The sequence below is a fragment of the Trachypithecus francoisi genome, unplaced genomic scaffold, assembly GCF_009764315.1.
Source record: "Trachypithecus francoisi isolate TF-2019V2 unplaced genomic scaffold, Tfra_2.0 Lachesis_group3, whole genome shotgun sequence".
Classification (NCBI taxonomy): Eukaryota; Metazoa; Chordata; class Mammalia; order Primates; family Cercopithecidae; genus Trachypithecus; species Trachypithecus francoisi.
This window is the reverse complement of record NW_022681468.1, coordinates 25,195,407-25,267,495: the sequence shown is the minus strand read 5'-3', so window position 1 is coordinate 25,267,495 and position 72,089 is coordinate 25,195,407.

Below are 72,089 nucleotides of genomic sequence, written 5' to 3'. Positions count from 1 at the left end.
CATATTATTATTACTATTATTATTATTATTATTGTTGTTGTTGAGACGGAATCTCGCTCTGTCGCCCAGGCTGTAGTGCAGTGGCCGGATCTCAGCTCACTGCAAGCTCCGCCTCCCAGGTTCACGCCATTCTCCTGCCTCAGCCTCCCAAGTAGCTGGGACTACAGGCGCCCGCCACTTTGCCCGCTAGATTTTTGTATTTTTTTTTTTAAGTAGAGACGGGGTTTTGCTGTTGAGGCACATATTATTTTTGTGCCCCCTTTTCAGATAGTGAAACAGGCTTACCGAGGTTAACTAGTTTGTTCAAGAAAGTAATGGAATTGGGATACCGATCAGCTATATGGACTCCAGAAGCTGTGTCCTCAAGCCCGCTGCTATTCTCACTCCCTAAAATGTTGTCTCCTCTTCCTCCCCACTCTCCTTCTCCTCCTTTTTCTCCTTTCTTCCCTCCCTTCCTCTTTCTTCTTGAAACTGTGTTTGTGGCTATCAGGATTAACGTTCTAACTACTTAACATTCTCCAGAACTTGCTGAACTTCGAGAACTGACAGCCCCTCCTCTACTGGCCCAGCTCACCCTTAGTTATGGAGACCCCAGCAAAAATCACAAGAGCTTCAGTCACTTCACTCCTGCCTCCCACCATCTGCCCACCAGAAGCCACCTCCAGCACAGCAGAACCACATCATGTGTTAGCCTCGTGGATTCAGCATTTGTTTCTCCATTTTTTTTCTCCTTTTTTTCCCCTTTTGTCAGATCTCCTGATTACTGAACCATATCTATACTTACCATGTCCTTGGAAAACTGGGTTTTGGGTCAGCAGAGGCCAGTGTAAGAACCAACTTTTGAAGCTGGGCTATTGCTTTCCAGCCTAGGGATTAAAGAGTCTTTCCTGTCCTCTCTTTCACAATGACCCAAGTCCAATAGACAACTTGGGGCCATGACAAATCTGCTCCTATTATGAGGTGGATATACGTGAAAGAGAATTGGATTGGAGATCTCCAATTAGCACCATGACGTGTTCTCCTAGAAAGCCTGTTCTTTGAGACCTCTGCCTAGTCTGGTTTCCAAGGTCTCTAATAGTATTGTAATTAATGTTTAGTGTACAAGTGAGTATTTTTGTTGGTATTAATAAGTCCACCGAGGCTAGCCATGGGCAAGATCATCAAGAAGTAGGTATTTTTATTTGTTAATCAAACAGTATATTTTGTCATTCAATTCTTAGTACTCAATGAGATAGGCACCATACTATTCTCTCTATTTTATAGATGACAAAACTGAGGTACAGGGAGGTTAAGTTGCCCGAGGCTACATCACTAGGGAATTGCAGGGCTGGACTAGAAACTGAAACCTGTCATAACTCATTTGAGATATTTTCTCTAGATGCTGAGGATCTAGGCAAGAGATCCCTGATTTCAGGAAACTTTCAGCCTAGTGGGGAGATAATCAAGTAAATTCAAAATATTAATAACAGGCCATTTATTAACAGTTGGAGAGTGTGCAGGTAGAATTCTGGGATAGAGCAACCAGGGAAAACCAGTGGGATTTCTTTCTTCTTCCTCACCCAAACCATTTTTATCTTACCAGTAACAGCATATGCTTCTATGACTTATGCTTTCCATGAAGTGGGTCTGGCTGTCTCTCACCTCCTCATGATTCTGTTAGAGGACCGTCCTGAAACATGTTCAGTGAGGATGGTAGCCTGTCATACTAGTTAATTTGTTACCCTAAGCTCTGGTTATCTATTATTGCCTAATAAACTACTTTAACACTTAATAACTTAAACAAATCTATTTTATTATCTGTTATGATTTTCTGGGACAGGAATTTGGTAAGATGTGCCTTTGCTATTCTGCTCCACGTGGCAGAGACTCTGGTCACTGGGTGGTATATAACTGGTGGCTGGATTCATCCAGAGGGTCCAAAATGAGTTCACCTTACATCCTGGCACCTTGATGGACACCTGGAAAACTGAGCTCCCTCTCCATGTACCCTCAGGTGGTCTCTATGTACTTCTCAGGTGGTCTCTCCAGCAGGTTGTCAGAATTCTTATGGGGTGATTCAGCTACCGAGAGACACCCAAGTTGAAGCTGCCTGCTCTCTTAAAGTCTAAGCCTGGAACTGGCATTGCATGACTTCCATCAGCCTTCATTGGTTAAAGCAGTTCCAGTCAGCCCTATCCAAGGGAAAGAGAAGAACACTCCACTTCCGGATGGAGGCATGTCAAAGAATTGGCGGCTGTCTTTTATCTATTACTGTTTCTAGTAGACTTTGCATGAAAGTTTCTATGTGTATATGTGTGTGTGCGTATATATACATATAAAATAGGTATATATATATAAAATATATATGTGTCTGTATATAATATGTATTTTTTTTTTGAGACAGATTCTTACTCTGTCACCCAGGCTGGAGTGCAGTGATGCGATTGTAGCTCACTGCAGCCTCAACCTCCCAAGCTCAAGTGATCCTCCCATCTCACCTTCCCAAGTAGCTGGGACCACAGGTGCATACCACCATGCCCAGCTAATTTTCTTTTTCTTTGTAGAGATGGAGTCTCACTATGTTGCCAAGGCTGATCTCTAACTCCTGGGATGAAGTGATCCTTCCACTTCAGCCTCCCAAAGTGCTAGGATAACAGGTGTAAGCCACTGACCTTGGCCAGATTCAAAATATTTCTAATAAAATATTGTTTATTTCTGAAGACTCATTGAAGCTGAGGTGCCACAGCCTTCAATGTTAAAAATATTGAATTCAATATTGAAATATATTTAATTCAGTATTCAATATCAATATGGTTTGGCTCTGTGTCCCTACCCAAATTTCATGTTGAATTGTCATCCTGAGTTTTGGAGGTGGGATCTGTTGGGAGGTGATTAAATCACGAGGGTGGTTTCTAATGGTTTAGCACCATCCCCCAGTGCTGTTTCATGGTAGAGTTCTCATGAGATCTGGTTGCTTGAAAGTGTGTAGCACTTCCCCATTAATTCTCTCTCTCTCTCTCCTGCTCTACCATGTGAGTATGGTGCTTGCTTTCCCCTCTCCTCCCACCATGATTGTTGTACAGCCTGTGGAACTGGGAGTCAATTAAACCTCTTTTATTCATAAATTACCCAGTCTCAGGTATGTCTTTATAACAGTGTGAGAATGGTCTTATACAGAAATTTGGTACCAGAGAAATTGGGCATTGCTATAATGATACCTAAAATGGGCAGAGGTTGGAACAGTTTGGAGGGCTCAGAAGATAGGTAGATAAGGCAAAGTCTGGGGCTTTCTAGAGATTTGTTGAATGGTTGTGACCAAAATGCTGATACTGATATTGACAGTGAAGTCCAGGTTGAGGAGGTCTCAGATGGAGATGAGGAATTTATTGGGAACTGGAGTAAAGGTCACTCGTGCTGTGCTTTCGCAAAAAGACTGGTGACATTTTGCCCCTGCCCTAGAGATTGACTTAAGTTTTAACTTGAGACACATGACTTAGGACATCTGGTGGACAAAATTTCTTTTTTTTTTTTTGAGGCGGAGTCTCGCTCTGTCGCCCGGACTGGAGTGCAGTGGCCAGATCTCAGCTCACTGCAAGCTCTGCCTCCCGGGTTTATGCCATTCTCCTGCCTCAGCCTCCTGAGTAGCTGGGACTACAGGCGCCCGCCACCTCGCCCGGCTTGTTTTTGTATTTTTAGTAGAGATGGGGTTTCACCGTGTTAGGCAGGATGGTCTCGATCTCCTGACCTCGTGATCCGCCCATCTCGGCCTCCCAAAGTGCTGGGATTACAGGCTTGAGCCACCACGCCCGGCCTAGGTGGACAAAATTTCTAAGCAGCAAAGCATTCAAGATGTGGCCTGGCTGCTTCTAATAACATATGCTCATGTGCATTCACAAAGAGATGGTCTGAAATTGGAACTTATATTTAAAAGGGAAGCAGGGCATAAAAGTTTGGAAAATTTGCAACTTGACCACGTAGTAGAAAAGAAAAACCCATTTTCTGGGAAAGAATTTAAGCTGGCTGCAGAAATTTGCATAAAGAGGAGCCAAATGTTAATAGCCAAGACAATGGGAAAAATGCCTCAAGACATTTTGGAGATCTTTGTGGAAGCTCCTCCCATCACAGGCCTGAAGGCCTAGGAGGGAAAAATGGTTTCATGAGCCAGGCCAGGGGCCCTGCTGCTCTGTGCAGCCTTGGGACATGGTGACCTGCATTGCAGCTGCTCCACCTCCAGCTATGGTTAATATGGGCCAAGGTACAGCTTGAGCCATTGCTTCAGAGAGTGCAAGCCTCAAGCCTCAGTGGCTTCCACATGGGGTTGGGTCTGCAGGTGCATAGAGAGCGAGAATTGAGGCTTGGGAGCTTCCACCTAGATTTCAGAGGATTTTCAGAAATGCCTGGATTCCTAGGCAGAAGTCTGCTGCAGGGGTGGAATCCTCATGGAGAACATCTATTAGGGTAGCATGGAAGGGAAATGTGGGGTTGGAGCCCCCAGATAGAGTCCCCACTGGGGTACTGCATAGTGGAGCTGTGAGAAGAGGGCCACTGTCCTCCAGACCCGAGAATAACTGATCCACCAACAGCTTGTACTGCATGCCTGAAAAAGCTGCAGGCACTCAATGTCAGCCTGTGAAAGCAGCCACAGGGGCTGTACCCTGTGAAACCAAAGAGTGGAGCTACCCATCCCTTGCATCAGTGTGCCCTGGATCTGAAACATGGAGTCAAAGGAGATTATTTTTGAGGTTTAAGATTTAATGACCATGCTGCTGGGTTTCAGACTTGGATGGGGCCTGTATCCCCTTTGTTTTGGCCACTTTCTCCCTTTTGGAATGAAAGCATTTACCCAATGCCTATAACCCCATTGTGTCTTGAAAGTAACTAACTTGTTTTTGATTTTACAGGCTCATAGGCAGAAGAGACTTGACTTGCCTTAGATGAGACTTTGGAGTTGGACTTTTGAGTTAATGCTGGAATGAGTTAAGACTTTGGAGGATGTTGGCAAGGCATAGTTGTGCTTTGAAATGTGAGAAGCACATGAGATTTGGGAGGTGCCAGGAGTAGAATGATATGATTTGGCTCTGTGTCCCTGTGCAAATCTCATGTTGAATTGTGCTCCTGAGTGTAGGAAGAGAGGCCTGTGGGAGGTGATTAAATCATGAGGGCAGTTTCTAATGGTTTAGCACCATCAGCCTAGTGCTGTCTCGTGATAGAGTTCTCATGAGATCTGGTTGCTTGAAAGTGTATAGCACTTCCACCTTAACTCTCTCTCTCTTGCTCCACCATGTGAGGATGGTGCTTGCTTCACCTTTGCCATCCACCATTATTGTAAGTTTCCTAAGGCTTCCCCAGCCATGCTTCCTGTACAGTTTGTGGAACTGGGAGTCAATTAAACCTCTTTTATTCATAAAGTACCCAGTCTTATGTATGTCTTTATAGCAGTGTGAGAATGGATTAATACAAATATATGTTCAATATACACTCAGTGTTTAAATAAGACAATCAGACTTAGACCAGTGAATGTACAGTCACTGTCTTTTAATATTCATATGTAAATTTTGAATTTCAAATGGTATTATGAAAACTAGTGGGGGATATTTAGATCTCCCTTGCAATTTTGGCAGCAGGAGTGACTTTTTTCACAAGCCATGGACTGAGGATTAAGATGGACAGCAGGCAGGTTTGGGAATCACTATGAGCTGTTAAAGAAAAACTGTGGGAAGATATTCAGTGAGAAAGTGGGCTATGCTCATTCCAAGAGGAGGAGTTGTGGAAATTTCTGAGAAAGGCAAAGAGAGCAAAACTTGAGAAAATAGGATTCTTAGGACCAGTGCCAGGGAAAAGTAACTTCCAGAACTATTCTAGAAACACTATAGGTGTCAGTAGGTGTTGGTTTAATAAGAAAAATAATTAGTAAAGAGATAACTGTGGACATGTTCTAGGCCAGGGACCTCAGAGACAGTGGATCTGGAAATAAAGAAACTCTTAGACTACTTTGAGAGAACTAAATGAAATTATTTGTGTGAACTAAGGGCCCATGCCTCACACATGACAGACACTCAAAACATATTAGTTTCCTTCTAGTCCATAGATTTTTTTTTCAAAAGTAGAAAAAAGATGAAAGCTTTGCATTGAATTGTGAGAACAGGTAGATAAAAAGAGTGAGCTTAAAAGATGATTTTACTTTTGTGGGTTAAGGTGTAGAGCAGAACTGTCTCATAGAACTTTCTGCAGTGATGAAAATATTCTCTATCTGCACTGTTCAATATGTTATCCACAGACTACATATGAATATTGAATCCTTTGGATATGCTAGTATGGCTGAAGAAGTAAATCTAAAACTTTAATATTAATTAATTTAAATAGTTTCATATGACTGGTGCTTGTTATATTGGACAGAAGGATTTATTTAATACTTATTTGAAGCAAAGTCCATAATATAACATAGTACTTATTAACCTCAGATATATAATATCTGCATCTTGAAAGCAAATTTAATTGTTTATTGAGGAACATTAAGTAGGTAGGAGGAAAAGTTAGGCTTATGGCTAATAGGCAACAAATGTAGAGGCCTAAGTACAAGCATTTAAGACAAAGACTGAAGGAAAGGTAGTAATTTAGGGACCAGCTGGTTGCCCTGCACAAACAAGACCCTGGTGCATATCAGTAACTAGGTATCAGAATACTATGGTTTGGATTTGCAAAGAATTTCAGAGTGTTTTCTAGTCCTGCTGCAGGTAGTAAATTGAACAAAATGAGTATTATTTATATTCACCTGGCATAATTTGTTATTTGACTTTTTCTGATGGCAGTAATGGAACTGGAGCCGTTAAACCACATTCTCCAGGGTACTGGTACTACTGCCAAGAGCGGAAAACTTTCATCTTCCAAAGCCTCAATCAGCCAGTTTCTCATCTGCATCCCATCAATCATCAAGAAGGAACAAGCTCATTATCTTAGCACCAGGGACAAAAGTCTTTTACATGACACTGAACTTCTGACTACTGCAAAACATGGCAACTTGCCATCATATCCTTAACAGGTGTATTGGTTGCTTTAACAGACTGGGCCAGAAGTTTGAGGGTATGGTCTGAAATTTCAATTTTGTTATGTGTTGTGACTTGCACTGGGCCCATGTCCAGAGGTAACTGGGCCTAGTGTTCTGAAGAGTTACTTGGATGTTCTGTAATTTTAGTAGATTTGGGGAAAGAGAGATGGGGACATCTGTCCCTGAAGATATTTTGTCATAGAAGCAAGGAATTACAGGAACTTCTCTGTTCTGTTTTGGAAAAGTGTTTCCATGCTGCTACTCTGAATAACAGGGTTGATATTTCCAGGTACAGGCTGTTAATATTTCCTATATTACCTCCATTCTGTATGTAGTTCCTTCTCTACATAACAGTGCTGGTTAGGTTCTGGAACCTTCTAAATGACCCACTATATGATTCCTGTGTCATATAGAATGTTCTATGGTTCTTAGCCAGATAATCATATTCCCAAAAAAGGTCTCTCAACTTTCACCTGCATTTCTAAGGACAGGAATACTCTGAGTGTTCCATAAAGGATGTTCCAAATATGGGCACTCACCTGTTTCCTGATGAAAAAAAGATAATTTGGTATGAATAAAAAAAAAAAGGGATGCTTTATAACGGGTTTGGCAAACCTTTCCTGTAACAGGTTAGATAATAAATAGTTTAGGCTTTTGAGATATGTAGTCTCTGTTGTAACTACTCAAATGGTTAGCAAAGCAAAAGCAATATGTAAATGAATGAGCATTGCTGTGTTCCAGTAAAGTTTATCGACTCTGAAATTTGAATTTCATGTAATTTTCACTTGTGATGAAATAGTCTTTCTCTTTTGTGGTTTTTCAACTATTTAAAAATGTAAGAACAATTGTAACCTTTCAGACTGTTAAAAAGAAAAGAAAAACAAAACAAAACAAAAGCAAAAACCAACCAAAATGGCAGACCAGGTTTGATCTGCAGGCAGTAGTGTAGTGACTACCAATTCTAAGATATACACATAAGTAACTAGAGTGTAAATGTTTCATACAAATGATTATAGATATTACTAGGTTGTAGCCTTTTAGAGTGAAAGGAAGACTTTATATTTTCACCTTTATTTATAGAATTCAAAACCACAATTTGTTTATAATGAGTACATTTGTGAGTGAGTATTTTTTTAAAAATGAAAGAAGAATAAAGTATAGTTTTATGGCCCAGTGGAAAAGATAACTGAAAAGATAACTGTCTTAGGAGTCCAGGATTTTTTGCTCAGCTTTGACTCTAAGTGAGGGCTTATTATACTGAATTTTCTTATCTCTAAAATGAGAATGATGCTGGCTCTCCCACTCTTACAGGACTGTTATAAAAACCAAAGGAGACTGTGCTTTGGAAAATGCTTGCAAAAGATCAAGTGCTACATGTGTGTAAAATAATTTTCCAGGAATATCCCCAAAGTTTTCGGGCTGGTGTATCATATAATTTCTCTCAGTAATTGTGTGGAAGAAATACTTTATAAAAGCATATAGATAGATAGATATTTTTATATAATACACGCAGTGATGGTCTGATGAGAAAAATGATCTACCCTGAATGTTTTATCTTTTAGTAGCACTAGCAATCTTTCTATGCATGAATCTTTTAAAACCATGCTACAAACCTCTGTTTCATTTAGAATATTATATCTTTTTTGACTTATCCCAAACCCTAAAATGGCCAAATGGGGATGAAATACGCCAGCATGCACCTCCTGTCTGGGAAGATACATAAAACAACGGGTTGAGGATTGGATTAAAGAAAGACAAAGGTCTCCACACAAGTGATTCTTCCTAATATAGAAAGGTTACCAGCTAACAAGATACGAAGGTGGTCTCTTTGACCTTCTGCTATTCAGGGAGATATTGGCCATAAACAATTTGTGTGTGTGTGTGTGTGTGTGTATAATGTAAGTGTAAATGAAAGTGAACGGACATATAGAATATACTACAATGAGGGAATAATTTCAAGTGTAAAAAATGTTCATCTTAAAATCATTCAGTTTCATTTTAATTTAATCTATTTTGTCAATGGCTTTTTTTTTTTTTTTTTTTTTTTTTTACCTGCAAGGAATAATTCACTGAAGACCAGAAAACATTTTATAAAGGGTAAATTTTTGTTTATGTTTCTTAGGTTATGAAATCACTTGTCCCCTAAATGGAGAGTTTTAATTAAAATAAATGAGAAATCAGGGAAGCGAGGGAGAAAGACATTTAAACATATTTTTCTTGTGTAAAGTTTTTCATGTTTCCTTCATAAAAGTTGAATTTCCCTTCTGGGCTTTGCAGTAGAGTTTGTATAATTATTCTGGAGAAATGAGAAATGTGAGAAGGAGAATAGTGTATTTGAGAACTAACCCCAAATATTTGCTACATGCGACTGATTTCAGTTGACTCTCCAAGCACCACAATAATGGTGTAGAAGTCATGAATGATGATGGTTTAAAGTTTTATATTTCCCACTTCTGAAGCTCATTTTCACAGTGTTGGTTTCTATAGCCACTTGTTTTTACTCATTCTGCTGGAGATGTGTATATATATATATATATATATTCACATAATGCTTATCCTTTTTCATTCTTCTGTATTTTTAATCTCAATGTATTTTTAACAAGGATGATACATAACATAAGGTAATATAAGGTAATACGTAATTTAATGTAATATAAGGCAATATCATAACATGCCTAACATTTTCTGATTTGGATGCATGTCTATAATATTGGCAGCCACACTCAGGAAATTTGATTTCAGGTGAGAAAGACCTAATGCTTGTCTGCAATGCAGTGTGATGAAAGAGCCTTTAGTGATGGGTCAATGCTAACAAAAGTTTTTCTCATTAGGTATACACTGCAGAGTCTTGGCATAGCTGTCGCTAGCTTTAGCTTTAATGAGAGAAGACCATAGCACACATTAATCTCAGATTCAAAATTTCATAGTGTAGAACTTGTAGAGACTATAAAACCTAACGATGCCAAATATGAATTCAGAAACCTCCAACCATTCCGCCATCTTGTTATATCAGAAACCCACTGAAGGATCAGTGAGACAGTTCAAAGGGGGGGCACAATATATTAAATTTCAAATCCTTAGGCATAGTTTGAAAATTTGAACCCAATTTAAACTAAAAGAGTTTCATAAATGTTTCTGTTTACCCTGGGTTTGCAGTCTATTAAGGTTAATGTAAAGTGCCTATACCAGGAAGAGAGAGACACCACTACCCAGTGGATGAGAAATAACTATGGCGTCAGACTTACCTGATTTAAGCCTCAGTTTTGTGCCCTGCAAGCTGAGCAACCTTGAACAAGCTACTTTGTTATCTTAAACTTTGGCTTCTCCCCCTTTAAAATAGGAATAAAAATGGTACCTTCTGGGGAAAATCCAATGAAGTAAAGCGTATATAATACTTAGCACATTTAATGTGCTTAGTACAGACAGTGCCTGGCCCATAATAAACACTCAGTAAATGCTATTAGATATTCAAAGAATAGTGTAAGATCCTTCTGGGGCAGTCCAAAAAAAAAAAAAAAAAAAAAAAAGGTTCTGCCTGCTTTCAAGGAATTCATGTTTTGTGTAGTGTGTGTGGAGACAGAAGCCCTGATCTCAGGAATGATCACAGGAACAGCATCAGAATGTGTATCACTGAGGGTCCCCAGAATGGATGTGGCCAACTGGGAGTATATTAAGGATTCCAAGGAGGGAAAAATCACAAGGGGATAGAGTCACCTGGAAGACTTTCTTAAGGGTGGTAATTGAGCTGGATCTTGCAAAACTTAATAGGCAGGGAGAAGGCAAGTGAGTTGAGGGTATTTTAGGCTGGGGAAGTGGAAACCATGTCCTAATAATGTCTGGCTGATATAGGTCTGAACTTTATGTGAGAGGCAACTGCCTTTAAACCATACTCTTTTTTTTTCTTTTTTCTTTTGAGATGGAGTCTCACTCTTATTGCCCAGGCTGGAGTGCAGTGGCATGATCTTGGCTCACTGCAACCTCTGCCTCCTAGGTTCAAGAGATTCTCCTGCCTCAGCCTCCCAAGTAGCTGGGATTATAGGCATGTGCCACCATGTCTGGCTAATTTTGTATTTTTAGCAGAGGTGGGGTTTCACCATGTTGGTCAGGCTGGTCTTGAACTCCTGACCTCAGGCGATTCACCCACCTCGGTCTTCCAAAGTGCTGGGATTACAGGCATGAGTAATCTCACATTCTTTTAAACAACCAGATCTTATGTGAACTCAGAGTAAGAATTCACTCATGACGAAGCCATTCATGAGGAATCCACCCCTGTGACCCAAACACCTCCCCACTAGGCCCCCCCTCCAACACTGGAGCTCACATTTTAGCTTGAGATTTGGAAGGGACAAGCATCTTCACATATCATTCCACCCCTGACTCCCCAAATCTCATGTCCTTCTTACTTTACAAAACACAATCATGCCTTTCCAATAGCCCTCCAAATTCTTAACTGGTTCCACCATCACTCAAAAGTCCTAAGTCCCAAGTACAAAATCTTATCTGAGACTCAAGGCAAAGTTCCTTCCACCTATGAGGCTGTAAAATGAAAACAAGTTATTTATTTCCAAGATACAAAGGTGGTACAGGCATTAGGTAAACTTTCCCATACCAAAAGGGAGAAATCAGCCAAAGGAAAGGGGCTATACGCCCCCAGCAAGTCCAAAACCTTGTTGGGCAGACATTAAACCTTAAAGATCCAAAATAATCTCTCTTGACTTCACATCCTGCATTGTGTGTATGTTGCTGTAGGGGGTGAACTCCCAAGGCTTTGGGCATCTCTGCCCCTCTGGCTTTGCAGGGTGCAGCCCCCATTGCTGCTTTCTTGGGTTTAGGTTGAGTGCCTGTGGCTTTTCCAGGCGCAGAGGGCAAGCTGCCAGTGGCTCGATCATTCAAGAGTCTAGAGGGTGGTGACTCCTTCCTTCTTATAGCTCCACTAGGCAATGCCCTGGTGGAGACTCTGTATGGGGTCTCCAACTCCACATTTCCCCACTGAACTTCCCTAGTGGAATCTTTCTGTGGGGGCTCCATCTGTGTGGTAGGCTTCTGCCTAGGCACCTAGGCTTTCCAATAAATCCCCTGAAATCTAGGAGGAAGCTACCAAGCCTTCTTTTCTCTTGCATTCTACGTATCTGCAGGCTTAACAGCATATGGAAATCCTCAAGGCTTATGGCTTACATCCACTGGGGCAGTGGGCCAAGCTGTACCTGAAGCCCTTTGATATTTGGCTAGAGCCAGAGCAGCAGCCTCCCAAGGTGGCACAAGATAGTACAGCACTGGGCTAGGTCCATGAAACCATACCATCCTCCTAGGCCTCTGGGCCTGTGATGGTGTATTAGTCGGGGTTCTCTAGAGGGATAGAACCAAGAGGGTAGATGAAGGAGAGTTTTTAAAGAGTATTAACTCAGAGGATTACAAGATGCAGCCCCACAATAGGCCATCTGCAAGCTGAGGAGCAAGGAAGCCAGTTAGAGTTCCAAAACCTCAAAAGTAGGGAAGCCGACAGTGCAGCCTTCAGTCTGAGTCTGAGAGCCCCTGGAAAACCACTGGTGTAAGTCCAAGAGTCCAAAAGCTGAAGAACTTGGAGTTCAATGTTTGAGGGAAGGAAGCAGCCAGCACGGGAGAAAGATGAAGGCCAGAAGACTCAGCAAGTCTGCCCTTTCCACCTTCTTCTGCTGACTTTTTCTAGCCATGCTGGCAGCCGATTCCATAGTGCACACCCAGACTGAGGGTGGGTCTGCCTCTTTCAGTCCACTGACTCAAATGTTAATTAATTTTGGTAACACTCTCACAGACATACCCAGGAACAATACTTTGCATCTTTCAATCCAATCAAATTGACAATATTAACAATCACAAGTTCACCCCTTGTCAACTCGAACCTATACACATCTCTTGAAATCATACATAATCTTCCAATAAATACAATAATAAGGTCATAATTATACCTAACATAATACAGCTATTCTTTGTACAACCAGAAGTGCACTAATCCTTAACATAATGCTATTATATAAAGTCAACAACACTTCAATGCTGATATAAAGTCAATAGATCTTATGTCACATGATAAAAAAAAATGAAGATATTTTCTTTTTTTTTTTTCCTTTTTTATTATACTTTAAGTTCTAGGGTACATTCACACAATGTGCAGGTTTGTTACATATGTATACATGTGCCTTGTTGGTGTGCTGCACCCATTATCTCGTCATTTACATTAGGTATATCGCCCAGTGCTATCCCTCCCCCCTCCCCCTCCCCCACAACAGGCCCCAGTGTGTGATGTTTCCCTTCCTGTGTCCAAGTGTTCTCACTGTTCAATTCCCACCTATGAGTGAGAACATGCGGTGTTTGGTTTTCTGTTCTTGCGATAGTTTGCTGAGAATGATGGTTTCCAGCTGTATCCATGTCCCTACAAAGGACATGAACTCATCCTTTTTTATGGCTGCATAGTACTCCATGGTATATATGTGCCACATATTCTTAATCCAGTCTGTCACTGATGGGCATTTGAGTTGGTTCCAAGTCTTTGCTATTGTGAATAGTGCCACAATAAACATACGTGTGCATGTGTCTTTATAGGGGAATGATTTATAATCCTTTGGGTATATACCCAGTAATGGGATGTCTGGGTCAAATGGTATTTCTAGTTTTAGATCCTCGAGGAATCGCCACACTGTCTTCCACAACGGTTGAACTAGTTTACAGTCCCACCAGCAGTGTAAAAGTGTTCCTATTTCTGCACATCCTCTCCAGCACCTGTTGTTTCCTGACTTTTTAATGATTGCCATTCTAACTTGTGTGAGATGGTATCTCACTGTGGTTTTGATTTGCATTTCTCTGATGGCTAGTGATGAGGAGCATTTTTTCATGTGTCTGTTGGCTGCATAAATGTCTTCTTTTGAGAAGTGTCTGTTCATATCCTTTGCCCACTTTTTGATGGGGTGGTTTGTTTTTTTCTTGTAAATTTGAGTTCTTTGTAGGTTCTGGATATTAGCCCTTTGTCAGATGAGTAGATTGCAAAAATTTTCTCCCATTCTCTAGGTTACCTGTTCACTCTGATGGTAGTTTTTTTTTGCTGTGCAGAAGCTCTTTAGTTTAATTAGATCTCATTAGTCATTTTTGACTTTGGTTGCCATTGCTTTTGGTGTTTTAGACATGAAGTCCTTGTCCATGCCTATGTCCTCAATAGTATTGCCTAGGTTTTCTTCTAGGGTTTTTATGGTATTAGGTCTAACATTTAAGTCTCTAATCCATCTTGAATTCATTTTTGTATAAGGTGTAAAGAAAGGATCCAGTTTCAGCTTTCTACTTACGGCTAGCCAATTTTCCCAGCACCATTTATTAAACAGAGAATCCTTTCCCCATTTCCTGTTTTTGTCAGGTTTGTGAAAGATCAAATGGTTGTAGATGTGAGGTATTATTTCTGAGGGCTCTGTTCTGTTCCATTGATCTATATCTCTGTTTTGGTACCAGTACCATGCTGTTTTGGTTACTGTAGCCTTGTAGTATAGTTTGAAGTCAGGTAGCATGATGCCTCCAGTTTTGTTCTTTTGGCTTAGGACTGTCTTGGCAATGCAGGCTCTGTTTTGGTTCCATATGAACTTTAAAGTAGTTTTTTCCAATTCTGTGAAGAAAGTCATTGGTAGCTTAATAGGGATGGCATTGAATCTGTAAATTACCTTGGGCAGTATGGCCATTTTCACGATGTTGATTCTTCCTATCCATGAGCATGGAATGTTCTTCCATTTGTTTGTGTTCTCTTTTATTTCATTGAGTAGTGGTTTGTAGTTCTCCTTGAAGAGGTCCTTCACATCACTTGTAAGTTGGAATCCTAGGTATTTTATTGTCTTTGAAGCAATTGTGAACGGGAGTTCACTCATGATTTGGCTCTTTGTTTGTCTTTTATTGGTGTATAAGAATGCTAGTAACTTTTGTACATAGATTTTGTATCCCAAAACTTTGCTGAAGTTGCTTATCAGCTTAAGGAGATTTTGGGCGGAGATGATGGATTTTTTTAAATATACAATCATGTCATCTGCAAACAGGGATAATTTGACTTCCTCTTTTCCTAATCAAATGCCCTTTATTTCTTTCTCCTGCTTGATTGCCCTGGCCAGAACTTTCAGGAGCTGGTTTTCTGAAAAGATCAACAAAATTGACAGACCGCTAGCCAGAGTAATAAAGAAGAAAAGAGAGAAGAATCAAATAGATGCAATAAAAAATGATAAAGGGGGTATCATCACCAACTCCACAGAAATACAAACTACCATCACAGAATACTATAAACACCTCTATGCAAATAAAGTAGAAAACCTAGAAGAAATGGATAATTTCCTGGACACATACACTCTCCCAAGACTAAACCAGGAAGAAGTTGAATCCCTGACTAGACCAATAAAAGGCTCTGAAATTGAGGCAATAATTAATAGCCTACCAACCAAAAAAACTCCAGGACCAGACGGATTCACAGCTGAATTCTACCAGAGGTACAAGGAGGAGCTGGTACCATTCTTTGTGAAACTATTCCAATCAATAGAAAAAGAGGGAATTCTCCCTAACTCATTTGATGAGGCCAACACCATCCTGATACCAAAGCCTAGTAGAGACACAACAAAAAAAGAGAATTTTAGACCAATATCCCTGATGAACATCAATGCAAAAATCCTAAATACAGGCAAATCGAATCCAGCAGCACATCAAAAAGTGTATCCACCATGATCAAGTGGGCTTCATCCCTGGGATGCAAGGCTGGTTCAACATACGCAAATCGATAAATGTAATCCAGCATATAAACAGAACCAAAGATCAAAACCACATGATTATCTCAATAGATGCAGAAAAGGCCTTTGAAAAAATTCAGCAGCCCTTCATGATAAAAACTCTCAATAAATTTGGTATTGATGGAACATATCTCAAAATAATAAGAACTATTTACGACAAACCCACAGCCAATATCATACTGAATGGGCAAAAACTGGAAGCACTCCCCTTGAAAACTGGCACAAGACAGGGATGCCCTCTCTCACCACTCCTATTCAACATAGTGTTGGAAAATAAAGATATTTTCTTAGTACAAGTGTATACATGCATAAACATGTTCTTAAGAAAATAAGGAGGAACTGCTCATGACAATTACAGTCCTCATTTCTGCAACTGGTCACATGGTCATAGCTGGTATTGATGATTATCTTCTACTATCCATTCTGTATTTCCTTTGCCTTCAGAAAGTACCTCAGCAGGTCATGGATTTTTACCTGGTAAAGTGATCTAAATCTTCATTCCTAAAGGGTCTGGGCCATTTATGGTCCTGCCTAGATTGGGCTGCTGTAGTTTCCCATTGACCTTAATCACAGGGCATGATAACACTAAGAGATGCCCTAAGGGATGTCCTGTATTCCACTCATACTCTTCCTTACTTCCATTGTGGAATAGTAGACTAATTTCATCTTGATAGTCTGGGTCAGTCGCCCCAGCCAACACTGTAACTCCCTTCTTCACCTGTTGATTTAGAAGTAGGACCCCAAAGTGGCCAGGTGGCAATCTTAACTTCCAGTTTAATGGAATCATTGTTGTGTCTCCTAATAGCAGCATTCCTTCCTCTACAACTAAGGCCTGTAGTCCAGAAAAACATAATGTGGTGGGAAGCAAGAATTTTGCTAGTGGGTCACTAGGGGTGATGGTGAGTGCTTCCACTTCCACTTCCACACCTTGATTCCTGGATCTGTGAATACTGGCTATGGGAGAAATAGTGCCATATATTGGATGCTGATTCAAAGAATACACAACCTTCTGGAGAACTTTGCCCCAGCCCTGCAAAGTATTGTTACCTAGTTAGCATTGTAATTGTGACTTCAAAAGGTGGTTCCATCATTCTATTAGATTGATGCAAAAGTTATTGTGGTTTTTGCCATTAAAAGTGGCAAAAAACCACACAATAACTTTTGCACCAACCTAATGTCAATCCAGCTGCTTTAGGATGATGGGGGACATGGTAAGACCAGTGAATTCCATGATCATGAGCTCACTGCAGCACTTCTTTAGCTGCAAAGTGAGTGCCTTGGTCATAGGCAATGTTGTGTGAAATACCACGATGGTGGATAAGGCATTCTGTGAGTCCACAGATGGTCATCTTGGCAGAAGCATTGCATGCAGGATGGACAAACCCATATTCAAAGTAAGTGTCTATGCCTGTGAAGACAAACCAAACCACTGCCCTTTCCTTGATGGAAGAGGTTCAACCATGAGGAATGGTGCCAAATCAAGGGCTCAGTGTTGGTCTCTGCTTCTGATAAATTGGGCACTCAGCAGTGGCTGTAGCCAGGTCTGCCTTGGTGAGTGGAAGACTATGTTGCTGAGCCCATGCATAACCTCCATCCCTGTCACCATGATTACTTTGTTCATGGTCCTATTGGATGATGACAGAGGTGGCTAGGGAAAGAGGCTGAGTGGTGTCCACAGAAAAAGTCATCCTATCCACTTAATTATTAAAATCTTCCTCTACTGAGGTCACCCTTTGATGAGCACTCACATGGGATACAAACATCTTCAAAGTTTTTGACCACTCACAGAGATTTATCCACATACCTCTTTCCCAAATTTCCTTGTCACCAATTTTCCAATTATGCTTCTTCCGAGTCCCTGAACATCCAGGCAAACCACTGATTACAGTCCAGGAATCAGTATACAATCACATATCTGGTCATTTCTCCTTCCAAGTAAAGTGCACAACTGGGTGCACTGCTCAAAGTTCTGCCACTGAGATTTCCCTTCACTTCATCACTGTCCTTCAGGGATGTCCTAGAAAGTGGCTGTAGTGCTACAGCTGTCCACTTTCGGGTGGTGCCTGCATATCATGCAGAACCATCTGTAAACTAGGTCCTAGTCTTCTCTTCCTCTGTCAACTAATCATGGAGAACTCCCTATGAGGCCATCGGTGCAGGTAGGGGAGAGAAAGCAGGGTGGCAGGAGTGGAGACTGTGGGCATTTGAGCCACTTCCTTATGTAACTTGCTTATGCTTTCAGGACTTGCTTGAGCCCGATCACTTATATTCCGCTTCCATTTGATGATGGAATTCTACTGTGCACATCCCACTTTGTGGCTAGATGAGTGAGAAAGCACCCAGTTCATGATAGGCAGTTCAGGTTGCGTGGTGATTTGATGTCCTGTAGTCAAACATTTAGTTTCTACCACAGCCCAGTAAGAGGCCAAGAACTGTCTCTCAGAAGGAGAGTAGTTATCTGCAGAAGATAGCAAGGCCTTGCTCCGAAATCCTAGAGCCTTCCATTGTGATTCATCTATGGTGCCTGCCAAAGGCTCCAAATAGCATCCCTATCTCAAGAACCATTGGATCTACTGGGTCATATGGCCAAGTGGCAGAGCAGCTTTCAAAGCAGCCTGGACCTGTTGTAGAACGTTCTCCTGTTCTGGACCCCACTCAAAACTGGCAGCCTTTTGGGTCACTTGATAAATGGGCTAAAGTAACACACCCAGATTAGGAATGTGTTGCCCCCCAAATCCAAATATGCCCACTAGGCATTATGCCTCTTTCTTGGTTGTAGGAGGGCCAAATGCAGCAACTTATCCTTCACATTTAAAGGAATATCTCAACATGCCCCAAACCACTAGACCCCTAGAAATTTCACTGAGGTAGAGGATCCCTGAATTTTAGTCAGATTTATTTCCCATCCCCTGGCATGCAAATGTCTCACCAATAAGTCCAGTATGTTTGCTACTTCTTGCTCACTGGATCTATTCAGCATAATGTCACCAATGTAATGGACCAGTGGGATATCTTGCGGAAAGGAAAACAATCAAGTTTTCTGCAAGCAAAAGTATGACACAAAGTCAGAGAGTTGATATACCCATGAGGTAGGACAGTGAAGGTATATTGCTGGCCTTTCCAGCTGAAGGCAAATTGCTTGTAGTGGGCCTTATGGACAGGAATGGAGAAAAAAAGCTTTTGCCAAATCAATGGCTGCATACCATGTACCAGGAGATGTGTTAATTTGTTCAAGCAATAAAACCACATCTGGTATAGCAACTGCAATTGGAGTCACCATTTGGTTAAGCTTATGATAATCCACTGTCATTCTCCAAGATTCCCCTGTCTTCTGCACAGGCCAAATAGGAGAGTTGAATGGGTATGTGGTGAGAATCATGACGCCTGTGTCTTTCAAGTCCTTGATGGCACTAATCTCTGCAGTCCCTCCAGGGATGTGATATTATTTTTGATCTACTATTTTTCTAGTAGAGGCAGTTCTAATGGCTTTCATTTGGCCTTTCCAACAATAATAGCCCTCACCCTACCAGTCAGGGAGCCAACGTGGGAATTGTTCTAGCTGCTACGTATATCCGTGCCAATTATGCATTCTGGCACTGGGGAAATGACCACAGGATGACTCCAGGGACACACTGGACTCACTGTAAGTCAGACTTAAGCTAAAACTCCATTAATTACCTGACCTCCACAAACCCCTACTTTAACTGGAAAACCACAATGATGTTTTATGTTCCCTGGAATCAACACCAGCTCAGAGTCAGTGTTCAGTACTCCCTAAAAGATCTGATCATTCCCCGATGCACAGTTACCCTGGTAAAAGGCCGGAGAACTCCTTGAGGAAAGATGGGAGAAAGATTAATGGAATAAATTGTTGATAGTGTACTGTTGCCTCAGGCAGTGCATGGTTAATCTCCTCAGACAGAGGGTGAAAAGGCTGATGGCAGAGTGGGTGGGGGATGGGATGTTGCTACCACTGGGATTGGGTTCAACCCAATCCTGTTTCCTCTGGGAAAAAAGGCTTATCAGAATGTAGGAGCTCAGTGCTCTCAGCCTCATCTGGATCCTCCCACACGTCTCCATTCCAAGTTATAGGGTCCCATTCTTTTCCAATCAATGCCCTCACCTTAACAAATGGTAGACACCTGGCAAGACTGAACATGTACCTTTCATTGCAGGTCAGACACTTTCATGATAAGAACTTGTGTCTGATCTTCCACAATTGCAGCTCTTTGTCTGCATGAGATAGGACTCTCTCACTCAGGGCAGTCTTAGATGATTTGAGGCTCAGTACGTGCTTCTGGAGCAGGGAGTTAGAATCCCTAAGCTCATCATTTTCTTTTATCACTTTGTAAACTTAGGAGCAACCCACCAATTTCATAATATTCCTTGGTTCTCTACATATGGTCAAAGATATGTATAGAGTCACTAAATTTCTTGCCTCTCAAGAGCAGTGAATCAAGAATATCAAATGCACTTATTTTGCATAACTCTCCGAACAGTTCATGCCAAGGACTATCAGTGCTCTCCATACTATTCAAAGTAGAGTCCTTAACATTTTTGGGTCTAATCAGATTAAGCAGTCAACTCCAGAAACCCCAAAACCGATTTAAAATATCCATCCTTAAAATTCTGTTCCTCTAGAACCATTTCTGTTACCAAAATCTGTATTAGTCAGGGTTCTCTAGAGGGACAGAACAAATATTATAGATGAATATATGAAAGAACATTTATTAAGGAGTAGTGATTCACATGATGACATGGTGAAGTCCCATAATAGGTCAACTGCAAGCTGAGGAGCAAGGAAGCCAGTCCAAGTCCCAAAACCTCAAAAGTAGAGAAGCCGACGGTGTAACCTTCAGTCTGTGGCCAAAGGTCCGAGAGTCCCTGGCAAACCACTGACATAGGTCCAAGAGTTCAAAAGCTGAAGAACTTGGAGTCCAATGTTTGAGGGCAGGAAGCATCCAGCATGGGAGAAAAATGAAGACCAGAAGACTCAGTAAGTCTGCTCTTTCTACCTTCTTCTGTCTGCTTTTTCTAGCCATGCTGGTAGCTGATTAATGGTACCCATTTAGATTGAGGGTGGGTCTGCCTCTCCCAGTCCATTGACTCAAATGTTAATCTATTTTGGCAACACCCACACAGTCACACCCAGGAACAATACTTTGCATCCTTCAATCCAATCAAGTTGACACTTAGTATTAACAACCACAGATGGCAAGGACTTCCAGAAGACTTCTGAAATGTCTTTAGGGCCTTTTCCCCATTGTTTTGGATATTAGCACCTGGCTCCCTTTTAGTCATCTAATCTCCATAGCAAGTGGTTGCTCTGGAGCCTGCTTGGATTCCTCTCCTGAAAATGCTCTTTCGTTCTACCACATGGCCATGCTGCAAATTTTTTAAACTTTTATGCTCTGCTTCCCTTTTAAATATAAATTCCAACTTTATGTCATTCCTTTCTCCTGCATCTGACGATATGATATTAGAAGCAGCCAGGTCACTTCTTGAATACTTTTCTGCTTAGAAATTTCTTCCACCAGATACCCTAGGTCATCACTCTTAATTTAAACCTTCCACAAATCCTTAGGACATGGACACAATGCAGCCAAATTCTTTGCTAGGGTGTAACAAGGATGACCTTTGCTCCAGTTCCCCGTAATTTTTTTGTTTTCATCTGAGACCTCATCAGCCTGGCTTTCATTATTCATATTTCTATCAGCATTTTGGTCACAACCACTTAACAAGCCTTTAAGAACTTCTAAACTTTTTCTTGTTTTCCTATCTTCTTCTGAGCCCTCGAAACACTTCCAACCTCTGCCCATTACCCAATCTCAAAGCCACTTCTGCATTTTTAGATCTCTTTGTAGCAATGCCCCCACTCCTTAGTTCTAATTTTCTATTATTTGTCTGCTTCTGCATTACCATAAAGAAGTACCTGAGGCTGAGTAATTAAAGAGGTTCATTTTGGCTCATGATTCTGCAGTCTGTAAAGGAAGCATTATGCAAATATCTGCTCCCAAATAGGGTCTCCTTTGCTTCCACTCATAGCAGAAGGCAATGTGGATCCAGTGTATCACATGGTAAGAGAGGAAGTGAGAGAGACAGAAGAGGGTAAGTGCCATACTCAAAAACAGTCAGATCTCATGTTGTTAACAGTGGAGGGTGTCCAGGTTCTTGGTGTCTTCAATAAAGAATTGAACAAAATACACAAACAAAGCAAGGAAGGAATGAAGGGTTTTACTAAAAATGAAAGTACACTCCACAGTGTGGGAGTGGGCCTGAGCACTGAAAGGCCCTACTGCAGAATTTTTTTGGAGTTTAAATAGCCCCTAGAGGATTCCGTTGGTTACTTGGGGTATGCCTTATATAATTGGAGAGGATGAGGTAAAGTTACAAAGTTACTCATGGCATATGCCCTATACAGAGAATATTTCCTGTTATAGCTGAAATGTGAATTGGCGTATGTTCCCTGCCTCCAGACCCCATTTTTCTGCCTCATCTCCCCACTGAGAGATGTGATCCCCGTAAATCTTTATGGGAGGCAGAGGGACCAATAGTCTTTTTTCTGTAACCACTTTATGCTGGCTTACAGTGTAGACCCTGCCTATTGGGGATTATGGAACTCTCACCCTGCTCTATCTAGTGGAGGCAGGGTAGCTTCCTGATGGCCAGGGTGGTATCTTCACCTGGAGGTGGCTGAAACCTTTTTTGCATGATCATCTGAAACTTGATAGTTTCTAGGTGAGAGGAAATGAATTTGGTTAAAAGATTTAATGGGGACTTCAGGCGGTGGATACCTGTGCTGTTAGAAATGTTTGTTAGAGATTTGCAGGAGAAAAAATGTGATTTGTTCTAGAATCTATGTGTTTCTTAGCACAAGCAACTCCATTTTGGTTTGGTTTGGTTTGGTTTGTTGGGGCCTAGTGCATGAGCTTAGTCAAAAATTATGGCCTCTCTGAATTTTGTTTAAAAAATTCTCCTTTTTTGGTCAGGTTTGGTCAGGTAAGAGTGGGACTAAAACTTAGGGTCCTAGTGTTACTCTCAGTTACCATCATTTTGAGTTTCCAGTCTCAGCACGTCATTTACAGGTTCTGGTGTCCTCATGGTTGCACATTTCTTTCAGCTCCTGTTAATCCAGTTGAAGAGAGACCATTTCACGTTCTAGAGATGGCTACAGGCAAACGTTTAAAGTCTTTGAGAAAATTCAGCACACCAGGGAGATCATTATTATGACTATTGGGAAGATAATACCGAGAGTTCAGAGTATGCTCCTTACCCAAGGTCCTCCTAAACCAAACCTCCTAAAATCAAATAGATCAAAGAATGAGCTAGATAAAGAGTTTGCTCACTTTACTAAGCAGTCTCTTTGTTAATCTCCTACCAATGAATTTCTATAATCTTCATTTGATGTATTTCTCCATAGGCCACAAGTGCCAGCAGCTACACAGATATTTCTCTGTTTAGCCAATTCTATAACTTTCACAAGAGAATTTAAAGTCTACTGTATAACTGTAGCCTTTACAGTAGAATTTGCTATAGAACCTGTCATGAGGGATACATTTCTAGTCGTTGCTTCTTTTATTTTAAACCATGGAAATAGGACCTAACAAACGATGCCCCTTTACAATAGTGAAGGCCTTCTAGCAATATTTTCTTTAACCCATGATGTAGGTTAAGAGGGGTGAACCAATGTTTTGTTTTTGACTGATTATGAGGCTACATATATATCATTAACGTTTCTTATTTATTTATTTATTTATTTATTTACTATACTTTAAGTTCTAGGGTACATGTGCACAACATGCAGGTTTGTTACGTATGTATACTTGTGCCATGTTGGTGTGCTGCACCCATCAACTCGTCAGCACCCATCAACTCGTCATTTACATCAGGTATAACTCCCAATGCCATCCCTCCCTGCTCCCCATAATAGGCCCCGGTGTGTGATGCTCCCCTTCCAGAGTCCAAGTGTTCTCATTGTTCAATTTCCACCTATGAGTGAGAACATGTGGTGTTTGGTTTTCTGTTCTTGTGACAGTTTGCTGAGAATGATGGTTTCCAGCTGCATCCATGTCCCTGCAAAGGACACAAACTCATCCTTTTTTATGGCTGCACAGTATTCTGTGGTGCATATGTGTCACATTTTCTTAATCCAGTCTGTCACTGATGGACATTTGGCATTGGGCCTTCATCTTTTATCTATCAAAGTATAAGGTTATCCATGTTTAAAGCTGGCTGCAAACCCCTTCACAAATAAAAGTACACTCCATTAGTGTACATAACAGGTCCCCTTTCCACATCTATTATTGGTAGAGGCATAAGCAAGAGAAAAATATTCAAAGGTAAGAGTTTCATGACAGTAGAAGTCTTAATCTGTGAACTTAGGAAAAGCTGATCACATCAAGGATGCTATCCTTTTCTTGGGAGACATTTTCCTGCTTAACTTTATCTCAAGGTTTCCAATGGGTGCACAGTTCTGAAAGTGTGGAGTTACCAAGAGAGGGTGAGATTATGAACCCAAAGTTCAAGGTCTTGAAGTTTTGTTGTAGTGTGGATGGCAAGGACAGTCTTTTTCTGATGTTTCCAGAAGATTCAAACCATAAAAAGCTTTCTTTATGTAGTGAAAATACACTGTAGCATAATAATCTACTGTTATAACATCCATCTTGTTGCATGGGATAGCTTTTATACAACCAGAAAATGCACACTGAAAATAATAATAGAATGAAATCCCTTTATAAAATATTTAATTGGCTCATCAGGTGACCAAATGTACCTGAAGCTTTAATTGTTTTCCCAGGAATATGGGATCGAGAATTGGTTATAAACCATTTAAAACAATTTGTAGGTCACTATACCAATGTATTCAATTTGGATCATTTTATCTTTTCCATGATGAGTCATGGAATGCAGAACTCTTAATAATAAAAGCTTTAAGGACTCAGGAAGAACAAGGTGGCCATCCTGGTTCTCCATGAGTCCATGCTTAATCAACATTAGACTTATATCCTCTTGGATACTAGTTGTTTTTCCAAATTAGGTGCATAGCATTGACAAGAAAATTTGGTTATTTTTATGGTTTACAATAACTTAATATAATAACCATAAGTATAACTAATAACATATACTTAGACATTAGAATTTTAGAAATCTTACATAATCTTGGAACATATATTAGTATTACGCATAAAAATCTAACCTAAAGAAGATTGAGCATCATTTTGGCAATCCAATCTACCTAAACCGGTTAAATAATCCTGTTTACCTCTCTTTTCTGGACACTTCAGGGGCCCTCTGAAGTATTTGAAAAGTCAGGTGCCAGTGAGAGCAATTTTAAACTGAAGTTTGATTTTGGAATTCCAGATTACCATAGTTATTTATTTTGCCAAAATGATGACTTAGAAGTTTCAAAGAAGCAAAAACCTTTTATAACCCCTTTGAATGTAGTCAACATGTTCACATGGAGAACCTCTTCTACAAGGTTAATTTCCACTATTTTTCCACCACTTCTTCAAGCGTTTAGCTTTCCGCATCTAACTTAAAACAATCCTTCAACCCTAGGCAAAGGTTTACATTTCCATACCTTCTTATAACCTTTTACTAAAAAAACACATTTTACTGTTCTTACACACTTTGCATGTAAATCTGTTTCCATTAGTCTTAATTGCGTGTTACAATGGTGACTCTTAGCAATTTTAACTTCAATGTAAAACCTGGTAAATTATGTTCTGATAAGATATGACTGTGTCCAGCATAGCTAGGATGTGGCCAACTCCACATGTCCCCAGGGCATACCTGGAAAAGCAGGCAAGTTAAACAATTTTCAAAGCCAAAGAAATAGCTTGTGACCTTAAAGCATTGAGCAAACCTAATATTTGAACATAATTTAGACCACATGTTTACTTTTTGAAGACAAATGTATTTCACCAATAATCTTTAAAGCTGTCTTTATTTCCCAAAGATTACTCAAGTCACACAAACTAAATAAAAGGCATTACATTTTTCACTTCTCAGACAAAATACATGATTTAAGATCTTATTATCATTAAACCAATTAATTTAAAACTTTACAGAGGAGCTATACAGTGACTTTTACTTTATATTTAACCAGTTGACAAGAAGAGAAAGAAGCCAGAGACTGACTGGTAAGAAATTCTTAACCTTTTGCTGGCATGCCAGATTTCTGGGTTCTCTCTTCCTTAGTGCCCTGGCGACCCTGCTTGACTGTATGCAAACAAAACATTGCCATGAATTAAGAATATTCACATATACTTCACAAATTTTGGAGAAATTAGGCAGAGAGAGAAATATTACTCAAATTCTATTTGTCTTCTTGTCTTGTTTTACTTTAATCAAGACTAAGAGCTTTAACTATGAAAATGTTAATTAGCCAAATGTTTCCAATTCTTTATAGATTTTAAAGAATATTTTATTATTTAAACTTTTCCCACATATTCCTCCCCTACTTGATGGTGCCTTACTACATTGTTTTATAAATAACCTTTTAAAATCTGAAATTTGAACTAACTTTTACATAACTTCTAAATTAGACAAAATTATTCTTTTTTTTTTTTCTAGTAATGTAACCCTTTCTGGCATATTTTGTATACAGAACTATGTGTTAACTAAAATTTTTATCCTTAGTAAACTAAAACTTTAGTGAAACCCTAAAAAGCAAGAAATCCTGAGCTATTAGATATGGGCATTTATAGATAAGAACAATTCTATAATTTTAGAAACATATTTCCCCATATCACAACCCTTCTTAATTGCAAATGACTGAGATATTAAATGAGCATTAAAAATTACTTTAAAATTTTAATTTACACAAAAAGTCTACCTAAAACATTTATCTCATTCACTGTACTTAATTTTTACTTTTCACAAGGGAGTCATTAATCAACATATGTAAAATGAACACTGATTTGGTCCAGAAAAGTAGGACAACTCAAGGCATGAGGGGGCTTGGGAGCTTTCAGATCACAGGTGGGAGACAAACTGTTGTATTCTTCTGAGCTTCTGATTAGCCTTTCCAAAGGAAGCAATCAGATATGCATTTATCTCAGTAAGACTTTGAATAGAATGGGAAGCAGACTCCCCCTAAGCAGCTCCCAGCCTGAAGTAACACCGACATTTTAAAATATCTAGCAAAGACAAACATAAAATTCAGACAAAATGTATGCTGACAATTCTGAAGGCATTTCTATTTTAATTTCACCAGTAATTTTAAAGCTAGCTTGTTTAGTAAAGTTATACTTAGGTTATGTGAACTTGAAAATTGCTTAGACTTACTAATTTATGAGCGTTTTTTTACTTATAAGCCAGTTTGGTAGACACAATGTATAACAATAAGTGTACCTACAAATAAACACATCTAGACATGTATACACATACATAAATGAAGACCCAATAACTTGGAACCTTAGCCATGAGATAGCAATATAAGCTTGCTAGTTTTATTTTGCCCCAGTAGATAATCCAAGTATTAGAAATAAATACTCAGTACCACCAAGTGAAAATAGCACTCAGGCAAAAGTTTTCTCAGCAAGGCAATTCACTTCTGTAGAAGGGTGAGTCTCATGGATGCAGCAATGGCGAGAGCACACCGGACAAGGGAGGGGTAGGGGATTTTTATTCCTGACACAGTTAGTCTCTACTGCTGTGTCTTTCCCCTATTGGCTAGGGTTGGACCACACAGCCTAAGCTAGTTCCAATTGGCTATTACAAAGAGAGCAGGGGTACAAGCCAGAGTGGTGGGGTGAGTAGTTTCGGCAGGAAGGACAGTTACAGAGCAGGTGAATAAGGATGATTAAGGACAGAGCAGTTGATAGAGGCTAGGAGGAGGTTATTTACTGAAACTAGGGGCAAGGAGACAAAGAATGAGGAAGTTAAACTTTAAAGTGGAGAACAAAGAACAGGGAAGCTGAAAATACTGATATATTGGTTCTTTGAAGAGGAACTCAGAACTCATTGTATTTAACGATTGTTCCCCTCTTGAATTTTAAAGGAAGTTAACAGGCTAAAACTTTTGAATAGGAATTTACTGTATATACTACACAAGGAAGGCTGTGAACCAAAATTTTGGGTAAAGCAGTCTCCATGGCTTTGATTTTCAGAGGCTAACCTTCCCCAGACTCCAAAGAGCACTGGGGCCAAACAGTACCAAAGGAAGGCATCACGCGTTAACCAGGCCCCCTGCTTACAACAGCAGCACAAAAGCCTGGATACCTGCAACGCCACTCCACTTTCCCATTAGACAGTAAACTTCAGATTCTAAACCATTCTAGGGCCAAGCCAGCATTGCAACTGCGAGAGAAGATTCTAACGCAGGTTTAATATTAGACCTCAGAATCTCTGCCAAGGGCAGCCCTTTGGAGAGTTTAAGGTCCACAGAACCCCTGGAGCATCCTCCTGTGGGGTCCAATCTTAGAGTTCCAGATGTCTCTGGCCTTAAGTACACACTCCACACGCAGGTTTCTCCTCCAAAACATACTATGAGATTTATAAGAGTAGCCATGTAACAAGAACTGGATGCCGGGTGGGCCTTTTTGTTCCTTAAGCCAGTTGAGTACAATAAGGGAAGAATTTACCATAAGAAAAAAAGTTTTAAGTCCCCTGAAAGCTGTGAGAATTTGCTCCCAGCTGTGAGCTCCACTGCCATAGGGATTAGGGACCTTGCTTAGAAAAGATAAAAAGTCCTTCCCCTTCCAGCCAGGGTAATTATTCCCATTCATTCATAGGTCTTCAGGCAGTACTGGGAAGTGACCCCACCCAATTGCCCTTAATTTCCAAGGAACAACTGGGAAACAGCTGCTCAAAGACTGAAAAAGAAAGAGAGGAAAATAAAATGAGAAAAGACCCAGATTCCTGAAGTGAACTGGTGGTGGTGGTCAGGCTTCTCCACATGGAAACCCCTTAGTTTCACTGGTCATGGCCAGAAACCTGCAGTTGCTTCCATATTTAGGTGCTGCCCCAAAGGGTTTGGAAAGGAAAAGAAGAGAGAGAGAGAAAGAAAGAGATAGAGATAGAGAGAGAGAGTTAGAGAGAGAGAACAGCCCTGTATGGAGCACAAAGGAAAGGGAGAAAAATGAATTCCAAACTTTGGGCTTACCTTTTTCTCCAGGCTGGCTCACCAAAATATGTTAACGGTGGAGGATGTCTAGGTTCTTGGCATCTTGAACAAAGAATTGAACAAAATGCACAAAGCAAGGAAGGAATGAAGGGCTTTATTCAAAATGAAAGTACACTCCACAGTGTGGGAGCGGGCCTAAGCATAGGGGCTCAAAGGCCCTGTTACAGAATTTTTTGGAGTTTAAATACCCCATAGAGAATTCCATTGGTTACTTGGGGGTACTCCCTATGTAAATGGAGAGGATGCAGTAAAGTTACAAATTCATTTATGGCGTATGCCCTGTGGAGAAGATATTTGCTGTTACAGCTGAAGTGTGAATTGGCCTTATGTTCCCTGCCTCCAGACCCTATTTTCCTGCCTCAAGGTGAACTCAGAGTAAGAACTCACTTATCATCCTGAAGATTAAGCCATTCCTGAGGGATCCACTCCCATGATGCAGACACCTCCAACTATGTCCCACCTCCAACACTGGAGGTCACACTTCAACCTGAAATTCAGATAGACAAACATCCAACTGAAGTTTGGTCATGGGTAAGTTGTGTGACCCTGAGCAAGATACTCTCTTGGTGCTTCAAAGTGCTCATCTCTAAAGTGGGGGCAATCATTTCTCTTTCAGAGGAAGGTTTTAAGAGTAAAATTAAGTGTGACAAAAGGAGATGCCCAGCATGACACTCTGAATAACTAGACGCTGTACTTGCCTAATGATTTTCCAGAATCTTTCAAGTCTTCACTTCCCTGTTTAGACACTGGTTACTTGGGGAAACATATTCAGAAAAAATTGGAATTCACTTCACCAATTCTTCAAAGATGATAGCCGCATTTTTAGAAAGTTGTGGCAATCAGAGCCCTACAACGTCATCTCACTTGATCTTCACAGCACTGTAAGGTGGATAGGGAATTCCACAAAGGGAGATCCAACAGAGGGGACAGGAGTTGGCTTCTTGAGGGACAGTGGGGTTATGAAGAGAGACACAGGCCTTGCTCACCTTAGCCCCAAGGGGATTTGGCTAACAGCTTGTCTCATTTACTCTGTGAATGCTACATATCTAAGAACGACACTATCATCAAAGCAATGCAAGGGCTGGGGTTGTAGCTTTTCATATGCTGAAGAGCTCCAAAGACTGGGACACAAAGGATAATTGTTTTGGTAGATACATATTTTATTCCATAGACAGCCTTTTAAAACTCCCGTGAGGCTGGGCACAACTCACGCACTTTGGGAGGCTAAGGCAGGCAGATCACCTGAGGTTGGTAGTTTGAGACCAGCCTGACCAACATGGAGAAACCCCATTTCTACCAAAAATGCAAAATTAGCCAGGTGTGGTGGTGCATGCCTGTAATCCCAGCTACTCAGGAGGCTGAGGCAGGAGAATTGCTTGAATCCAGGAGGCAGAGGTTGTGGTGAGCCAAGATGGCACCATTGCACTCTATCCCGGGTGACAAGAGTGAAACTCCTTCTCAAAAAAATCAAAACAAAACAAAACAAAACCAAAACTCCTGTGATTATGTGAAGTTTTACTTGGAAGGCATTGCACAACTTCAAAAAATACATTGTATAGCCTAGACAGACCACATTAGGATAATGGTTCCCAGAAAAACAGCATGTATATAACTGGGCTCATGTCGTTCCCTTTGGGCTGGGGCTGTTGAATGGGAGTGAAGGGGAAAGTACACATACGAATAGGTGTTTTCACTGGTGTGAAGACCAGAAGGCAACTTGACAAAACAAAGAGAGCAGCATATACATGCTAGGATGTGATTTCAGGCCTGGCATTGTCCTTGGAGATGTTCTTGTTTTGCCATAGTGTTTAGTTCATTTTCTTCCCAGGGCACACCTTGACAAGCCATTCGTTCATAGAAAACATCTCCAGAGCTGACCTTCAACATTTACAATGGAGATCCATTCTCTAGAGGAAATACATGCAGAATATTGCTATGCTCATTAAAGAGCAAATGTTCCATTCTGAGAGGGCAAGAATCAGTTTCTCCTTTTGCTCTCAGCACACAGACTCATCGCCATCCGCTACCCCCATGCTGCCTGTTGCTTCTAGGGGGTCATGCAGAGTTATTTACTTTATTACATTATTTACATTTTCAGATTATTCCTGGGATTAATTGTTGTGGAAGCCCAGATTTAATTAGTGTAAACTTCACTAACAGCTTAATATAAATTGAATTACAAGCCATTTCTCTTTGACAAATATTAGGATTTATTAGCAGTCCCCCCAAAACTAATTAGTTTGAACGAATACATTTCAGCATTAATGGATGAGAGAAGCTTTGTTTGCTATTGTTTGTAATTGTATTAGCATATTCCATCCCTCTCCTCTCCCCTCTGTGTGTCTCCTTTGGTGATTAACCTGGGTGGGAGAAGCCTTGTCTGTTCGCCTAAGGCCTTAGGAAACCAATTATGGTCACCGAGAGAGAAACTGGCTCCACTGAGATAAAATGGAGGGGACAGAGAAAAAGCCCGAGTATAAGAAAATGGTCAGATCACAACTCATGATTTAAATTAAAAAAAAAAAAAAGCTGAAGCCAAAAGATGTGTGAAATGAGCATTTTAAATCCAAGAAGTATGAAATGACTCTCTCATAAATCTCTAAATGGGTAAAAGAAACTGTAGTTAAGCATTCCTGCTTGTGGGCCAGGAAAAAGACAGTGCATGCTTCGTGCTGTTGCCAAATTAATCTTCCAAAAGAATAGCTTGATTATGTAATTCTCCTGCTCAGGAACAAACAGTTAAGGGAATGGGCCTTGGAGTCAAACAAGTTTGAGTCTGTATTCTTCTATTTGTCCGTTTGACCTTGGGCAACTCACCAACCTCTTGTTACTTTGGTTCTTTCATGTATTAAAAAAGAGAATGGGCCGGGCGCGGTGGCTCAAGCCTGTAATCCCAGCACTTTGGGAGGCCGAGACGGGCGGATCACGAGGTCAGGAGATCGAGACCATCCTGGCTAACACGGTGAAACCCCATCTCTACTAAAAATACAAAAACTAGCCAGGCGAAGTGGCGGGCGCCTGTAGTCCCAGCTACTCGGGAGGCTGAGGCAGGAGAATGGCGTGAACCCCGGAGGCGGAGCTTGCAGTGAGCTGAGATCCGGCCACTGCACTCCAGTCCGGGCGACAGAGCGAGACTCCGCCTCAAAAAAAATAAAAAAAATAAAAAATAAAAAAATAAAAAAGAGAATGATAGAACCTACCTCACAGGGTTATTATGAAGATTACATAGGCTGGGCACAGTGGCTTATGCCTGTAATCCCAGCACTTTGGGAGGCCGAGGCAGGCAGATCACCTGAGGTCAGGAGTTCAACACCAGCCTGGTCAGTGTGGTGAAACCCTGTCTCTACTAAAAATTGAAAAATTAGCCAGGCATGGTGGCAGGTGCCTGTAATCCCAGCTACTTGGGAAGCTGAGGCAGGAGAATCGGTTGAACCCAGGAGGCGGAGGCTGCAGTGAGCTGAGACAGTACCACTGCACTCCAGCCTGGGCAACAGAGCCAGACTCCGTCTCAAAAAAAAAAAAAAAAGATTATGTGAAATGATGTAGCACATTAGTCACAGAGATATATAATAAACTCAGTTTGTTGTTGGTAATAGATAAGGTCCAGTTCCCTTGGCATAATATTTGAGGTCTTTCATCATCTCTCTTCCACCTATCTTTAAGCCAAATGCCTTGTTGGTCCATTCTAGGATGCTTACCCTCAAATTAAACTAGTGCCTTGTGTTACAATTTGCTATGTCTTACTTCCTCTGTTATATGGTAGATGCTGTGTGAGTTGGAGACTAGGTCTTTCTCAGCTTCTGAAACCCCAATGGAGAGGAAAGACCTTAGAAAATGCAGATATATCACTACTTACAAAAAGATTAGGTTTGCAAAGTCTGTAAATTTACATCCCTGTGTTTGTAAATCCACAGTGTTTTAGGAAGGGTTTAAGTTTGCAAGTAAGCCTTGAGTTTTTCCTGTATTTAAAATGAAAGAGTTAGATGATATGGTTAATCAGTAGGGCTCTCTCCAATTTAAAAATGTGATTTTACTTAATTTGTTTTAACTTCATTGTTGTCATGTTTTCATGATACCAAATATCACCAACAAGAAGCTTAAAAGATTAGAGAAAAACGTGATATTTCTGAATACCCAAATGTTTCACATTAGATGGATAATGTATCTTTTTTTTTGAACGTATTTTTCCAATTTCAGTAGGATGCCTGAAACTATTCTTTATTGTGAATTTGGTAGGAGAAAGCCAGCCAAACTGAAGCAGGTGGTTGGAAGATTTAGAAGATATAGGTAATTTTTTTTTTTTTTTTGAGGTGGAGTTTGACTCTTATTGCCCAGGGTGGAGTGCAGTGGTGCAATCTCAGCTCACTATAGCCTCTGCCTCCCAGGTTCAAGCTACTCTCCTGCCTCAGTCTCCCAAGTAGCTGGGATTACAGGCATGTGCTATCATACCTGGCTAATTTTTGTATTTTTAGTAGAGACAGGATTTCACCATGTTGGCTAGGCTGGTCTCAAACTCCTGACCTCAGGTGATCCACCTGCCTCGGCCTCCCAAAGTGCAGGGATTACAGGCATGAGCCACTGTGCCTGGCCAGATGTAGGTAATTCTTATAGATTTTTTTTTTTCTGTTTCTTGCCTTCTTGAATATAACCTACAAGAAAATCATAAAAGCCAAGATTTCCAGTCATTATCAATTTTCCTTGACTTTAATTAACAAAGCTAACCTTTATTTGTGGAAAAACTTCAGAGAGAATGTTGATATCAGGATGACACTCCCTCTTAAATAGGAGATGGGTTGTTGGTCACACGGGTAATCGCTCCGCAAAGTTGCAGAAGGTATTAGTTTCCCAATCTGCAACTGATCTCATCTTTAGAGGTATGCTGATGAATCAGGTGAGAGGAGTGTTTCCTGCAAACTGGAGTAAATACCTCATGTTTAGTAAATTACTTAAATTACTAAATGGAACACTGACTTCCTTGAAGAATTAAATTCATCTCATGTGTAAATGAGTGAGCAATATTTTTTTTTCAGTATTGGTAATTGACTCCAGAGCAATCTCAGCCAGTATATGGTAATACAGGTCAAATCTTATTGAGGGAAATGCATTTTAAAAGTCTTTCTGATTTCTCAGCCAGTGGTTTGATTCTTTCACACAATATCTGAATGCATAAAACCAGTAAACAAGTGCTTTGGTCAGCTGCTTGCAGGTGGATGAAATGGTGTTTGACAGGTATCAAAATTAGTCCCTATATAATTATTCTATTTTTTTTTTTTTTTTGAGACGGAGTCTCGCTCTGTCGCCCGGACTGGAGTGCAGTGGCCGGATCTCAGCTCACTGCAAGCTCCGCCTCCCGGGTTTACACCATTCTCCTGCCTCAGCCTCCCGAGTAGCTGGGACTACAGGCGCCCGCCACTTCGCCCGGCTAGTTTTTGTATTTTTTTAGTAGAGATGGGGTTTCACCGTGTTAGCCAGGATGGTCTCGATCTCCTGACCTCGTGATCCGCCCGTCTCGGCCTCCCAAAGTGCTGGGATTACAGGCTTGAGCCACCGCGCCCGGCCAATTATTCTATTCTTATGGTAAGAGTACTGAATGATTTATTTCAGACGACCTTTTTTGTGTGGGTCTATGCAATCTTTAATATGGAGTTAAAAAAAATGAGAAGGCCAACTAACACAAAATGAGAATTATATAATAAATTTAAAGAAATGAAAGAGGCTTTTAGTTCCTTCACATTTTGTGGGTTGGTGTATTTGAAATGGTAACTGATGTCTCTTTCCCTGACATCTCCTGTCAACCAACCCCTCCCACAATTTAAGATTCAGTCAGAAGATATAACAATAAAAGTAGTACCTATTTTTAGTTCTTATATGCCAGGTTCTATGCTAAGTCCTTTATATGTATTAACCCACGTACTCATAACAAAAGGCTCAATCTGAGACAAATACAAATATCACCTTTATTTCACAGATGTGGTAACCTAGGCACAGGGATGTTAAGCCTCTTGTCCTGAGTCACACAGCTCATAAGACCGCAGAAGTCTGACTCTAGAAGCTAAGCTTGCACTATGTTTCTCAAACTTGAGCTTGCATTAGAATCACCCAGGGGGGCTCCTTAAATCACAGATTTCTGAGTGTCACTCCCAGAGCTTTGGAGTCAGTAGGTCTGAGGTGAGGACTAAAATTGTACATTCTAACAAGTTCCCCAGTAATGCTGATGCTGTGGCACTGGGAGCACTACTTGAAGGTGACTGCACTATGCCTCGGTGTACCCAATACCCATGACCCAGAAAAGGGTTGTTATGGCAGAAAAAGTCAAGGCATTTGCATTTTGAAAATTCAGGCAGGGTGCGGTGGCTCACATCTGTAATCCCAGCACTTTGGGAGGCTGAGGCAGGTAAAACACTTGAAGTCAGGAGTTCAAAACCAGCCTGGCCAACATGGTGAAATCCCGTCTCTACTAAAAATAAAAAAATTAGCTGGGCATGATGGCAGGTGCCTGTAATCCCACCTATTAGGGAGGCTGAGGCAGGAGAATCGCTTAAAGCCAGGAGGTGGAGGTTACTGTGAACAGGGATTGCGCCACTGTACTCCAGCCTGGGAGACAGAGTGAGACTGTGTCTCAAAAAAGAAAAAAAACAAAAAAGAAAATTCAAACTGTGAAACCACTGAGGATATAGAGATATGTAACCACTCGTATCTGGCACTTTTGGATCCTGAGACTAGAAAAGTTTCCCAGAACAGAGGGAATGAAGGAAAGTGTAGATACTGGTGGGTTTCTGAAGAAGGGACTTGGAACCTGTCTTCTCATGGGAGGATGAGAGGATATGGTGAAAAAAACAGAAGTCTTATATAGGGTTGGTAGAACTGAGCAGAGAAAGTCTGTATCCTCTGCTAGACAGAGGCCTTGGAAGCTGCGAGGCCTTGGAGTTCCCATTGCTTGGGTGCTGGAGAAGCAGCTATAGGAAATGCCTCAGTAGACAGGTGTGGCCTATCAGTACAGAGTTCCTGGCGTCTCCACAAGGGGCAGAAGCAGGAAAATTGTCTCCGCGAGTATTTAGGAAGACTTGGATGTGGCTGCTAGAGGGCAGCGGATTTGATGAGACTGTGGAGTTGAGATTAGGCTCACCAGCATTGATCTGCACTTGGTCGATAACAAAAACTGTAGGGGGATGAAGATGTCTCATAGATGCAGTGTGGAGAGACAACTACATGAAGGACTAGAAGCACATCCTCTGCCACCTCTTCCACCTCATAGGAACCATATAACCCCCGCCCCCTGCAAAAACAAACAAACAACAAACAAACAAATAAAGAAACAAACAGAAAACCTCAGAGCCATCCCTGGGAAAATTCTCAGCATTTTGAGATAAAGAAATTTAGTAAAATCAATTTAGTTCTATAAAGAAAGCTACATTCTTGCGTACAAGTTTATCAGATGAAATCTATACCTACTACAAATTGGTTGCAATGTGGAAATTTAAAGAACTCTAGTGCAGGGGACATATATGCCATAGACTGATTAAGAGACTCAGGGGGCAGATTTAAAGCCAATTCATTGTGAATCAATAGAGGTGACCCTGTGGAAGAATGGGCGTCCAGAGAAGTCAGGGTAGAATTTAGAAATATCACTCCTGGACCATAAAAAAATGTCGCTTGAAAAAGAACAACTGCAGGCCTTAAATTTACAAGGCAGATATAAAATACATGTCTGAAAGGAGACAGAAGGAGCAAAAGTAGCCTTGTAACAGTTTATTGACACAATTCATCTAGGACACAGTCTTTCTTTCCTTGGGAAGCAAAAGGTGCTTCCAGTGCTATTAGAGCAGACCAACAAGGTAGTGAGAGGCCGTTATCCAGTTAAATAGCATCCATCTTGACCTTCAGTAAAGCAGTGAATTGGAGTCTATGTGGAAAGCCTATAATTTGAAAAGAACACTAGACCCTGAATCTATCAAGTTCTGGAGGGTTAGACATTGGCATCCCTGAGCTACAGTTTTCTTGCCTATAAAATGAAAATAATACCCCCCCGATAGAGTATTAACTTTTATATGACTCCAAACACATCACACTGGACATGTAGTTGCTACCCTATTGCTTCTGGTTTTTTTTGCAAATATCAAGACTATTGTAGTCTTCCCTTATCCACGGAGGATTCATTCCAAGACCCCCAGTGGATGCCTGAAACCACAGGTAGAACCAAACTCTGTATACATGTTTTTCCTATATACATACCCTTGATAAGTTTTAATAAACTAGGCACAATAAGAGATTGATAATAACTAATAAGGAAATGTAATAATTATAACCATATATTATAATAAAAGTTATATGAATGTGGTCTCTCTCTGTCTCAAAATATCTTACTGTTCTGTATCCACCTATTTTTGGACCACAGTTGACCACGAGAAACTAAAGCCATGGAAAATGCAATTTTATAAGAAGAAACTACTGTAATATGTTTAGCATGTAAAAGGTCAAGTTATCATGCTTGGAAGCAACAAAAAATTTTATATGGCAAAAAGTGATATTTGACACTAAAGCTTTCTGTTAAATAAAAATTATTTGCTTCAAAACATCATGATTTCTAATTTTGCTTATCATATATTATATATATATGTGAATGAAGAATTTTTATTACTATAGATATTTTGCAGTGTTTTTATAGAAGGTAGATTTATCACAGTATCTGAGACCATTATTTGTCCCTTTCTAAGTAACAGAACCTGATTTGTTAAGAGTAGAAACATACCCAGACAAAAGACTACATTTCCCAGTCTCCTTTGCAGATAGGTGTGTCCATATGACTAGGTTCTGGCCAATGAGAAGTGAGTAGATGAGTTATGTGGTACCTCTGGAATGTCCATCTAAAAAAGGAGAATGTAAGAGTTTCAGCTAATTATGCAGTTTAGAGGGAGCACAGATAACATGACTTTCCTCACATTTGACACCAATTTTAAATTTGGAGGTTCCCAAATCATCCTCAGGTTTAATAATTCACTATAAGCAGTCACAGAACTCACGGAGTAAAGTAGCTATAGTTCCAGGTATGGTTTATTACAGGGAAAGGATATAGATTAAAATTATTCAGTGTAAAAAATGTGTAAGACAGGGTTCAGGAGAGGTCGAAATACAGAACTTCTAATTGCTCTCTTCCCATAAAGTTATGGACAGTGTTTCCTCCTTCTGGCTATGATGTGTGACAATACACTTGAAGTATTGCCATCCAGAGAAGCTCACTCAAGCCCTGGCATCCAGAGTTTGTTTTTTTGTTTGTTTGTTTTGAGACCCAGTCTTGCTCTGTTGCCCAGGCTGGAGTGCAGTGGTGTGATCTTGGCTCATTGCAACCTCTGCCTCCCAAGTTCAAGTGATTCTCCTGCCTCAGCCTCCCGAGTGTCTGGGACTATGGGTTCATGCCACCATGCCTGGCTATTTTTTTGTATTTTTAGTAGAGATGGGGTTTCACCATGTTAGCCAGGATGGTCTCGATCTGCTGACCTTGTGATTCGCCTGCCTCGGCCTCCCAAAGTGCTGGGATTGCAGGCGTGAGCCAGTGCACCCGACCGGCATCCAGAGTTTTTATTTGGGCTCTATCACATATTGCCTGTGTGACTGATCTGTAGTCTCCATCCGCTCCTAGAGGTTGTTGGCTAATACCTCCAGCAATCAGAATGGATACTAGGTGGCCTCCATCATACATCACATTGTTAGACTGTCCAGTGGCCAAAACGCCCAGGCAAACAAACACAGTCCTATCACACAGAAGATTTCAGGGACTAATTGATTACTTTCCAGTAACTGAGGGCAAAAGCCAGACTCCTCTTTGGATAAGATTAATTCTTTACTACACAGAGGGTCAGGACTTTCTTCTTCTCTTCATCTTGTTGCCTAGAACTCCAATTTGGTGGCTGAAGCTCCTGTAGTCATCTTTATGAGGGAAAAACCACATCCTGGAGATATTGGAATGGTGTCTGAGAAGAAACCTGGACCTTTGATGACTTTACGTGGCTGAACTCATCCATCAGGCATGGACTTCTTAATACAAGTCGAAAAAAAATCTGTCTTAAGCAAGCGATTTATTTTGACTATTTTTTCCTCAGAATCATTAAATATAATCCTAACTGAAACTGCGTGTTCTTGACTTTCCAATTTAGAAAGATAGTGCCTACTCTTCTTTAAAAATGTCCTCATTAAAGAAATCTCAATAATTGTCAGGGACACAGGATTTCAATTTTCAACCTCAAAATACACATTTTTGAGATGTATTTTTATTGCATTTGGAAAGACTTCTTTGTGAAGGCAAAAATTCTCCCCATGCTCAGTGTGTGGGTGGCTTCAAGCTTTCATCAGAGTATTCAATGTCCATTTTACTGAGGACACTTATGAGTGCATTAGGCAGGCTTAGTTTTGGGAATTTTTACTTTTCTACCCAGACTAACATTTCCTGTATTCTGATTCACTATATTCTTATATCATGTGGCTCCCCTTCCCTTCTTATTCCTTGTAAGGGGAACCTTTTAGTGACAGGTTGCAATTATTTTCTCTATAGTCACCTTTTGGCGCACTTGTGTACTCTGTCCCCATCCAACTGTGTCTTTCCCTACTACCACTCATAAAACAGAGTTATGATAGCCATAATTCTTTTGTAATCAGTCAATTGCTGCAGTTAACAAATGGTTTATTGGAGTGTTAACCTCCATTAGCTAAGAGGCTAGGTCATTAGCTGCCTCTGATAACCATTTCTCAAGGTTTATGACTTAAATAATCACTTAAATGATGACTTTTATTCTTCTATCTGTATTAAAACAAAGTTTCATAAGAACTTAGAATTCAGGGATCAAATAAGTAATATTTGTTGAAAATATTTATAGACTTGGGTCCTAATTTTGCTTGAGGGTCCTGGTGTTTGTTTCAGAGCCTCTAAGCAAAGATGAGATACAGATTCTGTTACTACCATGTACCAAGGAAGCATTCTCAATGACAACATGCTTTTGTTTTCTATGGATTAGGGTGTGTGGGTAAATAACTGTTTTCTTTTTACCTTCTAAATTCTCGTCCTGGCAATACTAGTAGTTTCAACTCAATGTTTTGTGACTTATTCATTGCTAAAAGCAATTGTACTTGACCTGTATTTAGTTTTCTGTTGGTAAGAAGAATATTCTCACAGGAGTGAAGACAACTGTTATTGCTAATCTCTATTTGGCATCTCTAGTGATTCAGGATAAGCCATAAAAAGGACAGTGAAATCACAGGTTTGATCATGCCACACCACTGCTCACAGACCTTACCAGTTTTAAATTGCCTACAGAATGAAGATTTTATACATAGAGAAGGTGGTAGGTTTAGGCTGCTAACTCGTGGAGTACCAGTTTTCCTATTTCTGAGGTGAGTGTGACGGTATTAGTACTTTTATTCCTAGTTATTTTGAGAAAATAAAATGAGATAGCACCTATGAATTTATGAATGAGATTAGAGATAAAAATACCACATCTATTTCCACAGTGCTAATATGCCTAGAAATTAATACTTTAGAAAAGGGAAATGCATATTTTTTCATTGCATTTTCACATTAAATTGTTTAGATACTTTTAACTATACAAATCATATACAAATTTGCCATGCAACTGCTAAAGCTATTTTCACAATTATTAAGAGTATATACAGTCTGTTTCTCTTTGTATCCCTGATAATCCTAACGTAGTGTAGTATTTCCCAGAGGGTATTTTATTCAAAACTAACATGATGAAATGTTGTATTTGTTTCTTATTACTGTTGGAATAAATTACTACAAATTTAGTGGCTTAAAGCAACATTAATTAATTATCTTACAGTTGTGCGAGTCAGAAGTTCCAAATCAATCTTACTGTTCCAAAAAAAAAAAGCAGAAAACAAAACAAAACAAAACAGAAACCCCAAGGTGTCAGAATGGCTGGTTCTTTCAGAGGCACAAGCAGAGAATCTATTTCTTACTTTTTTCAGTTTCTAAAGACTCCCCTCATTCCTTGCCTTGTGGCCTCTTCCTCCATCTTCAAAGCTAGCAGTATAACATGTTCAAATCTCTCTTCATTTCCTTCATGTTATTGCCTTTTCTCTACTTCTGACCCCTCAGGGACCCTTGTGATCATATATTTTAGCTACCTGGTTAATTCACGATAATCACTACATGTCAAAATCCTTAATGTAATCATATCTGCAAAGTCCCTTTAGCCAGTAAGGTAATATATTAATACATTCTGGGAATTAGGATATGGACATCTTTGGGTGTCATTACTTTGTCTATCAAGATGTTGCTAGGAAATAAGAAGGGAATAAAAGGATTCCATAGTCAGATAAGTCTGGGAAACACTTGGTATAAATAACACGAACACGTGCCTTTTAAAGTAGGATTTTTCTGAGACTTTATTATAACAAGCATACATTTTGATTTTTGTTAAAGCAATATAGAGCCTAATACTTCCTAAACTTTTTGGTAAGGGACGTTTTCCCCCACCCAAAGAGTATTAAATGGATTAGCATTTGTGGTAACATTATGGGAAGTAGAGTGGAAAGGAAATCTGGAAACTTTCATTACTTTCCATTAACTATAGATGGAACTTAAATACCAGAAATAAAAAATAAAATTTCTAAAAGGACTTCATAGGCTTTGACTACGTCTTGTTAATCAAATTTTAATTTATTATTTATTCATTTTCTTACCAAAGTGCCTTTATTTAAAAAGGGTGATTCCTTTCAGTTTTAGCTCTCACATGTAAAGAGCTTAGAAGTTGTCACTCTCATCCTTACAACAACAACAAAAAACCCTGGACAAACTCATCACGTTGCTTGGACTCATTGGAGAACTGAGACTTTAGATTTACCCTGAATTCTCAAGAGGCAAGAAGATACAGAACGATGCAGTCACTGAGTTTGCTTACCTGGAGCGGAAGGCACTGGAGCTGTAAACTCACAGGAACACTTAGATGAGATTTTGACAATTTGCTGTAGGATGAGTGTTGACTTTCTTGAGAGTAGGACTTAGTCTGGTGTATGTTTGTTGGGATGGGGTTAGGCCACACTTTTCTGGGTTTTTCTTTCTGGAACCCCACCAGGTTTACATAGTAGAGATCCAAGAAAGATCCTCTGGTGACCCTGGCAGGGAGAGGGAAAAAGTAATCATTTTGAAATATGCCCTGAGACTTTATGATACAGGCACATTCTGCAGGGCAAAGGACTTTGCCAGAGCACAATTCTGAAATCTTATCCCAGCAGGAGGAAGGAAAATTCTTCCTATTCTCTTAAACTTCCTTCATTTTCTTGTTTTAACTAAGTGAAGAACTAAAAAGATAGTCAACAGGAGACAAGGTTTGGAGAAAATAGATTGGGAAGGGAGTAGGGAGCAGGGGAGAAAAGGTAAACCACTGTAGGAGGGAAAGAAAAACTTGTGAAGGCCGGAGTCCTGTGATACAAGCCTACTCACAGATAGAGAATCTAAGCATTACAGAAGGCTCTTGCCCCCATACCCTAACACTGAACCAAAAGCTTTCAGTGAAATAACAGTGATAATAGCTGAAAGCACCTAGAGAAGCCCCACAGCCAAGAGGGTAGATAAAAAGAAGGATGCTTAAGGAATTTGAAGCCTCTGGTGCTTATAGTTATAGCAAATATTAAACACACCCAATTCCTGACCAGATGATATAGTTTGACTTTGTGTCCCCACCCAAATCTCATCTTGAATTGTAATCCCCATAATCCCACATGTCGAGGGAGGGACCAGGTGGGAGGTGATTGGATCATGGGGGCGCTTTCCCCCATGCTATTCTCATGATAATGAGTGAGTTCTCATGAGATCTGATGGTTTTAAAGTATGGCACTTCCTTAATCATGCTCACACTCTCTCCTGCTGCCTTGTGAAGAAGGTGCCTACTTCCCCTCCTGCCATGATTGTAAGTTTCCTGAGGCCTCCTCAGCCATGTGGAACTGTGAGTCTATTAAATCTCCTTTGTTTATAAATTACCCAGTCTTGGGTAGCATCTTTATAGCAGTGTGAGACTGAACTAATACAGTATTTTGGTTACTGCAGAGAGTGGGGTACTGCAATAAAAATACTTGAAAATATGGAGGTGACTTTGGAACTGGGTAATGGTCGGAGGTTGGGGGTGCTCAGAAAAAAGACAGGAAGATATGGGAAAGTTTGGGGCTTCCTAGATACTTGAATGGTTTTGACCAAAATGCTGATAGTGGTATGAACAATGATGTCCAGGCTGAGGTGGTCTCAGATAGAGATGTGGAACTTACTGGGAACTGGAGTAAATGTCACTCATGCTGTGCTTTAGCAAAGAGACTGGTGACATTTTCCCCCTGCCCTAGAGATCTGTGGAACTTTGAACTTGAGAGAGATGATTTAAGGCATCTGGCAGACAAAAAAATATCTAAGCAGCACAGCATTCAAGATGTGATTTGGATTATTCTGACAGCATTCAATTTTATGTGTTCACAAAGAGATAGTTTGTAATTGGAACTTATGTTTAAAAGGGAAGCAGAGCATAAAAGTTTGGAAAATTTGCAGCCTGACCATGTGGTAGAAAAGAAAAATCCATTTCCTGGGGAGAAGTTCAAGCCTGCTGCAGAAATTTGCATAAGTAACGAGGAGCCAAATGTTAACTGCCAACACAATGGAGAAAATGTTTTCAGGGCATGTCAGAGGGCTTCGTGGCAGCCCCTCCCATCACAGATCTGAAAGCGTAGAAGGAAAAATGATTTTGTGGGCTGGGCCCAGGGCCTCTGCTCTGCATAGCCTCAGGACATGGTGCCCTGCATCCTAGCTGCTTCAGCTCCAGTCATGCCTAAAAGGGGATAAGGTACAGCTCAGGGCTCTTGCCTCAGAGGGTGCAAGCCCCGAGCCTTGGTGGCTTCCACATGTTGTTGGTCATGCAGTTGCACAGAAGTCAAGAATTGAAGTTTGGGAACCTCTGCCTAGGTTTTAGAGGCTGTATGGAAATGCCTGGATGTCCAGGAAGAAGTCTGGTGCAGGGCAGGGCCCTCATGGAGAACCTCTGCTAGGACAGTGAGGATGGGAAATGTGGGATTGGAGCCCTTACACAGAGTCCCCACTGGGGCATAGCCTAGTGGAGCTGTGAGAAGAGGGCCACTGTCTTCTAGACTCCAGAATGGTAGTTCCACCAACAGCTTGTGCCATGCACCTGGAAAAGCCACAGGCACTCAATGCTAGACTGTAAAAGAGCTACCTAAAGGTGAGGGAAGCCTATCCCTTGCATCAATATGACCTGGATGTGAGACATGGTGTCAAAGGAGATTATTTTGGAGCTTTAAGATTTAATGACTACCCCACTGGATTTTGGACTTGCATGAGGCCTGAAGCTCCTTTGTTTTGACCAATTTCTCCCATTGTGAATGGGAGCATTTATCCAATGGTGTATCCCCATTGTATCTTGGAAGTAACTAATTTGCTTTTATTTTACAGGCTCCTAGGCAGAAGGGACTTGCCTTGTCTGAGATGAGACTTTGGACTTGGATTTTTGGGTTAATGCTGGAATGAGTTAAGACTTTGGGGAACTGTTAGGAAGGCATGATTAGTTTTAAAATGTGTAAAGACATCAGATTTGGGAGAGGAGGGGAGGTGGAATGATATGCTTTGGCTCTGTGTTCCCACTCAAAGATCACCCGAATTGTAATCCCTATAATCCCCATATGTTAAGGCAGGGGCCAGGTGGGAGGTGATTGGATCATGGGGTCAGTTTCTCCAAGCTGTTCTCATGATAGTGAGTGAGTTCTCATGAGAGCTGATGGTTTTAAAGTGTGGCACTTCCTCAATCATGCACATACTCTCTCCTGCCACCTTGAGAAGAAAGTGCCTTTTTCCCCTTCTGCTGTGAGTACAAGTTTCCTGAGGCCTCCAAGCTATGCAGAAATGTGAGTCAACTGAACCTCTTTTGTTTATAAATTACCCAGTTTCAGGTAGTATCTTCATAGCACTATGAGAGTGAAATAATTCACCAGATTAACATAAATTATCACGCTAATGACCTATCTGAATCTTCAGTTTCTATTACATGATAATGTATCTCCAGCCTTCAACAAAAATGTACAATGCATGCCAAAAGGCAAGAAAAAAGTCTACAGAAAAAATAATCATCTGAAACAAACTTAGACATGGCACAGACACTGAAATTATCAGGCAGTGTATTTAAAATAACTATGACTAACATGTCAAGGGCTATAATGGAAAAGCTAGACAATATGCAAAAACAGGTGCAATGTGAGCAGAGGGATAGAAACTATAAGCAAGAATCATAAGGGAAAAAATACAGTAACATAAATGAAGAATGCCCCTTGGGGACTCATCAATTGATTTTACACAGTTGAGGAAAAAAAAAGTGAAGTTGAAGATAGGTCAGTAGAAACTTCCTAAGCTATAACGCAAAATTGATTAAAAAATTGTGACACATTATCAAAAGATGTAACAAACACATAGTTGAAATACTAAAAGGAGAAGGAATAGAGAATAGAGCAGAAGTATTTGATGTAAAAATTGCTAATAATCTTCCAAAATTAATGACAGACACCAACCTACAAATCCAGGAAGCTTAGAGAACCACCAAGCAGAATAAATTTCAAAAAAACCCTTCCAAACCTGGGTGTGTCATATCAAACTGCAAAAAGTCAAAATTCTGAAAAAAGCAAGATGAAAAAATTCACCTCGTCTGCAGAGTGATAAAGCTAAAAATTATGGCACAGTTCTTATCAGAAAACATACCAGAAAGAGAAGAGTGCAGTTAAATATTTAAAATGTTGAAAGGAAGACAGCACCAATCTAGAATTCTATATTCAACAATATTATATTTCAAAAAGGGAAGAGAATAAAGACATTCTCAGACCAACAAAAATTGAGGGAATTCATTACCAGGAGACTTGCCCTGTAAGAAATGTGTTAAAAACTTCAGGCAAAATAAAAAATAAAAAAGATACAGTTGAATAAATTGGATCTAAATTAAATGTAGAGGAGGAAAAGTTTTTCCTCTCTCCTTTTAGGTTCTGTAAATTGGGCCTGTGAATTAAAGTGACAAAAAGCAGATCAACAGGAGGAGAAAGCAACTTATTTACATGTGCAATGTGCATACATGGCAGAGCTCAGTGATGTGTAACTCAAAGGGGTGATTAGAATTTGGGGCTTATGCCATCTTAATAGGTGAAGGGGAGTAGGAGAAAAGCACTTATGGTAAAGCAAATGACTATTTAGAAAGATTATCAAATTTTCAACAGAACAAAAAGGAGATAAAAAAAATCTGTGATAATGTTTGTCTATACAAGTTTAAGTGGTCTGTCTCCTTTAGGGCCATGAATCCAAACTGCTGGAGGTGGGTTTTGGTTTAGGTTCTCTTGTCTGGGAGTAAATCTGTCCTGAAGAAGAATTTAGGGCAGACATGTTTCGAAGAAGTTGCTCCTTTTGTTCATGTAAGGGAAGCTCCAAGAAGGCTTTTTTCCTGCACCTGTTGAATCTCAAATGTCTTCAGCTTAAAATAATTATTATGCCAAAGTGCCATATTTTAGGGTGGAAAATATTGATTTGCTTCAAAAGTAAGGGTGTCAGAGCAATAAGAAATGAAGATCATAAAACCTTTTATTTTTTTATTCTTAATTAATCTAATAGATAAAACTGTATAATAATAGTAACAATGTATTCATTGATTATAGCACACGGATAAGTAAAATGAAAGACAGCAATGTCACAAAGGATGGGAAAGCGGAACTAGAAATACTTTCTTATATGGTACCTATACTACATGTGAAGAAGCATAGTGTTATTTGATGGTTGCTTTAGGTTATTTAAAAAATACATTGTAAATTCTAGGGTAACCACGAATGTTTTTTTGTTTTTGTTTTTGTTTTTGTTTTTTTTTTTTTTTTTGAGACGGAGTCTCACTCTGTCACCCAAGCTCGAGTGCACTGGCCAGATCTCAGCTCACTGCAAGCTCCGCCTCCCGGGTTCACGCCATTCTCCTGCCTCAGCCTCCTGAGTAGCTGGGACTACAGGCGCCCGCCACCTCGCCCGGCTAGTTTTTTGTATTTTTTAGTAGAGACGGGGTTTCACCGTGTTAGCCAGGATGGTCTCGATCTCCTGACCTTGTGATCCGCCCACCTCGGCCTCCCAAAGTGCTGGGATTACAGGCTTGAGCCACCGCGCCCAGCCACGAATTTTTTTTTAAGTAAATGATATGTTAAGAGAGGGGACATAATGAAATTTTAGAAAATGCTTGGTTAAAACCAAATAAGGCAGTAAAAGAGGGAAAAATGAATCATAGAACAACTGTAACAAATAGATAACAGTTACAAAGATGGTAGGTATTAATACAACTATATCAATAATCACTTCATGTGTAGATGGATTAAATGCACCAATTAAAATATTGAGATTCTCAGAATGAATAAGAAGATAATGTCAACTATATGTTGTCACTGAGAAATCCACATTGATCATAAAGATTCAGGTAAGTTAAAAGTAAAGAGATGGAGAAAAACATACTACTAATAAAAATGATATATCATAGTTGCATAGAATAGCGTTTATTTTTCCTCTGGCTTTTCATAAAATGGTAACTCACTTCTTACTCTCCTTCCTTGGTCTTCATCTTTCTATTTTGTAGAAATTCTGTGATTCTTCCCTGCCATTTTCTTTTAGTGTTTTTATTTTCACATATTATATCTTCTCACGCTGTGTATGACACTTTATATATAGAGTAGTTATTAGATGGAGTCTAACAGTTTGGCCACAGATTTAGCAGTAATTAGTAAATGACTGTGGCAGTCAATACTGGGAAATTTAACAAATTGTTCAGATGAGTTCAAGCAATTCTCTGGAGTTAACTTTCTCTTGCTCCAGATGAAAAACAACAACAAAAGAAAACAGCTGTTTGGAGAATATGAATGAGTACCTTCTAGGCTTTGCACTGAGTCTTATGATTGGCACAGGCCAGGAAGAGTGTTTGTCAGTGAAGCTTCAGAAAATAGACAGGCTAACTATCCCTTAAAAATTATTGACAAGAATAAAGAGAAACAATGTAGTCTTCCAATGCAGTCTAAAGAAATTGGTGAAAATTAATTCCCAGTGATCAGCAATGAATTAAGTAAATTGTTTTTCTCACAGTTATGGCTTGGAAAATAAAATTCAGATCCCTAAACTCCTAGTTGCCAAAATGAATAACAATAATTATAGGAGGCCTGATATATAATGGTCACTTTAATTACCATGTTTTTGCTTCTGTGATATAATTAGTTTTTTTCTTGAAAAATTTGAAGGAGAGACTTTTTCAGCTGATTTTAGGTCTTATATATTATAATCAGTGTAATTATATCTTTCAAGCAATAATGTCCAGAACCCAAGGAAGTAAGGAGTATTAGACACTGAACATCTTGTATCACAAAAGAGAATCCGATGACAAGTTTGCTAAAGCCAGGTGTTCTAAAAGCTTTTTTCAGCTACTGAGCCAGTGGACGAAAAAAGAATTGGGCATGTTATAAATTGTGCCTTCCCATGTGAGTGCTACACTTTCTCAACTTTGGTCCAGGTTAAACTCTATTGTTGAATGCAATAATACCCTAAGCAGTTATTGAACAGAAGTCTATGGAGTCCTCCACCATGATTACCCATCCTTCATTGGCAGATAGAATTTATAGTTGGTCTTCAGTATTGTCCTAAACTATATACGTAAAGAGCCACAACTGTCTCAGTCAGATCACTGACAAGACCACAGACAGGTAATGAAGCAGCTTGCTGTAGCATAGGTCTAGACATAAAGGAACAGCTATAGTCCACTTTATTAAGTAAGAAGTTGATTGAACAGTATTCCACCATGGAGCATCCTTTCTGATAACAAGCAGTTAGAATGGGCTGCAAACTCTGGGAGATGGGAATACTTGACTTTTGTGCTATGCACCATGACTGCAGTTGGTCTTTGGGAAATGCGTATAGGGTCCCAAGGTAAAGCCCCATGGTAGCAGTTTCTGGAGGCTAAGTAAGTATCACATAGAAAATTATATTTCAATATCTGCTTTAAATTTGATGCCCATTAATTTGGAGCATTCTCTGGTTCTGATGTGAGGGGATAGTGTAATTAGAAGTAATTTATTGCTTGTTTCTTGATGTTTCTAGATGTACAGAAAGCATATCCTTGTATAGAAAACAAAGCATAAAGTGAGCCGTTATTTCTTTATGGCTATGGCAGGCTATAGCTTCCAGTTTTTAAATGAGAACTCCTCCTGAAATGAGGGGTAACAAGATGATAATGTTTCCCGTTTGCACCATGCCTTAATCTCTGACAAAGGCCCTCACTCAGATCTTCTCATTATCTTCATTGTGTACTGGCTTTACAGAGGGCAGAGGGTGGTAGGTGCAACTTACTACTCATGCTTCTGTAGCAGAGATGGCTGGCCAAGCTAGAACACTTGGAATTCAGCTCCATAGGTTGCCCTTATGCCTTCGCTTATTCTCAAGCCTTGGCCCCTTCTTTGCATTCATATCCCTTATATTTTCCCTTTTACAATGGAAAATGTGAAAAGCACAAAGCAAAAGACAGAAAGCATCTCCTAGTTGGTTTCTTTCTTATTTGAAAAGATGAAAATTCTCAGAATCTTCTAGGCTTTCTTTAGGCCAGAACTAGGTCTCACATCCATCTCGAGAACAGTCACTTTCAAAGGGCTGTAAAATTGCTAAGACAGATTTAAACAAATTGTGATTCTTCTCCGGGGACTGAATGTATTGCCTGTGGACAAAATTGGGGTTCTCATGGCCAAGAAAAGTGAGAAAAATGGCTGATGACTGGGCACCCAAACTTGATGGCCACCGCTACTTAGTCACTATGGTTTCTTCAGAAAGTCTTGAAGCTTCCTTGCACTCTAGGATATCATGGCTTCCTGCTGGGGGTGCTGGGGCATCAAGGCCTTCAAGATGCCTGATGGTGACTGCGTGTGATGGCTCACACCTGTAATTCCAACATTTTGGGAGACTGCGGTGGGCAGATCACGAAGTCGAGAGATCAAGACCATCCTAGCTAACATGGTGAAACCCCGTCTCTACTAAAATACAATAAATTAATGGAGTGTGTTGGTGGGCTCCGGTAGTTCCAGCTACTAGGGAGGCTGAGGCAGGCGAATCGCTTGAACTCGGGAGGCAGGCAGAGATTGCAGTGAGCTGAGATAATGCCACTGCACTCCAGCCTGGCGACAGAGTGAGACTCTGTCTCAAAAAAAAAAAAAAAAAAAAAAGAAAAGAAAAACCCGATGGCTTTCTCTCAGTTCCTTTCTGCTGGAGCAAGATTGTGTCCATCACAAAAATACAGAAAGTGGTCTCTTTTCCGATGTAGTTGTAATATCTATAAGGCACTAAAAGAACTCCTTCCACAATGTTGATTCTGATGATTTCAGTATGGCAAAAGTATGCCCACAGTCACTGACCATTGTATTTATCTATGAATAAATAGATATATATATTTTTTAACTGAAAGATCTGAAACTCCTTTTCTATGGAGATCAGGGCCAGGCCCTGCAGTTAGGGCTGGGAGCAGGTATCTGTGCCTCCCCAGCCCAGAATCTCTGGCAGGAGATTGTCACATACCCAGACTTCATTTTAGATGCAGTTGTGCAGTATGCTACTTGGATAATAAATATTAACAAACCAAAACTAAAGTTAAAGCTATGTTTTTTAAGAGATTGAACTTTAAGGATAACAAGCTAGAGAAATATCCCCAGAATATCCAGAATATTTGACTTGAAGAAACAAATCATAAGTTGTATGAATTTGAAAACAATCAAAAAGCTTGCACTAGATAAGCAGATTAGTGTGTAATTGAGACAGGTCACATCAGAAAAACCTGGGTCTGGAAACTGGTCAGTCTTATCAGGATGGAGTACTCCCATGATTCAGGTCGTGTTTTATATAACGAGAGGAAAATTAGGCAGGGAAAATACAATAGTCAGTGACTGTGCACATACTTTTACCACACAGACACACAGAAATAATCAGAATCAGCACATGCCAGTCAGCATGTTGTGAAGATACCCAAAGGCAGGTAGGAACCAAACACACGGGAAGCAAGAAGTGGTTAATTGCCGTCAGAATTACCACCAATATGTTTGTTGATAACACACATATGTGGAGTTAGCCATTACTATCAGATAATCCCAATTGCAGTAAGCAGAGCCTAGACACCCCCCCGCCACCCCAATCCCCCAGGTCCCTGCATCATAGATTCTCCCAGTACCATGTACCCCTCTGTCACAGTCTTGTCTCTGGGGGTGTGTGATGTTTGTTTGTGAGAATGTTTGACTGCTGTATTCCTCCCTCTGTAGACTGTAGCTCCATGAGGGTAATGACTACGGTTGCCTTTTTTTTTTTTTTGAGACAGTGTCTCTCAGGCTGGAGTGCAATGGTGTGATATTGGCTCAATGCAGCTTCTGCCTCCTGGGTTCAAATGATTCTTGTGCCTCAGTCTCCCGAGTAGGTGGGATTACAGGCGTGCACCACCACACCTGGCTAATTATTTTGTATTTTTAGTAGAGACGGGGCTTTACCACATTGCCCAGGCTAGTACTGAGCTCCTGACCTCAGGTGATCCACCTGCCTCTTCCTCCCAAAGTGCTGGGATTACAGGCATGACCCACTGTGTCCAGCTGGTTGCTTTTGTTTATTACAGCATCTCCACACTTGTCACAGGGCCTGGCTTAAAAAATATTTTAAATTAATAAATGCATAATACATAAATGAATGGATCCATTTTAGAGTTAGTCTTTGGTCGTTAGAGAGTGGTGGTGAGAGATGAAGAAAGTAGGAATAGAACTGAAGCTGAAGCTGTTATTACGACTTCGACACAAAGTCAGAATAGAACCAGGTTCAACAGAGATTTGAAGCTGATAACCCCAATATGAAGGAGTTTCTGTGTTATGAAGTGAAGAAGTCAGGAAACCTCTCCTTTTTGGGTGAAGATGTGGAGTCAGAGAAGTTGTTTATGCCCTAATAATTACTTGACAGCTTTTCTTACCTTTCCTACTTGATCAAAAGGTCATTGAAGGTGAGTGCCTTGTCTGGTTGATACCAGTATTACCTTGTGTTTCTTGCACAGGTAGGCATGCAGGGATTGTTGAGTGAATTAATGAATGTACCAATAAAAATTTTCCAGGTTAAAAATTATCAAGACACATGAATGCAAAGTAGGGAAGTTCAGATGTACAACCACGCAATACATAATATATTGATGAGTATATGCTTTGATTCTGCAACGGTTAACAGTTAAGTGACAGGAATTCTGCAACAATTAACAATTAACTGAAGTGACAGAAATTTCTCCCTTAAGTTAATAAATTTTAGGCTCAGCTGGTTTTAACATCCAACTCCAATTTGACAGTTGCAGTTGTGCCAAACATTCAATGACAACCTCTAGATATGAGAGACATTTATATTTTATCATAAATGGAAAATTCCAAATTGCAAATGGCTTGCCCTGAATTTTTTATCATCTGTAAGTGATTTTTATCATAGCTAAATATTGTGAAATATTCTTGCTTTCACAGTATATGTCAAGTGCTCTCAGTGTGCAAGTTTCAGAGATGATAGACAATGGGTCAGACACAGCCTCTCCCTTCAGGAACACATCTTCTTTGGTGGATAGAGTTATATTTGAGTCCGAGCTCTACGACCTTTTGTGAGTCACTTAACCTCTAACAGCCCCAGTATTTGAACCTGTAATATATTTGTTTTAAAAATCCAGAGGGGCCATATTTGCAGTCTCAGAGAAAGAAATCTGATTAGGCAGGACTTGCCTAGTATGCTGGGGCAAAGGTTAAACTACCTGCCTTCTCCGTCATCAAGATTCACTCTGATGGATTCTTTCACTCCATCTATCTTTGTTCATTCTGCTGCCAGACACAATTATTCCTTTTAAAGAGACCAGGCTGTTCTTGTTTTCTCGTTATGTCCTATCACAACAAAAGCGGTACAGGTATTTAGTTCTTAAAAACAATGGATGGATGAACTTGGGACACGTTCTTTTCTGGAAGAAATTACATCACCCCTCTCACCCAAAATGAGAGACAAGAGGAGTTAAGTATGACTGAAGATTGGTACTTAGACGTGTAGGATTGAGACAGAGTATTAAGATCACCTTTAGTGTCCACGTCCCTTTGAGCCTTTTAAACATTTTCTGCATACAGGAATGGGTCTTAGTTATTATGACACTGTGCTCATTCTATATGCCTTTTATTTAAGCAAGGAAGAACAAAAAGTTTTCACATGGTATGCTAATGCCTATCGCTTAATAGTTGCCCCTTGCAGCACTGGATTGAGAAGAATTCTGAGAAGGCAGCAGGCTCAGGAGGGTGAGTATCATGATTGACTGGCCATGTGTGCCCTGTGTGCAGCATCGGGGAGTGGCAGCAGATGTGCAAGATAGCTTGTGTTAGCCAGTTAAGAAATGTGGTTAGCATGAAGCGACACTGACTACTCCCATGCTTCTTTCATTTTGGTAAGCTCTGGTCTATTTCATTCTGCAAGACAAAGACTAGATTTCCATCTGGAACTGAAAGGCAATGTTAAGTCATGACCGTGACCTAGAAAAAAGCCTACCAGTCCTTATTGGCATGCTGAGCACATAAAAAGCTGTAGGCCAATGATGGGCACTAACCTCCTGAAGCTCTGGTAGCCCAATTTCTGTTGCTATGAATTAGGAGCAAAAAACAAAGGCAGAAACGAGGTAGGGAAAGGCAGAGTGACAAATAGAGACCAAAGGTAAGGATACAAGCCAAGCAACTATAGGAAAGAGACCAAAAAATCGTTGTTTTAACATGATGCAAGTTTATTTGTTCCATTTCCATCACATTGATTACAATTTAGTAATATGGCCACAAAGTTGTAAGGCATGCAAGAAAATGTAACAGTGGGATGACTGTCTGCCTAATTAAAATTCAAAATAATGGATTATGTTGTGTAATTAGTGATTACTACCACACCAAGAAAGTTTTGGATGCATAAGAGCAAAGAAAAAGAAAAAAAAGAACTCAAAAATGTTAGTTGCTACTGGTTTTCTATCCTGCTATGGTTTGAATGTCCTCTCCCAAACTCATGTTGAAATTTAATTGCCATTGCAATGGTATTAAGAGCTAGGACCTTTAAGAGGAGATTAGTTTATGAGAACTCTGCTCTCATCAGTGGATTAATGCTGTTGTCTCAAGAGTAGGTCAGTTATCCCAAAAGCAGATTCCCGATAAAACGATACAACTCAGCCTTCAGCCTCTCTCTGTCTTATGTGCTCACTTGCCCTTCCACTTTCTGTCATGAGATGATGCCGCACAAAGGCCCTGGCTGTATACCCATGCCATGTTCTTGAATTTCCCAGACTCTAGAATTGTGAGCCAGATAAGCGTAATTGTTTACAAATTACCCAGTCTTAGATATTCTGTTATAGGAGCAGAAAATCTCCTAAGATATCTGATATGCACTTTCTGCTTCTCCCCTGCTAATTCGTCCCAAGTTTTTGGTGTGCAATGTACTGAAATAAAAATGATTCTTAGCATCCTTTACAGCTGGCTGACCATATGATAGTTCTGAGCCAATAATATATGAGAAGGAGTTGCTAGCTACAAAGGTGCAGACGGACAATATGCTTGACTTTAAAAAAATTATTTTATTGTAGAGATATATATATATTATTTTAATCATTTTTGAGTGTCATAACATTAATTACACTCACCATGTTTTGTAACCATCACCACTATCTATTTCTACAACTTTTCCATCACCCCAGACAGAGGCTTTGTACTCTAATTAAACAATAATTTCTCATTCCACCCTCTCCCCAGTCCCTGGTAACCTATAATCTACTTTAAATTTAATTGCCATTGTAATGGTATTAAGAGCTGGGACTTTTAGGAGGGGATTAAATTATGAGAACTCTGCCCTCATGAATGGATTAATGCTGTTGTCTTAAGAGTAAGTTAGTTATCTCAAAAGTGGGTTCCTGATAAAAGGATAAAATTCAGCCCCCATCCTCTCTCTGTCTCATATGCTCATGAAAAAATGAATTTGCCTATTGAGGATATTTTATATAAGTGAAATCATACAATATTAGTTTTCTTGTGTGTCTGGCTTATTTGATAGCCCATAATGTTTTCAGTGTTCCTCCATGTTTGTAGCATGTATCACAACTTTATTCATTTTTATGACTGAATAATATTTCATTGTATGTGTATACCACATTTTGTTTTTTCTTTTTGTTGACAGACACATAAGTTTTGTCTATTGTAAATAATGCTGCAATAAACGCTGGTGTTCACGTATCTGATTCAGTCCCTGTTTTTAATTCTTTTAGGTATATGCCTAGGAGTAGAATTGCTGGATTATATAGTAATCTTATGCTAAACTTTTGGAAAAATCACCAAACTATTTTTCCACAGTGGCTGCATCAGTTTACTTTCCCATCAGCAATGTCTTACTAACACTTATTTTCTGTTTTTAACAATTATTATTATATGAATAGCTATTGTAATAGGTGTGGGTTGTATCTCATGGTTTTGATTTGCATTGTCCTAATGACTAATAATGTTGAGCATTTTTCATGTGCTTATTGGACATTTGTATGTCTTCTTTGAAGACATGTCAGTTCAATTCTTTTGCCTATTTTTAAGTTAGGTTGTTTGCCTTTTTGTTGTTGAGGTGTAGGAATTCTTTATAAATTCTGGATATTAAACCCTTATCAGATATAGGACTTGTAAATATTTTCTCCCATCATGTGGGTTGTCTTTTGAGACTGTTGATAGTGTCCTTTAATGCACAGAAGTTTTTAATTGTGATGAAGTCCAGCTTACCTATTTTGTATTGCTGTGCATGCTCTTGGTATAATATCTAAGAATACATTGCTAAATCCAATGTCATGAAAATGACAATATGCTTGACTTTTACAATACAATGTTAGCACTGTGTGAGTATTCTTGTTTCCTGGATTACCACTAAATATTGATTTTCATTTAAACCCTAAGAATTTCCCTGACATTAACCTTCCCATAAGTGATTAACATCACAGCCACACTCAGAATGAAAAGCAGTGGTTTGAGGTAGAAACCAGAATCCTGAAGACTTGTGATCTATTTCAGGCTCTTTCAACATGGCAGACACTGTTGACCTTCCTGTCATCCATTTTCCTCCCTGGTAACAGCCTCTGCTATTTGAGACTCTATGCCTCCTCTGTTCTCAGTCCATATGCTACCTGTGGGATGTCACCTCTATCTTAGAGCTGGGCACATGGTTCAGTCACAGGCTAGTCCTGGCTACAAGCAGGGCATTTTGGTTCAAATAGAACATTTTATTTTTAAGGACACACCAATATACATTTTTTTTTTCTCTTTTCTTTTCTTTTTGCTGGTAACTTGTGGTGCACAGGCACATGCTCCTTCCTACTATACTTCATCCCAAGAGAATAAGGTCTGGAACTACTGTCTGGGATCTTGCACTATAAGAAGAGAACCAGCTGGGCATAGTGGCTCACACCTGTAATAGCAGCATTTTGCTAGAGCAGGCAGATAGCTTGAGGTCAGGAGTTCGTGACCAGACTGGGCAACACAGCAAAACCCTGTCTCTACAAAAAATACAAAAATTAGTTGGGCGTGGTAGCATGCACCTGTAGTTCAAGTTACTTGTGAGGCTGAGGTGGGCCACTGTGCAGGATGGAAAATCAAGAGCTCTGGAGAGAAGAATTTAGTCCTGGTAAAATTCTTTGAGACTAGAAATCAATTTAAACCTCAACTCTTGAACAAATAACTAACCCTTTCTTGTTTAAATCATTTTGGGTTGGGTTTGCAGTCATTTGCCACTGGAAGAGTTCTCCTGGACACAATTACTAGCTGTGGGACCCTGGATGGGTCACTTCACAACTCTGGGCCTCTGACTTTGAATCTGAGATGCATGAGTTTTGTTTTGGAAACTGGGAAAACATATTGCAAGTGAAGTAACTATCTCCAACGTCACACAATATATCCTCAAAATCACTGAAATCTATAAGCTCAAGTTTTGAATGTTTAGTTCTAGTGTGGAAAGAACATTGTTTTTCATTTATCAGGCAATTGACTGATGATATCTTCTGAAGACTTGCTCGGACATGAAAATTCCAATATTATAGAAAGGAATCTGAGCCATTAGGTAAATTACTTCATGTTTTCACCCTGCTGAGCCGTGATGGACAGTACAGTACAAAATGTACTAGGAGCAGCGCATGCACCCACAGCTGATGTCCTATGGGATCTGCAAATTATGCTTGACAAAGGAAATTAAACTTGACTAAAAGAAAGCTTTAGGCTGTTCTGAGATATTGAATGAGCTCTCGCTCTCTTTCTTTTTAACATCTCAAGTTCATGAACTCATTTTCTTTGGTTCGTATTTCATCATCTCCCTAACAGATGGGGTTATTGCCTACATCTTGGCTAGGATAAAAATGTAAGACTGCCACTTTCTCTTGGACAGTTCCCTTTTTCTTCAGGCTATATTCAACTGGCACACACCTTCTTCATTGAAAAGACCTATTCTCACACTGGAAATGCTTAGGAGATCTTCCTTTCTTCGTCTCTCTCTCCTCCCTCCCTTTCTTCCTTCTTTTATCTTTTCTTAGAAAAAACTCACCTTTAGAATCCCCCCAACTCCCACCTCCCTCTGGCTGGAAAGAATTTTGTGTTTCCCTGTCTTCTGGAGAGTTTACAGTGTCAATAGTGGTCCTTCCTCCAAGGGTAACTAAAATCAGTTATTTTGATTGTTACAAAATAGATTTTTTTTTGCTTGAAACTCGAGAAGAGGGAAAAAAATAAACTTGGATTCCTACAGAGGCAAAATTTGCAGACAGCAGTTGTAATCATAAAAAATATGGAAAATCTAGCTCCATCTCTTCATTGTACAAATGTTTGCATGAAAACCAGAGTGACAAAAGGGGCTGCACAGAATTGTACAACTAATTCCTGGCAGGATTAGCCCAAACCAAACCAAATCTTTTATTGATACAGTGCCCTGAACGTAGCCAAGATCCTTCTTTATAAAGAACTCCTGAAGATTCTAGGTTTTAAATTAGAAAATATCTAATTAGAAAAGGCAGGGACTGAATCCCACCACTTTGGGCGGCTGAGGTGGGTGGATAACCCAAGGTCAGGACTTCTAGACCAGCGTGGCCAACATGGTGAAATCCTGTCTCTACTAAAAATTACAAAAATTAGCTGGATGTGGTGGCATGTGCCTGTAGTCCCAGCTACTTGGGAGGCTGAGGCACGAGAATCACTTGAACCTGGGAGGCGGAGCTTGCAGTGAGCCAAGATGGTGCCACTGCATTCCAACCTGGATGATAGAGAGTGAGACTTTGTCTCAAAAAAAAAAAAAAAAAAAAAAAATTAGAGCCTTAGTATTGAGATGGTCAATTTTATGTGATATATTTGAAACATGTATGACTGTAGGGTTATTTGCATAACCTCTGGCTTATTTATGTTTTCAACATTTAAATTTATTCTATTTTTAAAATGTATTTATACATACATACATAAATTACAATTTAACATAAATGCATAACTATTATATCAAACCCACTCTCTGTTTTTCGCCTCTTCCTTCCTTTTCCATTTATTCCCATCCATTCAAATTCTCTCTCGTCCTCAGCCTTTCAATAAAAATAATTACTTTTCCTTATTCCCATGCTTATGTAACAAAATCATCAATGTCCACATAGACATTGTACACATGTACATATCCTTAAATAGCATTTTTATATTGTTACCAAAAGTGGATCATAATATAAACACACTTTAATAATCTTGTTTTTAGCTAATGAAACTCTAATATTTTACATAGGAATGGTGCCTTTGATTATAAATTGAAGGAGGTCTTGGATATATTAATCTTAATCATTTTCTAGTCTCTTACTAGTTGCCTATACACTCTTCCATAAACTCACTCAACTGTTTTGCACAAACTCATTTCAGTTAGGATAGAGATGAAGAGGCCATCAAATATTGTAGGTACAGAAATTAATAGTTGAAAAATGAAAGGCAGAGCTCAAGTTTTCCATGGAGACTGAGATGCACTATCAAAGGGAAATGAAGTGTGTTGGGAGTGGGATTTGTCAAGATTGGTATTTCAGTTTGTGTATGTATTCCAAAGCAAAGATTATTGCTGGAAAGCCTTAATGCTAATCAACTCCAGTACACTCATACTTAGTGAGCAGAAAAATAATTTGAAACACTTGTCAAGAAAAATCACGGCCTTGGAGTCTCATTCAATACGATTGGATGTGACTGAGGAATCTGCATTTTTTTTTTTTATCTTTTTTGAGACCCGTCACCCAGGCTGGAGTGCAGTGGCCAGATCTCAGCTCACTGCAAGCTCCACCTCTCGGGTTTATGCCATTCTCCTGCCTCAGGTGCCCACCACCTCGCCCGGCTAGTTTTTTGTATTTTTTAGTAGAGACGGGATTTCACCGTGTTAGCCAGGATGGTCTCAATCTCCCGACCTCGTGATCCACCCGTCTCGGCCTCCTAAAGTGCTGGGATTACAGGCTTGAGCCACCGCGCCCGGCCTTTTTTTTTTTTTTTTTTTTTTTTTTTTGAGACGGAATCTGGCTCTGTCACCAGGCTGCAGTGCAGTGGCCGGATCTCGGCTCACTGCAAGCTCCGCCTTCCGGGTTCACGCCATTCTCCTGCCTCAGCCTTCCGGGTAGCTGGGACTACAGGCACCCACCACCACGCCCGGCTAATTTATCTATTTTTAGTAGAGACGGGGTTTCACCGTGTTAGCCAGGATGATCTGGATCTCCTGACCTCGTGATCCGCCTGCCTCGGCCTCCCAAAGTGCTGGGGGAATCTGCATTCTTAAGAAGCACTCCAGGTGAGGCTGTATATGGGTGATCCTCAACTGAAGTTTGAAAAGCTTCTCTTTCAACAGACAAAGAAAGAGGTCCAGGGAATTGTTGACTTGCTCAAGGTCAAATAATCATATTCAGTGATAGAAATGATACTAGAAACTAATTCTTCCTAGAAATTGAGTACTAGGGATTCCGAACATGCCTCAAGGTGTCTTATTTTCATAATCTCTGATAAATCCTCTGGTAAATGTTCCAACTGGCTTCCTTTCTCCAAGGATTCATTTGCAAAAACCATTTTAACAAATGAGAGACAGTACTTTTAAAGTTATTATGGAATGGTGTTTTGGCGATAGAGACTGAATCTTATTAAATAGGCGATCTCAAAATAATGATACTTTTCAGATAATCAAAGCAAAGAGATTTCAGTAAATGACTTGCCTGTCCATCCAGAATATTCTGTCAAAAGAACTTTAAATAATCTTATTTCACTTGCTGCTTGGTTATTTTCACTTAGAATTTCAGGAAAAGAACTCTGTTGATATCTGTGAAACAAAATTTGAATCTTCTGATTCGAATGTGGCTTCGTGCAGGTAGAATAAAAAATCATTTGGAGAAATGGAATATGGGTTAGCATTATTAAACTTCTGGGGTTATGTTATGTATTCATGGCTCATTATAAACTATTTTTTAATCCCCTTGTACTTAGGAGATGAATAGTATCACCCATATAAGTTAACAAAGTTTTATGTTTAACATAAAATGGTTTAAGACCTCATGGGGAATCTGGTTTACAATTAAAATATCTTGGGCAGTCAGTCCCTCATTAAAAACACAAAGTAAAACTTAACTCACACCATTAAAATACCTCCATTCATTACTACAAACATGCACCATCTGGGGTTGTTTTGTGCCTCCCAATTTCTTATTAGCAGGAGAGAAATAGGAGTTGACTTCCTCCAGAAATTAGTATGTCTTATATAATGCAAATGCTCATTGCTGATTGCAAGCACTCCTTAATTACTAATGGGAGCCTCTGACCAAGTGCTAATGCTGGAACATGTCCTTCACCAGTGCTTTAAAAATGACTCAAATTGCAAATTCCTACTGAGGTTTACTCTTCTTCTTTAATGATGTTGCATTTTATGACTAGAAAAGATAAAGTTTAATTATTAAAAGTTAAAAAGAAATATCCATCTTCCTTAACTTATGGTAATGGTAAAAAGAATTCCTCCTTACTGTGTGCCAACGTTTATGTGCTAGGTACTATATGGGCATGATCTGTCTCATTCTCTAGTGTGGCAGAGTTGCAGATGTGGACATGATGCTTCTCAGGGGGACCATTAAATCGTAAAGATATTATGAGACTGCTCTTTTGGGGTCATGGATATTGGATATATAAAGGATTAATGCACAGTGACCCCAGCTGCATTGAAATACCTTGGTAATTTAAAGCAAGAATTATAGTCTACCATCTCTGCTACTTGAAGTGTGGTCTGTGAACCAGCAGCATCTTCATTATCTGGGTACTTGTTAGAAATATAGAATCTCAGATGACATCCCTTGCATGTTTATAGCAGCACAATTTGCAATTGCAAAAATAAGGAACCAGCCCAAATGCCCATCAATCAACTAGTGAATAAACAAAAAGAAAATGTGATATATATATACACCATGGAACACACACACACACACACACACACACACACACTCACACCGTGGAATACTACTCAGACATAAAAAAGAACAAAATAATGGCATTTGCAGCAACGTGGATGGAATTGGATACCATTATTCTAAGTGAAGTAACTCAGGAACGGAAAACCAAACATTGTATATTCTCACTCCAAAGTGGGAGCTAAGCAATGAGGATGCAAAGGCATAAGAATGGTACAATGAACTTTGGGGACTCAGGGGAAAAGGTTGGACTGGGGTGAGGGATAAAGGACTACACATTAGGTACAGTATACACTGCTAGGGTGATGGGTGCTCCAATCTCAGAAATCATCACTAAGAACTTATTCATGTAACCAAATACCACCTCTCCCCCAAAACCTATTAAAAAAAAAAAAAAGAATCTCAGGTGCCATCCAAGAACTGTCGAATCTGAATCTGCATTTTAAATAGATCCCCAAGTGATATGTGTGCATTTAAACGTTTGAGAAGCATTGGATTAGATGATTTTTAATTTACATTTCACTAGTAGTCCTGTGGTTCATGCAAAGAGGGAGTTCTAAGTCTCCCTATAGAGTATATATCTCTTGAGAATAACAGCCCAGCTCCCACAGCATTTAGCCCTATGATTTTTTTTTTCCATAGTTGCTTAACACATTCTTTTTTTTTTTTTTTTTAGATAGAGTTGCTCTCTCATCCAGGTTGGAGTACAGTGGCGTGATCTTGGCTCACTGTGACCTCTGCCTCCTGGGTTCAAGTGATTCCCCTGCCAGCCTCTCGAGTAGCTGGGATTACAGGTGCATACCACCACAGTCGGCTAATTTTTGTATTTTTAGGAGAGACGGGGTTTCACCACGTTTGCCAGGCTGGTCTTGAACTCCTGACCTCAGGTAATCCACTTGCCTCGGCCTCCAAAAGTGTTAGGATTACATGCATGAGCCACCGTGCCCAACCCAACACATTCTTTTTAAAAGTGATTTTATCTTAAAAATAGTTTTAAATATTTATTTTTTTCTTAACTGACAAAAAATTATATATATTTATTGTGTACAACATGTAGTTTTGAAATACGTATACATTGTGGAATGGCTAAATCGAGTTACTTAGCATATGCATTACATCACATACTTATTTTTTATAGTGAGAATACTAAAAATCTACTTTTAGCAATTTTCAATACAATACTTTGCTATATACTGTAGTCACTATTTTTTATAATAGATTTATTGAATTTATTTCTCCTGTCTAACTGAAATTTTGTATCCTTATACCAACATCTCCTACCCCTCTGCACCCCTCCGCCTGTAACGACCATTTTACTCTATGTTTCTGTGAGTTCCCTGTTTTGGATTTCATATATAAATGAGATCTTGCAGTATCTGTCTTTCTGTGCATGGCTTATTTCGCTTAGCTTAATATCTTGCAAGTTCATCTATGTTGCAAATGCCAGGATTTTCTTCTTTTCGAAGGATGAATAGTGTTCTATTGTGTGTGTATGTGTATGTAGAATATCACATTTTCTTCATTCATTAGTTGATGGGCAGACACTTAGGTTTATTTCAAATCCTGGCTATTGTGAATAATGCTGCAGTCAACATGGGAGTACAGATAACTCTTTGACACACTGATTTCATGTCCTTTGGATATCTACTTATTAGTGAGATTGCTGGGTCATATGGTGGTTCTATTTTTAATTTTTTGAGAAACCTTAATACTGTTTTCTATCATAGTTGTGCTCATTTACATTCCTATCAATAATGTATAAGGGTTTTTTTTTTTTATATCCTTGCTAACTCTTGTTATTTTTTAAAAAATGTTTTTGATAGTAGTCATTCTAACAGGTGTGAGATGATATTTCATGGTGGTTTTAATTTGCATTTCTCTGATGGTTAGTGATTTTGAGCATTTTTGCATATACCTATTGGCAATTTGTATGTTGTCTTTTGAGAAATGTCTATTTAAATTCTTTGCATATTTTTAATTGAGTTATTTATTTTCTATTGAGTTGTTTGAGTTCCTTATATATTTTGGATATTAACCCTCTATCACAGCAGTCCCCAACCATTTTGGCACCAGGGACTGATTTCATGGAAGACAATTATTCTGTGAACCAAGGGGTGGGATAGTTTGGGATGATTCAACTGCATTACGTTTATTGTGCACTTTATTTCTATTATCATAACATTGTAATATATAATGAAATAATTTTTACAACTCATAGTAATGTAGAATCAGTGAGAGTCCTGAGCTTGTTTTTCTGCAACTACATGGTCCCATCTGGGGGTGATGAGAGACAGTGACAGATCATCAAGTGTTAGATTCTCATAAGGAGCATGCAACCTAGATCCCTTGCATGTGCAGTTAACAGTAGGGTTCATGCTTCTGTGAGAATCTAATGTGGCAGCTGATCTGAGAGGTGGTAGAGCTCGGGCAGTAATGTGAGTGATGGGAAGTGGCTGTAAATACAAATGTAGCTTCCCTGGCTCACCTGGGCTGCTCACTTCTTGCTGTGCAGCCTGATTCCTAACAGGCCACAGTACCCTTGCCCTGTCAGATGTATAGTGCTAGTATTTGAATGTTTGTCTCTTCTAAAACTCATGTTGAAACTTATTTACCATTGTAACAATATTAAAAGGTGGGACCTATAAAAGCTGATTAGGCCATGAGAGCTCCACCCTTATGGGTGAAATTGGTACCATTATAAAAAGACAACTGTAGCTCCCTCTTGGTCTCTTTTGCCTGTGTGGCTCTTCTGTCGTCTGCTATGTAATGATGGAATAAGAAGGCCCTGGGCAGATGTTAGTCCCTTGATCTTGGACTCCCTAGACTCCAGAATTGTGAGCTAATAAATTTCTGCTCGTTGTAAATTACTCAGTCTTAGGTATTCTGTTATAGAGGCAAAAACAGACTAAAACATATGGTTTGCAAATATTTTCTCCCATTGTGTAGGCTCTTACTCTGTTGATTGTTTCCTTAGCTGTGCAGAAGCCTTTTTAGTCTGATTTAATATCACTTGTCTATTTTTGCTTTTGTTGCCTGTGCTTTTGGGTTCCTATACAAAAAATAATTGCCCAGACCAATGTCATGGAGTTTTCCCCTGTGTTTTCTTATGGTAAGTTTATAGTCACAGGTCTTACATTTAAGTCTTTAATTCATTTTGAGTCAATTTTTATTTGTAGTGTGAGATAATGTTGTAATTTCATTAGTTTGCATATGGATATCCAGTTGTCCCAACACCATTTACTGAAGGGACTTTCTTTTCCCCATTGGGTATTCCTGGCAACTTTGTCAAAAATGAACTGACTATAAATGTGTGGATTTGTTTCTAGGCTCTCTATTATGTAACATTGGTCTATGAGTTTATTTTTATGCCAGTACCATGCTGTTTTAATTACTATAGCTTTGTAGTATATTTTAAAATCAGGCAGCATAATGTCTCTGGGTTTGTTCTTTTTGCTCATGGTTGCTTTAGCATTTTTTTTTTTTTTGTGGTTCTATGCAAATTTTAGAATTGTTTTCTCTATTTCTGTAAAAAATGTCATTGGAATTTTGATAGGAATTGCACTGAATATATACATTGCTTTGGGCAATACATACATTTTAACCATATAAATTCGTATGATCCATGAACACAAGATATCTTTCCGTTTATTTGTCAATTTCTTAAAAAATCAATATTTAATAGTTTTCAGTGTGCAGGTCTTTTGCCTCCATGGTTAAATATACTCCTAAGTATCTTATTGTTTTGTAACTATTATAAATTCTTTTTTTTCTTTTTTTTTTCCAGATAGTTTATTGTTAGTGTATAGAGAGTCTACTAGTATTTTTCTTCTTTTCTTTTTATTTATTTATTTATTTTTAGATGGGGTCTCGCTTTGTTGCCCAGGCTCGAGTGCAATGGCATGATCTCGGCTCACTGTAACCTCTGCCTCCCAGGTTCAAGTGATTCTCCTGCCTCAGACTCCCAAATAGCTGAGATTACAAGTGCATGCCACCATGCCTGGCTAATTTTGTATTTTTAGTAGAGATGGGGTCTCACCATGTTGGCCAGACTGGTCTTGAGCTCCTGACCTCAAGCAATCTGCCCATCTCAGCTTCCCAAATTGCTGGGATTACAGTCATGAGCCACTGTGCCTGGCCAAGATTCTATAAATTTTTGTATGTTAATTTTATATCCCTCAGCTTTACCAAATTCATTTATTCAAACAGTCTTTTAATGGAGTCTTTAGGGTTTTCCATATAAAGTATTATGTTGTCCAAAAGCAGGAATAACTTAACTTTTTCCTTTCCAATTTGTATTCCTTTTATTTCTTTCTCTTGTGTAAGTGTTTTGGCTAGGACTTCCAGGACTATGTTGAATAGAAGTGGTGAGATTGGACATTCCTATTTTATTCCTAATATTAGACAAAAAACTTTCAAATTTTCACCTTTGAGTATGATGTTCACTGCTGGTTTGTCATATATGGCCTTTATTGTGTTGAGGTATATTCTTTCCATATTTAGTTTGTTGAGAATTTTTTAAAAATAATTTCTGTATTTTTAATTTTTGTGGATACATAGTAGGTGTATGTATATATGGGGTACATCAGATGTTTTGATTCAGGCATGCAATGGATAATAGTCATATCATAGAAAATGGGGCATCCATCCCATCAAGCATTTATCCCTTGTATTACAAACCATCCAATTATACTTTATTCATTCTTTTAAAATGTACCTTTAAATTCTTTTAACAATAGCTACCCTATTGTGGTATCAAATAGTATTATTGATTCTTTCAAACTATTTTTTTGTACCCACTAACCATCCCCACCTTCTGCCCAATTCTGTCTACCTTTGCCAGCCTCTGGTAACCATCTTCTACTCTCAATCTCCATGTGTTCAATTGTTTTGATTTTTACATCCAAGAAATAAATGAGAACATGCAATGTTTATCTTTCTGTGCTTGGCTTATTTCACTTAACATAATGGCCTCCAATTCCATCCATGTTGGAACAAATGACAGGATCTTATTATTTCTTTTTATGGTTGAATAGTACTCTGTTGAGTATATGTACCACATTGTCTTTGTCCATTCATTTGTTGATAGACACTTAGGTTGCTTCTACATTTTGGCCATTGTGAACAGTGCTGCAACAAATGTGAGAATGAAGATATCTCTTTGATATACTGATTTCCCTTCTTTTGGGTATACACCCAGCAGTGGAATTGCTAGATGATATGGTAGCTCTATTTTGAACTTTTCGAGAAGCCTCCAAACTGTTCTCTATAATAAGTGTACTGATTTACATTCCCACCTACATTTTGCAAGGGTTCCCTTTTGTTAAGTTTTTTTTTAATCATAAAAGAATGTTGAATTTTGTCAAATGCTTTTTATTCATCTATTGAGATGAAAATATGGTTTTTGTCTTCATTCTGTTAATGTGGTTTATCACATTTATAGATTTGCATATTTTGAACCATCCTTGAATTCCTAGGATGAATCTCACTTGATAATACTGAATAACCCTTTTAATATGTTGTTGAATTCAGTTTTCTAATATTTTCTTGAGTGTTTTTGCATCTATGTTCATCAGGCATATTGGCCTGATATTTTCTTATCCTGTAGAGTTCTTGTCTCACTTTGGTTTTAAGGTAATGCTGCCTAGTAAAATGAGTTTGGAAGTTTTTTTTTGTCAAATTTTTTGGAAGAATTCAAAAAGGACTGGCATTAGTTCTTTAAATGTTTGGTAGAATTTAGCAGAGAAGACATCAGGTACTGGGCTTTTCTTTGATGGAAGACTTTCTATTAGTGATTCCACACCTTTACTCAAAATTTCTATTTCTTCTTGATTTAGTCTAAGTAGGTTTTGTGTCATTTCTTCTAGGTTATCCATTTTGTTGGTATATTCTATAATGCTTTGTATTATACTTTTGTGGTGTCAGTTTTAACGCCTCCTGTTTCATTTTTCTTTTTAAAATTTGAGCCTTCTCTCTTTTTTCTTGGTCTAGCTAAAGGTTTGTTGATATTGTTTATCTTCAAACAATCTGTTTCATTGATTTTTTAAATATTTTTAAATCTTTATTTCACTTATTTTTGCTTCCATTTAATGTTTTTATTCTGATATCTTTGGGCTTAGTTTGTTCTTGTTTCTTGAGTTGTAACATTAGATAGTTTATTTACAATCTTCTTTTTGATATAGGCATTATGGCTATAGACTTCTCTGTTAGAACTGCCTTTGTTATATCGCATACATTATAATATGTTGTGTTTCCATTTTCGCTTATCTCAAAACATTTTTAAATATCTTTTTAAATTTCTTCATTGACCTACTGATTGTTTGGGAGTATGTTGTTTAATTTCCATGTATTTGTGAATTTTTTGAAATTCCTCCTGTTACTGATTTTTGATTTCATATTATGTGATTAAAAAGATACTTAATATGATTTTAATCTTACTAAATTTGTTAATAGTTGTTTTGTGGCCTAACATACATTCTATTCTGGAAAATGTTCTGTGTACACTTGAGATGAATGTGTGTTCTTCTGCTGTTATATAGAAGGTTTTATATGTACCTGATAGGTTCATTTGGTCTAAAGTGTAGTTTAATTTCAATGTTTGCTTGTTGATTTTCTGACTAGATGATTTGTTGCTCAAAGTGGGGTATTTAAGTACTCTATCATTGTTGTATTACAGTCTATCTCTCCAGATCCATTAATATTTGCTTTATATATTTAGATATTCCAATGTTGGATATATGCTTATAATTGCTATATCTTCTTGCTGAATTGAGTACTTTATGATTATGGAATGGCCTTCTTTGTCTTTACAGTTTTTGAGTTAAAGTCTATTCTATCTGATATAAGTATAGTTTCCCCAGCTCTTTTTGTTTCTGTTTCCATGAAATGTCCTTTTTCATACCTTCACTTTCAGTCTATGTGTATCTTTACAGGTGAAGTGAATCTCTTTGTAGGCAGCATATAGTTAGATCATATTTCTTTTTATCCATTCAGCCACCCTATGCCTTTGATTGGAGCATTTAATTCATTTACATCAAAGATTATTATTGGTAGGTAAAGAATTACTACTGCCATTTCAACTGTTTCCTTGTTGTTTTCTAGAACCTTAGTTTTTTCTTGTTGCTGTCTGCCTTTGTGATTTTGTGATTTTTTTCTAATGATGGTCTTTTAATTCTTTACATTTTGTCTGTTGTGTATTTACTATTGGTTTTTGCTTTGTGGTTACCCTGAGGGTTACAAAAACATAGCTATAACAGGCTATTTTAAGCTGATAACAGCTTAACTTTGATTGCATAAAAAACTCTTCACTTTTACTCCACTCCCCTTTCCAGGCATTTAAAATTTTTGATGTTACAATGTACACTTTTTTTCTATTGTGTATCCCTTAACAAAGTATTCTAGCTATTATTATTTTTAATGATTTTCTTTTAATATTCATACTAAAGATATAAGTGATTTACACATGACCATTACAGTATTAGAGTGTTCTGAATTTGAGTTTGTACTTACTTTTACCAGTGAGTTTTATACTTTCATATAGTTTTGTTTAACTAATTAGTATCATTTTCATTCAGCTTAGAGAACTCCCTTTAGCATTTCTTGTAAGACAGGTCTGGTGGTGAAGAACTCCCTCAGCTTTTGCGTATCTGGGAAAGTCTTTATTTTCCTTCGTTTCTGAAGGACAGCTTCTCTGGGTAAAGTATTCTTGGTTGATAGCTTTTTTCCTTCAACATTTTGAATATGGAATCCCACTGTCTTCTTGTCTGTAAGGCCTCTGCTAAGGAATTCGCTGCTAGCCTTGCTAGAACTACTTTTAAGTCATTTGCTTCTTTTCTCTTGCTGCTTTCAGGGTCCTCTCTTTGTCCTTGATTTTTAACCATTTGGTAATGTGCTGATATAGTCTCATTTGGATTGAATTTGATTAGAGACTTTGAACTTCCTTTATATGTATATTTAAATATTACTCCAAATTTGGTATATTTTCTGGTAGTATTTCTTTAAGTAAGCTTTATGCCAATGTGCCTCTCTCTTTTTCACAGACTTCTATAACTTAAACACTTATCGCTCAAATGTCTGCTGTTTTAATGCTGTCCCACAAGTCACTGTAAGCTTTCTTTTTTTCATTCTTCTTTTCTCAGTTGATTGTATATTTTCAAGTAATGTGTCTGCAAGTTCACAGATACATCATTCTGCTTGATCAATTCTACTGGCAAGCCTATTACATTTTAAAATTTATTCATTATATATTTCAGCTCCAAAGCTTCTGTTTGATTTTCTAAAATAATTTCAATTTCTCCTTTGAATTTCTCATTTTGGTCATTTATTGTTTTCTTGTTATCACTTACTTGTTTGTATTTTCTTGAAGTTTGTTAATATTCCTTAAAACAATTATTTTGAATTATTTGTCACTCATTTTATATATCTCCATTGTTTTAGGGTGAGCTAATGGGAGATTACTGTGATCTTTTCATGGCGTTACGTTTCATTCTTTTTTCATATTTCTTGTTGCCTTATGTTGACATCTTCACATTTGAAAAAGTAAGGACTTATTTCAATTTTTTGCAGACTTGCTTAGTCTGGAAAAGCCCTTAACCAGTCACCTTATTCAGAAATTCTAGGGAGGCTGTCTTTCATGGTCCAAGAGTGGGCTTGTTTGGTATCTGGGTCTTCAGGGATATGTATGAACCTGGATCCGCCGGGGTCAACCTGTTGATTGGATCTGCATGATACGCCTGGAACCCGGTTCCACCGGGACGATCCTGGAGCTTGAATCCATGGAAGCTAGACTGACATGAGGTCAGGCGTAGTGCCTGGGACCACTGGGACAGGCCTACAGCCTGAGTTCACCAGGGCTACTCAGGACACTGGGTTTGCAGGGGTGGTCTTGTAGGCTCAGTCCATGAAGCCAAGCCTTGCACCAAAGTCTGCTGGAGTGGACTTGGATCCTGGGTCTTCCTGAGCAGGCCAGACTCAGGGTCATTTGGCATCTGAGACCAAAGGAACCATCCTGGACCCTGGAGTTGGCCTTTTACTGTTGCTAGTATAGAGACTGGATTCTCAGAAGCTGGTTAGGTACCTAGGATCATAGGTGCTTGCTTGATGCCTGGAACCACTGGCGCTGGGCCTTGCGCCTGTGTTTACTGGTGCCAGACTAGAAACTGGATGTGCAGATGCTGAAATAGGGGCTAGGTATGCAACAGTGGGCCTGAATCTTGAGATCTCTGAGAGCAGCCTGGAACCTGGGTACATAGGTCAGTCCTGGGTCTGTGTAGACTGGTTCAGCACTGGGGTCTACTAATGCAGGCCTGGGCTCCGAATCTGCTAAAGCTTAGGTCTACATGGGCTGGCCTGGCACTGGGAAGACTTGGAGCCTGCTTACATGGGGACAGACCTGATACTGGGGCTTGCCCAGAGCCTGGGATGGTAGGATCCTGTTTGGCATTCAAGTGGGCATGGAGGCTTAGTCCATATTTGCTGGCCTGGAGCCTGGGGCCTCAGGTCCCTGGAGTCAGTACCTGAAGAGGCTGGGACCACAGGTGCTGGCCTGATGACTAGGGTTGTGGGGGTTTGCCTCGTGCTGGGGCAGGTCTGAAGCCTGTGGCCATAGTGTGTAAACTAGTGTTGGGGGTGATTTGAAGCCTGAGGCTGCTGTCAGCCTGGTGTTGGGGCAGGCCTGAAGGCTCAATTTAGGTACTTGCCACCTGGAGTGTAAGGGTATGGGGGCCTTCACAGTGTTTGGTTTTACTGGAGAAGGCCTGGTTTTGAGATCCAAAACAAAGTTTAGTGTTTCTTTTTCTTTTTTTTTCCTCCTAAGTGCAGGGTATCTTTCTATGCTGTGCTGTTTGAGGTTCAAGGAGGGGTTACACAAGTGATGTAAAACTATCCTTGCTACCATCTTCAATGTGTCTTTTCTTATCTGTGCTATACCCAGGTGCTGTAATCTCTTATTTGGCTTCCTTAGCTTTTGCGAAATTATTTTTGTACATCATAGCTGTTCAAATTGATGTTTCTGTGGGCAGATGAAGGCTGGAGAGTCCTATTCTGCCATCTGGCTGACATCCCCTTAATACATTCTTAAATAAATTAATTAATGACTGTCTTCCTTATGGAAATGTAATGAATACGAAAGTTTGAATACTAAAGAAATCAACAATGGATGCCATTTAATTAAGCCTCTAGGTACAGTGCCATTTCATTTTTTTCTTTTTTCCATTTTCCAGCTTTTTCAAGGCATGGCAAATAATTTTTGTTTAGTATGTAAGACTAAGCATTAAGCATTTCAGGCTAAGGGTCCCAGTCGAGACAAGCCTTTTCTGCTATGCATATAGCTGCCTCTCCCCAGCTCAAGTTACAATTCCACCTTTCTCATTGTCTTGTCTACATTATCGATTATAAAGCCCCTCTCATTTGTGTCAGCCTCATAACCCTACCTTTTGACTAATTTCTAACAACATGAGTAAATAATTCAGATTTCCTGGAGAATTCCTCACCCCTATATTTACTGCAGAAGGAATCAACTAATAAAATTGGCAAAGATAGAATTGATCGAGTCTCCCAGTTGAACACATATTACCTTCAGAGTATAATTGGGACCTTTAATGAAAACAAACAAAATATTTCTT